Source organism: Pelobates fuscus, chromosome 13 (genome assembly GCF_036172605.1).
Source record: "Pelobates fuscus isolate aPelFus1 chromosome 13, aPelFus1.pri, whole genome shotgun sequence".
NCBI lineage: Eukaryota > Metazoa > Chordata > Amphibia > Anura > Pelobatidae > Pelobates > Pelobates fuscus.
The window spans coordinates 104,635,897-104,707,985 of NC_086329.1; the positions used below are offsets into that span (position 1 = coordinate 104,635,897).

Here is a 72,089-nt window from a genome sequence, read left to right on the forward strand (position 1 = left end):
AAGACTGTCACTGTTCTTGATGTGAATTCAGTCCATTCCCAGCTGTAATAATAGCTATTTGTTCAAAAATAAAGACTAAAAAGTCACATTAAATAATTAACAATTTGGGATCCAAGTGTTTGGAGAACATTGACATTATCAACACTTTTACCCCACTCCTACAGTACCATCTTTCTTAAAACTTATTTAGATGACTGAGTAGGATACCTCTAAAGTTGGCAAACATCAGTGATCTAAACTTATTTTCTTTTTCTTTTTTTTGTTCAGGATGGCTTTGTTGAATTTTTCCATATAGAGGACTACGAAAGTGGACTCCGAAATGTTTTAATGGCGTTTGCTGGTGTTGCAGGAATTGGGGCAAGTATTGCCTACATGATCCGGTGAACTATGGTGGTTATTGAGTCTATAAAAGCTTCCTGGAATTAAAGAAAAAAGGATAACTTTTTATGGATGTTACCATTCCAATCAATGACTCCATCAGGCGTTGAGCGCCAGGCTTGGGCAGTCACTTGGGCTGCACGATTGTATGGTATCACTGCTTATAACACCATTTAGTACTGCAGTATGGTCATCAGTTTAAAGGTAAACTGGGTCTCCCACAAGAAACTCTCGAAGTACCTCCCAGTTTTTGTTTTGTGTCAAAAACAGACTTGAGTTTAGTTTCAGAAGATCATGGCACCAAAAGAGTTGATCATTCTTATTTACAGCACTTTTGCAGGGCTGCTTTGCCAACCTTGAAAGACTAGTTTCCATGTTGTTCTGGTCAATGGGAATGTCTTATCCAACTTCAGTTACCTTTCAGTACAAAAATCAATTCTGTAAATTGTGTACATACTGTCCTGCTTTGCCAATGGAAATATAAATCGCATTCTAGATTTCAAACCTGAATTCACTGTGAAATTGTATAAAAGCTTCATTCCTTGGCCGCCTTCTGACCTTGCATGCTGACCACTTTTTATTATTTTTCTTGATATCCAGGGGACATCTAAACATTGATCAGATCCTTGCGTTTTTCATATGGTATTGGGGAAATTACAATTATTTTTTTATATATATTTTAGCCTGTCACTAAAACACTATATAATTTCTTTTTCTTTAAGAGGAATTGTTTATTTTCATTAAAAATTATTCTTAATATTTCCTCCGTAAGTACCATCGAAACCACCCTACCTTTATGTACGTGGAGTAATAGCTGCCCCTTATCAGATTACTCTGTAAATGTACGCCCTCGAATGTTTTATAAAGTTTGAGAGGTACTGAGTTTATTTCTGAATGTTCCTCTGGCACTGAAAGCTAAATCTAGGCACAAGCTCCAATGATCCAGTTAAGAGGCCCTCTCAAACAAGACGGCCTTTCTCCATAGCACTGCCATTCTATACACTTGGAATATCTGCTTCAGATGCAAACCGCACAGAATGTAGGGGTCAGAACAGGCTCACATCCAAACTATCAGATCCTCTATTGTTCAGGGTGCTAAGTTGAAAACAAATTGTACTTTTTGAATAAAACAAGAACTATTTTGTTTAAATTGTGTTCTGTCTGCGTTTTCTTCTCTTTTAATTTTTTTACAGATTAATTACTTGTGATTTAATTACTCCTGTACCTTCAGGTTAGTGGTGTGTGTGTATAGTTAGGACTGGCTCTTCTAAAACGTGTTTACTTTTCCATAAACCTGCAGGTTACATGTCATTCTGCAAATCTAATCCTTACAGTGTACACATTTAGATTAGATGATCTAACCTGAAATTGTTCCTGGGGCATTGTTGAACGGCGAACTGCCACGTTTATCAGCAATGGATGGGAACTATACCAGTGACAGAAAAGCAATTAGAAGCATAAAATTCAACTGATTTTTTTTTTTTAGTGTAATGTCTTGCCAGATCTAGTCTCTTTAGTTATTTGCTCTTCTGCTTTGAAGTGGGGAAGTTCGCACACTTGGAAACAAGTTCTATAAAGGATTACTTGCCAGCCGCAAGAAGCACTTAGAGATCATGCAGTCCATGAAGGGCGAAGATCCAAAGTGAAATTTTTAATTAAAATAAAGGCATTCAATTTAGCCTCTGGAATACACAATCCCAATAATTGCTTCAATTTCCTCAGGCATCTAAAATATTTCCGCTAACTATCTGTGTAGATAATAGGCAGTGCAGACACCCCTATGAACATAGTTCAGCATTTTCCACCTCACCATTGCAAACAGGTGCACACAATAAAGTAAGCTTGTGGAATCTCTGCCATACTAGATATGACCTAGTCCAGTGGAAGTGGAAACATTCAAAAGCAATAGCCCATCCATAAAGTGTTGGTGCATGCATACTCGGCAGAGAAGGGATGCAGAGTTTCAATACTTTGCGTCACTCATCAGTGTTCCAAATACTCTGGCAACAAGACCAGCACAAGAACGGTCAGGAGCTCTGTGAAATGGGATTCCATGGCTGATCAGGTGTAAATAAGCCTCACCTCAACCTGCACAATGCCAAACACCAGCTGCAGTGGTGTAAAATGAAAAAGAAGATATAAGCTAGATGCCCCGAAGGGAATCAGCTTAGTGTGTCTGGGGCGGCCAGATTAGGGGATAACCCTCACACAAGTGTGTAAAGTGTACCACTAATGGACTCTGGAGCATTGGAAATATCTTGTGGAGTGACAATCACGTCTGTCTGGCAGTCTGGAGAAATATCGGAGTTTGGCGGCTGTCCGGATAACGTTTCATGAATTCAAATGGTCTACAGTAAAGTTTGAAGGCACCTTTTTATTTTAAGAAAGTATAATCTTCATGCTACAGGATGGAAAAAGAAAGTGAAATGCTTTTGTGGCAACATTTCGAGGAAGGTACTTTCCTGTTCCAATATGACTGCATAAAGCAATGTCCATGAAAAACGCTTATGGAGGGGGAACACAAGTGGCCTGGATTTGGTCCCATTGAAAACCTTCAGGGTGATTGGGATCAGATATTGCATGCCAGAACATCTTGTAAGTCTTGTGGAAAGCCTTTATGGAAGAGTGGCGACTGTTATCACCACAACTGGATGGCACAACTCAATGTCAACGCATATGGGATGTACTACAACCACACCAAAATAGTGGGTGGAGCTAATCTATACTGGCCTTGATATGGACAATGTGGCAATCTGCAAGGATAAAAAGATTTAAATAGTGCAGACAATTAATAAAAATGCAGTGCTAGAATGGATTGTATGCGCTCACAAAATTAGAGCCAAAGAAGCACTTGGCTCTAGTGTATGGCACAGTTGGATTCTTTGGGAGATCCAAAACATCTATGGTGTGACTAATGTGGAATGGAAGTTGTGCTGGAAGCAAAAAGGCGATCTAGATAGTGTAACACTGTATCGGACGGTAAACGAGCAGCACAGATTGCACTCACGTGACTTCAGTGGTACTGCAGCAGTATCACCATAAATGGAGAGTAGTCTGTTCTCACTGGATATTTTTTTTTTTTTAGTTCTTTATTTTTGTAGTGCACGTATATATTACAGGCATGCCTGAGGTGCCCCGAAAGCAGTCCTCCGGCTTTTCCCACGCTTAACATGCGGGGTGAACGTTTAACTAGCGCAATTTTTATATTTTATCAAGCTTAGGCAACATAGCATGAAAGTATTTATGTTATGCAGACAGGTTTGGTTCATGCGTTTACTGTGGAGGTATCAGTATGTGTATTGCAGGTAATACAGTGCGACACTAAGGATATCCTTTAGCTTATACCCGGGTCCCTATTTAAAGTGAGGCGGTCCGCTTAAATTTTAAGACCTGCTGGACTAGGGTCGCTTATTGTATTAGTGTATGTATTTTGCGCTTAATGTGCCATATTCGCTTCTTAGGTATAGCGGTGAGATTAATCGGTTGACAGGTCAGTGTGGGTAGCTGTGTGCGATGCCTTTCAATCTAGTGTATTAGGGTACATGCCCGTCTTGCGCCTTAAATATAAATTAATGAGTGAACAAAACATAACAATGCATATGAGTGAGCAAAATAGAGAATAAAGCAAAAACAAAACAATACATAGCACCCCAAGCCTGCCCGTCTCCAGTGCCTAATTAGATAAGGGGCAGATTGGTAAATACATGGCATAGTCACTCCTACTGATGTAGTAAAGTACTTGCAGTTGATCTGAACGTAAAATGAAAGTCACAAGTAACGAAACAAGTACTCAGCAGGTGTTGGAGTCAAATATGATAGCCAGGGACAAAGTCCCGTTCTCTCTTCATCTGACGCCCTGCATGGGTAGAGCAAGGTTCCCGGGTTGATGGACTCTTCGTTAGGCTGGGAGGATACCTGGGATCCCTGGATGTTGCAGTTTAAGCCCTGCAGAATCTGCCCGGACCAGCCCTCCACACTTGTTGTAAGTCGATGTTTACATGCTTTATCCGGCAGGTCTCGCCGGACTTGCTTTGCGGTCGTTCATCGCGGTGGGTGGCGTGATTGCACATAGCTTGACGTTGCCGCCATCTTGTAGGGTAGGCCTTGGGGGGCTCGCGCTGCCTGCTCTATTTCTTCTATTCTCGGCCAGGGTGATGCGTGATGTAAGCAGATGGGCATGTAATTCTCCTGGTTCCTACCTCTCTGTAGCTGGGCAAATAGAGCGGCTCTAATTTGCAGGCAAGTTGGGTTAGGTATTATGCGCCGCCGCCGCCATCTTGAATTGAAGGCCTTTAACGTTCGGCACCACCAGTTTATTCCGCAGCCAGCTCTGGTCTGTCACAGTGGGGACCGGGATGACCCCCCCGGTCCAGAGGGGGGGGAAACGGGACTCTCACTGGATACTTGGATGTTCAAAAGGTACTCCGTAAAATGAAACCAAACCAAAAAAAATACAGGAAAGAAAAGTCCCCTATGGGTATGAATTACTCTGGTAGCAGAATCCGATGTCCAAAAAGTGTCTTCAAATGTCTTAGGTGGTGGATTGTACAGCTCCTTCTCTGTAGCATCTTGTATATGTAAATTTCTTTTGGAGTTCACCAGTCTGTGGAAAGCAGGTTGAGCTCTTCGCGTTGGGAGACAATTACTTCCTGACAGTGACATTTCCTCTTCGGCTACTCGTGGATGATCAACAAGCTAATTTAGCTGTGATGGCCTGGGTGTGATCTAAATTGTTTCATGTGTTGGCGCCACACTTAATTCCGAAGCGGTGGCTAATCGAATCCATAGTGACACACTCCAATGGACTAAGGAACTGGAAAGACTAGTTCTGCTCAAATGAACGTAAAGACAAAATGAACTGCATGATTTGGAAAATTGTACTGCAGATACCGTAGGACTTATCAGATCACTGCAGGAATGCCAGTAAAGGTGCAATGGATGGAGCAGAGTGTCCTATGGAATAGGACGTGCTGCCAGACTGCGTCGTTGATCGCAGGTGACACACTATCCAGGATCTTTGGCTGTCCCATAAATTGCGACCAGTCGGTGTACTCTATAAATTGTTGCGGAAGCTGCATAATAGAATGGAATATACTTAACCAGTATCTTGTAGGCTCAATGAAAAAGTAAAGTAGGTGGGGGAAATCTTAAATGGACACATCAAGCATTTACTGTGCAATGTAGTTATGGTTCCAGGAGCTCCCTGGTGTTCATTGTAAGAAGTTTATTCATTTTAGAGCAGTTTGTCTTCTAACCTGGGGTCCTCCCATTGCCTTTACCTACCTCCACTGCCAGACTTTCCCAGGCAAGCATCCCGTCCCCCTGTCAAATGTGTTTGACGGGTAGACAAATTACGTTTTTTTTTGTTTTGTTTTTAGTGGATATGGATATATATTGGATATTAAGCCAGCCTTCCAGTGGTTTTTTTTTTTTTTTTTTGTTCTTTTCTTTTATTGGTATCCCAAAAACGTACATCAAAGTTGACATTTCAGTTTTTGTATAAGAACTTTCTTCAGGACATGTTGAAATCATTCAAACCAATGATCTGTATAATAACATCGACTGGTCACTTACCATACACCTGAGCGCTTGCTGTCGTGGTCTGGTATCAGACACACATGCCATAAGCTGGGTCCCCACCTTTACGATACTTTTAAGAATTAAGGCTATGACCGGGTGTCAAATTCCTCCAATTGGCTATGTGCGTGTTCCCATAGATACAGGAATGTGTCCTCCAAGCTGCTGTTAAGGTTTCCCGATGTCTAATGGAGACGCTCTAGTTGTATACACGTTGTGCGTCGTGATGTAATGCGCATAATTACTATGGTAACAAGACCCTAGTGGTTATTAATTGTAGTGCAATTTATCGTAACCGCATTCTAGAATGTATGGGAACGAACGGTCACAGCCTCTGGTCTTAAAACTATTGTGAATGTGGACCCAGCTTTTGGCACATGCGTCTTTGCTACCAGAATATGCCGGCAAGCACCCAGGTGTATGTTAAGTGACCAACCTTTGATCGATTGTAACGTGTCCTCAGGAAAGTTCTTATACTGAACAAAAATGTCAACTTTTTTTTATGTAAAATGTTTTTTTTGTTTTTTTTAAGATTTTGACATAAAGAAAGCTCTGGAGTGCTGGCTTGATATGGACATTTATTCATCAGTGTGGCAGAGCACCAGTTAATATATAAAAATTTCATTGTAAAGTTGGAGTGCAGGACTCTTTAGACTTCTAAGCCACCTCTCTGTTCTCCTTACCAGCTCTTCGCCACCTGCAACGCACCCTTGCGCACTGCACCCCAAGCTTTCATTATTTTACAATCTCTCTTTAATTAAATATGAATTATCCTATGTCCGCCCATGCACCATTCGCTACCTAGAAAGTATCTCCCTAAACTCTTGCATCACTGCACCAATTAAACTTTCTAATTGATCACATCAGGTTTTACACAGGGCCCAAATCCCACACTTTGTCACTTATTCCAGATTGTATATGCATGACTTATTCTCGATTTATAGGGGGTGGTGGGGGGGGGGACAACGACAATGCTGACTACTTCTTTATCAACGGCTACACATTCACTTTCTAATACAGAAATATGCCACCCAGTCACAGTGGCGTAAAACACAGCCTCTGTGACAAGCAGGTTTGTGGGTTGATCAGATAACTTTAACATAAAAAAAAGCATTGTGATTGTATATTCTGATCATCGTACCCAGTTACTGTGTGCACACATTCTAAATGTGTGTGTGTATATATATATATATATATATGTGTGTGTGTGTGTGTGTAATATTACATTGCTAAACACTGGTTCATGTGTATGACCGAACGGTAAATCAATAATTGTAACGATTAGCACCAGAGTTTTGCCCGTACGTAGGTTGGCATTTTTATTTCTAAAATTCTTTATTTATAGCGTGCAAAAAAATAACATAGTGTTCAGTAAGCCACAACAGCCTCTGCACACAGATTGATAACAAGACATATAAAACTTATTTTTGAATTAAGGTAGTAAACACTTTGCTAGTTGACATAATACTACACTTAGTGCCTGTGTCAGGTAAGAGTGTACTGATAGAGTGGTACGGTACTCTAGCGGTATATAAATGATGTATGTCTCATAATTACATGTTATGTTACGTAATGTAGGGCGTGATAATGGTGTCGAGACCGTGGGCCTAGGAGAGTGACCCAGCCCTTTGGGTCTTATGTATGGAAGCAGTGGTCCTGTCTTATACTTAGGCGATATTGTGGTCTATCGGGTGTGTTGATTATCTATTTATTTAGTCCTGTAAGAATTGGAGTTGCATTTCCTCGAACTTAAGATGAGTTCTGGATTTTGCAGCGTCCTGCAGGGCCAGCTTGTCGCGGAGTAGCGGGAAACGTATCAGGACGTCTCGGGGAACCCCATCCGGGGCCCTGTTTGACTTTGCTAGTCTGTAGCAGCCGTCTACCTGAATGCCCTTCGTAGAGCGCTGTGGCAATAGGGTAGTCCATAGCCGGCGTAACAAATGGGGCAGTTCCTGTTCGGTAACTGATTCGGCTATGCCCCTGATTTTAAGATTATTACGCCTCCTTGCGTCGTCCTGGGTGTCCAGTCTGACCTGCATACTTTTGTGTGATGCTTGGAGCTGTAGCAAGTGCTCGGTGGTGCTTACTTGCTTTTGGGCTAGGGAGGTGATGGCATCCTCGTTGGCCTGCAGTCTTGCTGTCACTACTGTGATGGCCTCACGTATGATATTCAAGTCTGCATTGAAGAAGGCTCTTATGTTTGTTAATAGAGCTTTGATGTCCCCTTTTGTGGCTGGGGCTGTCAGGTCTTCCTCTCTTTGAGGGCTGTTCACGCTCCCTGAACAAGGTATTTGGTCAGGTGCGTCTAGGAGTTCTTCCTCAGAGGATGTATAGTATGCGTCTATTTGCGGCGCCATTTTGGGCCTAGGCCGCGGCTGTAGGAGGTCGGCGATATCGCGGGAGCCGTTCCCGGTAAGGGTTTTTAGCTTTTTCGCCTTCTTCCCCATTGTGAGCTGTATAGTTTGACCCAGTTCCGGGCTGGTTTAGGGTAGGTAGGTGCCCCAGTACTTGCTGTTAATCATGCCCGCCGCGGGAGCTTAGCCGACATGAGTCCTCTCTCCTCAGCGTTGAAGCCACGCCCCGTAGGTTGCCATTTTTGACCGTACGAAGGCCCCATGAAACGTAAGTATAGCGGGCATTTGTCAAATTTAGTTGCATGAACGCGGAAATGCACGAACTGGTAAGTATATGTGAACGGGTAATGTGAGAGAAAAAAGGGAGCCTACCCCTAATTTTAGGCCCGAACGTAGGGAAATAGCCGAACGCCATTTCCCTCACTAGCTTACGTGACCGGAAGCCAAGTACCGCGACCGGGGAGAAGACGGGTGGCAGAGCTGCAGAACGGATGGAGGATTCAGCTGGACACCTCTACTGCTGGAGACTGGAGCTGTTCGGCGGGAAGCTCGGACCGGAAGTGATGGTTGCCATGGAGATAGACAATCAACTGGATCGGCAGAGGTGAGTAGGGGACTTACTCCTCCCACAAATTCAGGCCTAATGGCCTTTCTAGATATATAAAATATATCATTGCTAAAGACGCAGACCACTCCAGCCATATGACGTGCTTTCACTACAGCAAAGGATTCTGGGTAGGCGTATGCAAATGAGCTCAACAAAGAACTACATTTTTGCCTCATAATTCCGCTTGATACATGTATGCAGCAGACACATACCCCAAGGAATCCAACAGCTTTGAAACACAACTTAGGAAGACTATCAAATCCAGTGAACCAGTCGTGGACAGCCATTTCGTTGTTAATGCAACTCATCAGCATGAGGTTGGTTACTGACCTCCTACGGAGGCTTGGCATTACTTGGGAAATACATACCAAGAGAGCCAGGTTGCAAGCCAGTAAACCACTAAGTGGAATTATGAGGCCAAAACGTGGTTCTTTGAGCTCATTTGCATACACCTACCCAGAATCCCTTGCAGTAGGGAGAGCACTGTTAAAGTGAGATTTCTGTGGGCAAAGCAAGTCTTATGGCTGGACTGGTGTATGCATTTGTGTTTAGCAATGTATTAACTATTCACTTACTTCAGGTGGAAGGGGTTTTCATCCACACTTTTTTTCCCTCCACCACAACTCTGTGGGGGGTGTTTATATATAAACATATAACCATTTTTAAAATTCCATTTCAAATTGTTCTTTGCTGTAGCTTTACCCACATGCTTCCGACGTGAACAAGTTTTGCAACATAAATGTCACTTTCTCTTAATCCATCTAAATATGACTGGCAGTAATGGGTGGTGGTAGCCGAGCGCAGAACCTGGTTATTGCCCACATCTGGATGGATTTGTATGTAGAATGGATGGGTAGAAAAATCTCCTCTATGTTGCTGCCAGCAGAGGGGCAAGGCTTTGGGTACCCCAGCTTTTTTTTTTTTGGTTGCTTTTTTTTCTCTGCATAAATTGCTTTTAGATAAATTAGTCCAGCACACAGACTCCTTGCACCATAACCACTACAGTAAGTGAATTCTAATAAACCGCTGTAATGTTAACCTCCATGACGTAAGGCTGGTACTGACATGGTTAGAGGGAGCGGGGCATAACTTTCCATTTTAATGAAAATACATTTTACGCTGCCATGCCAGGCAGTTGTTAACTAGGAAATTTCCTACCTTGGATCTAGTGCTTTGAAATCAGTTTTTTGGTTTTTTTTTTCTTATCTTGTTTCTCACTTCAAAGCTGTCTTTAAAACATTCCGTAATAATTAAACAGCTGGGTTAATCCCGCGTTACACATCAAAGGGTTTGTTCACGACGTTGGGCTTCTTAATGCGATATAAAGTTTATTTGGCGCAGGCCTGGGTGATTTCAAACCGTATAACCCCCACAGATGCTACATTTTATTGGCATAAAGTTTTGGCAGTTGTAAATGCTTGGAGAGCATTATATAGCTCCAGCGATGATTGAAAGCCCTGTATTGCATACCAGCTTTAAGTAATGTGTGCTGAAATATGCAAACCTTTAATGGGGAGCTGTCCCTGTTAAATATTGTTTAATTATGACTTGTATTTAACAAAATGTGTGAGCAGTGGTGGAACTTATACAGAGAGGGCCTGGTGCAAGAAATGATGCCGTCCGTCCCCCCCCCCCTCCTCCCCCAGCATAAGGGTGGCCAAAAGATCGATTTCCAACTGTTGTATATATCCCATGAATCACTGCCAGCTTGGGATCTACCATTTGTTCATCCTTGAAGGGTTTTACTTGTGAGCAGTTTTGTGTGTTTTAATGTAAGCATGTTTATGTATGGAGTGTGAGAACGTAGGGGTGTATTTGTATATAGTGTTGGCATTTAAATGCAGCTGTGTGTTAATTTGTACTGTTGCCACTTAAAATCAGTGGTGTACGTGTGAAGTGTTTGATTGCAAGGGTGTGTTTGTATGTAGTGTTGGCATTTGGTTGCAGGGGTGTGTTTTGTATGTAGTTTGGGGGTTTGATTGCATGTAGTGTTGGCATTAGATAGCAGAATTAGATAGCAAAATTTTAATTCGACTTCCGAATTGTTCGAGGACGGGACTGTTCGAGTTCCAAGATTCCCCTGTATATACCTAAACACACAGATACACATGCCTACACGTACACACAGTGGTACACACATAAATCCTAATTTACATACTGCTAACCACCCCCTGCTTCCATACTTTTTGGTTGTAGGGAGGTGACTTCCTGAGGCTGGCTGACACTGATAGGAGTCTGAAGTGCTGTGCGCCCTCCTTTTCTCTCTCTGCTTCCTTGTGTCCTCCCAGCTCTGCAAAGTCTGTAGGTTGGGAGGAAGTGACAGTCACTTCCTCTCAGCACTCTGTGCAAATATTGAAGAGGCCCGGTCGCTCTACCGAAGAGCCATAGCACCCGACTGGGCACGTGATAAGACCTGCCTGTTGGGGTTGCCCTAACTGTACGAGCTTGCCGCGGTCGCTCTGCCTGTGTGTGAGGTCTGGTGAAATTCAATTTAGCAATCGACACTGCTGCATTTAGCTCTATCTTGGAACTGAGTGCATCCATCGTGTCTACCTGTCAGTCAGGAACCATACAATGTGTTCTTAATTTGTGCAAAGTACTAAAGGTGGGGAAATCTCAGTGGTAACCAGTAGGCACATTCTGTTAGTGACTCCTCCCCTTTTACATATATGCGGCAATTTTCAGAACAGACACTTTGATACAAAACTCACGTTTTTGTTTTTTTGATGTGCCAGAAATAAACCAGATGTGTTGATTCTCCTTTTAGTAACTTGCTCTCTGGCATTGTACCCACTGAAAAACTGCAACAGAAAATATATCTCATCAGCACATCGGAATGACATACACCATGTGCTGCATGATTTTATCACAAATATCTGTTTCAAAGTCTTGCAGTGACAAAATAACGTTATCTGAAACTGATCATAAGATTATCCTGAAGAACATTTAGAGATGTAACATTTTGTCCAATGTTACGAAGCCTTTAAAGGGACAGTGAGGTCTGTTTGGCATGTCTCAGACTGGGAGGGCTCCAAACAAGCATATCAAGTGTTATGTAGTGCAGTCGTTTAGTTGTCTTTACCAGTAGAGCAGGCAGGCTGCCATATATTTTGTAATTTAGATCCTACAGGCTTCCTCTAATCCTCAGAAGTGGCCTCCTGAATTGGTTTTGAAGTAATCCCTCTGCCAATGTGTTGGTAGGGAGTTGAGCTATATAGAAGAAACATAGGAATTTTTACACAAAAGTGGGATTTGTGGAAAATGTTACATTTTAGGCCAGGATAACAGAATTTGAAAAATTCTGCAGATCTCCATTTCCAGCCCTATTTTCACCTAAAATTGGCAAAAACTAGGAGCTTGTCCTTCTGTTAGTCCTCTCTAAAGGTCTACAATTTTAGCTAATTTGTGACTTAACAGAGACCATCCGCTATTTGCATATTTAACTTAAACCACCCACAATGACCGGCCAGAACCGAAACTCCGGCCTATCTCCTCTACATGAGACATACAGCAACCTCACACTATTTTTTTGGCCTTCTTTGTGCCTCGTCGGTGTGTTTTAGTTGGATATAGACCCAACCTGGGACTAATGAACCGGAAACTATGGAGTTTTTGCCAGTTTTCAGATAAATTTGCTGCTCGGCAGGTAATGGCAAATGATAGCGTGTGCAGTTTAATTGCACATTGATTAACAACTGAAACCCAAGAAACGTAGCCTACAATCTATATGTGCACACCATGTTTTATTTTAAGCTGATGTATTTTCTCTTTGCAAAACAACTTAGCAGAGCCATTTAAGGTAGTTTGGGTAATATTGGGACAGCTAGCTAGCGAATTGCTTGAAGGTAATGCTGTTCCTTATCTGCATTTCCATTTAACATCTGGTTCCCCTAGGGGTAGAAGTTGACCCTCTAACATTCCTCCGTTAGAAGGTTTTTGTTTTTTTTTGCAGTGATAAGCAGTTACAAGATTGGCTGTCCTTATGCGATTTTATGTTTGTTGTCCTTATTTTAGGGTCTATTTTTGCTCTCTTGCAAAGCCTTCTTAACAGGCATTTCTTGTAAACATACAGGGCTTTCACTAAAGTGTGAGTTCTGTGGAATTAAAATGAAATTGAGAAGAAAGTCGTGACCTCTAGGATGCGCAGGAATAGTGTACATTGGAATATAATTTACTGATTAGGAATGCAGACGGGATACATTTCCTCATTCTTGTATGAGTGATTGTTTGGTTACTAGGTCTAGTTTTAGTTTCCCTAGGATTAGTTGACATAGCTCAATGTTAGTGACTGCCGTCAGATGATTTATTTCCACATGCAGGTGGCTATCTATAACAAGTGTCTAGTTCACTTTCATATTTGCAAACGGTTGTTTTAATGCGCCATTTTCTTATGAATTCAATTTTCTCCTTCCATTCTCCTGCCTTTTCTGTAATGCTCCAAAATATTGTTCTGCTAGTTTTTTGTGGAGCACCACAACTGGTCCCGCTTTCATGATCAGGTGCAGTCCAAAACATCCTGAGTGCCGAAGGTTGCCTATGCCTGCCCTAAACCATAATTTCTCCCTAAAGTCATGTCAAAGGCCAATATTAACCAGCCATTCACCCTTCCTTCAATTTGTCAGGCTCCTTCATCCCTTAATGAAGAGAAACTGCATTTTCTAGACATCAAAATAACTAGAAATTTGCATGAGCCGTCACCTACCTCAGTTCACCTGTTTGTGAATTTTCAAGGAACGTACCAAGGCAAGGAAGCCTCTAAACCAAGAACTGCCAGATGGTTGACGGATACAGTTTAGTTGGCATATAAGGTCATCTTATGTTCTCTGCCAGTGAAAGTGCACTAAACCAGAGCTATGACAACATCATGGGTGGAATAGGCTTCAGCATCTCCTGACGATATTTGCACAGCAGCAACGTAATCAACTCTGATACCTTTATCATGCATTATAGGCTAGACCAGTGTTCTCTAACCCATTCCTCATGGACCACCAACAGTTCAGGTTTTATCAGTATTTTCTTTGGAATAAAACAGGGAAATACATAAATCCTGGACTGTTGGTCCATGAGCACTGGGTTGGAGAACGCTGGGCTAGCCCGCTTTCTTCCTAAGGAGCTGCTTTTGGGTGTACGGGTTCTCCAGGCTGTCGTCTTTTGATTCACCCACTCTATACCATGGGTACAACCACTATATGTTAGGAAAGCCAGAAGTGTTACTTACCGTAATTCTTTTTTCCTCTTAATATTGTGGCAGTACAGATTCCCCTCCCTGCTTTTTGTATTGGTTATGTATTTTTGCAGCATTTGGCCTTTGTGTTTCTTGTTGTGATTGAGGTAACTCTGTGTGTATTGTTATTTTAAGGTACGAGTTGGAGTGGTTCATTTGTTTTATGTTTATTTACAGAGTTTAAAAAACTATTTAAAGGAATTAACCTTTCTGTTTTCTCAGTATGTGCGTGGAAGATAGTTTAATTTGCCCTTACTTCATTGGGAAAATCCTGAGCAGGAGTTTGCTGTGAGACGAGGCAACTCAAACCTACCCACGCAACCTCGTCATTTATCACACATTTTGAAATAATATACCCACACAGTTTGTGCAAAAACCATACCAAAGGGGTCACTGAAGGTAAACGAGGCCCCAGTTGTCATTGTAAGGCCTGTTTTAATCTCTTTTCCATGCAAAGTAGGGGGTGAGTTAAACTCTCATTCCTGAGTTAATTGATCAGGTTTCAGATGTCTAAAACTACACAGGGGAGTTGGTTGGGTCAATATAAACATTTCACTTAGTTGCTAAAAACAAAATTAAACACATTACCTAGTGTGTAAAACAGACCCACACTGTGTGATAATGACATTTATTGTAGGGCAATCTGCTATTGATACAGGATGACTCACTCTTGAGTGTCATTGAGTCTCAATCAGATCCCTGGTACCGGAATATCTGTGACTAGCTGGCATGGCATTCTGGGTACTGTTGTCCCAGGTATATGGAATGCCAAAGGTGCCAGGATTGTAGAACTCTTAAAAAAACAAACAAAAAACCCCCACTAGATTTAGGCACTGTAATGTGACCTGTAACTCCACCTAGTATCGGGTATAGAGTAGTCATCATGGCACTGTTTTCTTGGACAGCTGTCATGTAGAATTCAGAGGATGGTGGATCCTGTGGGAGATATTGGATATTAGATAATAGATATTGGAATTCTGTAAACTGTTAGTACCATTTATACATCCCCAACATCTTCTGTAGAGCTTTATAATTTGAGAGGTGACTAGTACATTGCTGAAATAAGCTAACCATATCTGAGAATTTGAGGTAGGTGGATACATATTGTTAGGTGTCTTGCCCAGGGACACATACTGGCAGGGCTGCCATCAGAAATTTTGGGGCCCCTTAAACCGCTCAAGGCCTGTTGCTCTGGGGTCTGCCCACTAGAACGCAGTGTGTGGAGTAGATGTCGTGTATATAGTGGATGCAGAGTGTGCGTGTGGAGTGGATGTAGTGTGTGTAAATATGTTGTGTAAATTTGAGGCTATATTCATTGGGAACAAAAAAGGAATTTCTATTTATTTTTTACACTTTTTTTTCAACAAATTTTGTGTCATTCCCTCCTTGCTTTTTGCATGTGGCCAGTGAAGGTGGAGATTAAATTCCCTGGTGGCACGGTGCTGGCTACCAGGCACTGTATACTGCAGAGGGAGCCCAGCCAGCACATCCCCGTATATACCCATGCAGAGGGAGCCAGCCTGGACCCTGTGCAGCTGTATATACCCCTGGCATAGTGGATGCATGGAATAGCCTTCCAGCTGAAGTGGTAGAGGTTAACACAGTAAAGGAGTTTAAGCATGCGTGGGATAGGCATAAGGCTATCCTAACTATAAGATAATGCCAGGGACTAATGAAAGTATTTAGAAAACTGGGCAGACTAGATGGGCCGAATGGTTCTTATCTGCCGTCACATTCTATGTTTCTATGGTCCAAGTCTCCCAGAGCAGTCCAGGCCCATGACAACCATCATGGTTGTCATGCCCTGATGGTAGCCTTGCTTACTGGTGAGGTGGTCTGACCAGGATTTGAACCAGTTCTATGGCAGTGGTGATACCATGATGTTCTAAGACTTCACATGCAGCTTTCATCGGGCGGTGCATGGATTAGAATCCGCAGCTAGACGTATACATCTCTTGCTTGTCTGGATCTCACCAGCCCAGCTCTGATTTTGGTTCAGTGTCATGTCTCATATTTATCAAGCCAATACGTTTTGTGTCAGTGTGAGAAATGAAAAGCAGAGGGAAAAAAAAACACCTGTCTTTGCAATAAATTACCTGTAAATGGTCTGTGATTTCAGTACTTTCCATGGAGTTTCCTCCATACCCATGCCTGCCCAAACCTCTTTGCCACGTCACCATTTTTAGCTTTGAGAGCAGGAAGTGTCATTGACACTAAATAAATTTGCGCAATGACAAAGTAGAGGTCAGGGGATGTGGCTGAACTTTGATAAACTCAACAAATTGCGCCTGCTTCCTGCAGATTTAGATAAGCTTCAAGTCAACGTCCAGTTTTATAATGTTCTCTTTTAGCTCCGTATACATTTTTATAGTATTTATTTTCAGGGTATTACAGGCTATAAAACCTGTAATAATACCCATATGGTGAATTAGCCAGTACTATAGAGTGGAAAACGATATAGGTGAATTATAACGCGTATAATTATATCGTTAGGCAATCCCAGTAGAATGGGAGCGCTGTGCACATTTTCTAAACTGATGCAATACAGGAATTTATTGAAAAACACGAACGAATGAATGAAGCTACTCGGAAAGTTTAATAGCAGCTGTCGCGAATGTTCTATTAACTTGGCACGTATCTTATTTCATATTATATTTATCCATGATATAAAGGTGTATGCGAGTTATGGAGACCAAAAACATGCGCAAATAGTTCAGCTTTTTGTTGTAGTTGGGGTGTCCCTCTACCTGTACTGACGTTACATTCGGTGCTCTGTTCTATTCCAATAGGATAATGCCAAGCGGTAGACTGAGCCTTCAACTAATGATTTGACGATTTCTGTGCAAAATGAACGGAACAGGAACCCCCCGCAGTTACATATATCGCTAGATATAGAGCTAAACGTAGGGTGGGGACCTGTCTATCTCCCCGGGTGTAATCACATCCTCTATATTTATATTCCCAGCTCCTCACATGCCAGTGGTGTTGTCACGTCGTTTGTACACCTGAAATGTGACTCGCTCCTTCCTTGTGTGCTGAAATTTTTGCAATGTTTAATGTTACACTCGGTTCATTTTCAAAGAAGTTTAAACCTAAAACCTTTGCGTGAGGCTGATCTGTCGGTCCCATGGTGTACAGTTTCATCCTCTTTAATGAAACTGCATCTCCTACAACTTAATTAACCCAGTCCAGCCTGGCTACAGGAGGTGTGTGAAAAAGTGCCTATATATTTAACTAACTTACTCCCACGCATTGTATTGTCAAGATACAGGAATTTCCTGAACTTTCGGTACAATGTAAGAGCCTGACTGTAGAAACTGGCACATTTCTGCTTTCGTTTTCCAGTACACTTTCTAGTTGGAGTCTACGTAGGATTTTATTACAGATATCCACAGAAATCCCTTCACTAAAAGTCTTATCTTCCGGATCCTTTCTAATTTTGGGGGGGATTTTTAAAAAAAATTTTTGCACAGGGTAAAAAATTGGAACTCGTCTGCTAGTATTGACGAGTAGTAAACCAGCCCTGACGACTGTGCAATGGAACCCCTGCTGTATGTGAGGTTTTTCAGTACAGTTTAAAAGTAGATTATTGTAATCGTAGTAGCCCCGTCTGTCCTGCTTGCTCTTATCTCCACCTAATAAAAGTTATTTCCATTTTATGTGTGACTCCTTTAGCCTTTGTCGTCGTCGTCGTCGTCATAGTGTCAAGGCTGGTCTAACCCTAATATGCAAACTTAGGAAGACAATGGACACAATCCTGGAAAGATCCTCATTGTGGCAGAATATCTGCAGGCAAAGTAACCATAAGACAAACTAGTCAAAAGGAGCACAGAGAGACACAAAAACGAGGGACAAATCGAGGTCAAGAATAGTCAAACATGCCGGAGTCAGAAACCAAATAAACGCACTCTCGGTTATACAGGAACCATGACAGGGCGATGCTACAAATTTAGCTTGATGCTAACCAATAGTGTTCCAGTAAGGTGTATAGAACGTTCGTGTCTGCAATGCCTGATCTTGCATGGCCGATGAAACCAGATTAATGCAGCGTCTCTTGGGGGTTGAGAAATGATGTAACCCCAGGTGTGTAAAAGAGGCGATCAGTCTGATGCATTCTGCTCCATAATTGACACACAGCCTCAATATGGGCGAAGTATTGTCGCCGTGCATCAATTTTGACGTAAACATGGTACACAATGTCAATATGGTTGCTGGAATGACGCATGGCGTCAGTATGCGTGACTGAGCGACGTCGGGATGGCCTAGGTACTGGGACACGTAGCAATAAGAACTGCTAAAGTCCACAGACTACCACTTGTCAGGAACTGTCAGACGCCAAGTGAGTCACCCAGGGGGCAGGGAGGCTGTGCGTGCTACATCCAGTCATTTTACAGCAGTTATGCTGCTCTTTATAATAAATTGGTTCCAGTATGGCAGCTATATACACAACTCTGAACATCAGTGTTTTCCAGACCCTTCTCAATGTCCTCTGCTTATCGGCCAACAGCTTTCAGATCTGGTGAGTCAGGGAAACTCTAAAAACACCTTGTTTGCCAAATCATTCGGGTGGGGCCGCTGACACCTGCAGTAAAGTTGTCCCCTGCTGTCTAGTGTTGAGGTACCAAAGGTAGACAGACAATCTTTCTGTGCCTCTGATATCGTGCATGTGATAATCTCAAGCTCCGTGAGTGAACATTAGAGAAGCAGGTCTTTCTGCTTGTGGATATTAACTGAAACAGACTATACAGTTGCTTAGCCCTGTTGTTCACTGCTCAGCTTTAATTTATACAACCTTAAAGGGACACTATAGGCAACATAATTGCTTCACTCATTGAAGTGGTTATAGTGTCTGAAATTCCCTGCCATCGACTTTCCATTTACCATTTAGCAAAGCACCATTTTAAACAGTTTTATGCTAAAACCGTTGGCAGCAGCCTTTCCCCTCTGTGCTGCCTCGACTAATGAGGAAGTATTCGCCTAAGCAATAATCTGCAGCGATGATTGGTTGATGAAATAAGCTGACCGCTTTCAGCCGATCACAGCGCCCATTGTTGGTATGCATAGGCGTGCGCAGCCTGTTGCATTAGGGTGTGCACCCTAAAGCACAAACACACACGCCGCGTGTATATGTATTTTTATATACACATACACACACATATATATATATATATATATATATATATATATATACAAATATACATAGGTGCAGTGTGTGATTGTGAGCGGTGCAGCGTGTAAGGGGTGCAGTGTGTGTGATTGCGAGGAGTACAGTGTGGTGTAATTGTGAAGGGTGCAGTGTGTGATTGTGAGGGGTACAGTGTATGTAATTGTAAGGGGTACAGTTTGTGTAATTGTGAGGGATTCAGTGTGTGTGGGGTACAGTGTGTATGATTGTGAGGGGTGCACTGTGTGGGCGACGGGTTAGGAGGGTGGAGGGGCAAAGACAGGGGTTGGGGGTAGAGGGACAGGAGGTAGGGGGGTGGAGGGGCAGTGACAGGAGGTAGCGGGAGTAGACGGTTAGTGACAGGGGGTTAGGGGGTAGAGGGGGAGTAACGGGTTAGGGGGATAGAGGAGTAGTGACAGGGGTTAGGGGGATAGAGGGGTAGTGACAGGGGTTAGGGGGATAGAGGGGTAGTGACAGGGGGTGGGGGAGTGGAAGGGCAGTAACGGGTTAAGGGGGTGGAGAGGCAGTGACATGGGTTAGGGAGGTAGAGGGGCAGTGACAGGTGTTAGGGGTAGAGGGGTAGTGACAGGGGATAGAGGGGTAGTGACAGGAGTTAGGGGGGTAGTGACAGGAGTTAGGGTGGTAGAGGGGCAGTGACAGGGGGTGGGGGGAGTGGAGAGGCAGTGACAGGGGGTGGAGGGGAGTGGAGAGGCAGTGACAGGGGTTGGGGGGTGGAGAGGCAGTGACATGGGTTAGGGGGTAAAGGGGCAGTGAGAGGGGTTAGGGGGGTTGAGGGGTAGTGACAGGGGTTAGGGGGGTAGTGACAGGGGTTAGGGGGTTAGAGGGGTAGTGACAGGGGTTAGGGGGTTAGAGGGGTAGTGACAGGGGTTAGGGGGTAGTGACAGGGGTTAGGGGGTAGTGACAGGGGTTAGAGGGGTAGTGACAGGGGTTAGAGGGGTAGTGACAGGGGTTAGGGGGGTAGTGACAGGGGTTAGGGGGGTAGTGACAGGGGTTAGGGGGGTAGTGACAGGGGTTAGGGGGGTAGTGACAGGGGTTAGGGGGGTAGTGACAGGGGTTAGGGGGTTAGAGGGGTAGTGACAGGGGTTAGGGAGGTAGTGACAGGGGTTAGGGGGGTAGTGACAGGGGTTAGGGGGTAGTGACAGGGGTTAGGGGGTAGTGACAGGGGTTAGAGGGGTAGTGACAGGGGTTAGGGGGGTAGTGACAGGGGTTAGAGGGCTAGGGACAGGGGTTAGGGGGGATATGGGGGCAGAGGCAGGGTGGGGGGGCAGTGAGTGACAGGGGACAGAGGGGGTTTAAATACCTGCCCTGGTGGTCCAGTGGGCGCCCTCTCTCTTCAGTCTGCAGCTCCGCCGGGAGTGAGCTGCAGACCACACGGTGAGTCTCACGATCTCCAGGCAGAGCGTTGCCGCGGCAACGCTCTGACAGGCTGGAGATCGCGAGACACCTCAGTCTGCAGCTCACTCCCGGCGGAGCTGCAGACTGAGGCTGAATCTCCATCAGGGCAGACGGACAGGAGGGGCCTCTCACCCGGCGGCATTGTGGGCAAGCCGCCGGGCCCCCTCCTGTGTCGGGTCCTCGGTCATAGACCGAGGACCCGACATGTCAGTCTGCCCAGAGGCAGTGCAGCACGGAGGTGTGATTAGGGTGTGCCCAGGCACACCCGGCACACCCCGTGCGCACGCCTATGTTGGTATGAATTTGTATGGCTGGAAGGAAGTGTGTAATCTCTGACTTACCCATACCTCCGGTAGGGGCCGGGCAATGGGATGCCTGGGAAACCCATTCCGTGATAAACTGCTTGCAAATAGTTTAAAAAAACGCAAAATAACCACATTTTTGCTGTAGCACAAACGGTATTTTAGGAAAGAGAAAAAATAATATAGAGATATATATTTATGTATGTATTTGTATATCTGTTTATATAAAGAGTTATCTGAAACTGTTAGGTAGCTTGGACCTATAGCACTCACTCATGTAGCACTGGAGAAATTGATGTATTTTTAACTTTTTTATTTTTATTTTTTTTATATATATATATTTTTGAATAGTTGATTTTCTGTTTTTCTTTCCGTGCATTCCGGTATGAATTATTTTGTCTTTGCAGGCTGTTTTCTTTAGGCCTCTGTAAAAATGTTCCCATAACACATGAGATAATGTACTTTTTTTTTTGTCCTGATAAATGGTAAATATTTAGGCAGACGATTTTGCAGCTGGAATATCTCCACGTACTGCAAACCAAGCGGATATATCCAGAGTCTGAAGTCTTTGATTGTAAGCCCTGAAGTTCAGCCGGCTCTCAGGTCAGAGATTACATTTGGGCTGTGGTTAAATCCTGTCTTCAGATCGCATTATGGTATTAAAACGTGAGACGTGGCTTATTTAACGATGTGTGGCCTGTGCTGGTTTTGCTTTTTCTTATACATTTTCATCCCGATATATAACCTCTTTATTGAATGGGATCTATGTACCAAAACTTGAGATACAGTGAACTTTCCTAAATGCCGTATTCTTCAGGGAGTACCCTGTGTCGGAAATGTGACCACAGGCCTGAATACAGAGGAGCCCACAATGGAGAGTAGCGGGGTGTCAACAATTTTACTAAACATACAGCCGCTTATATAAACTCAAAGCATGATTTCCCTCTCATGAATGGAAGGACACATTTCTAAAGTATTTTAGAATTTTAATATACAGTTCAAGGACTCACAGATCAGAGTCTATAACTCTGGATAGCTGTGGTTGAAGAGGACAGTTTTATTAGGGTATTTCCATTAACATTTACCTGTCACATTAAACAATTTTTTTATGTTTTTATTTAATTTGTTTTATTCTTCATAATATTACTTTCATCAAGTTTTCAAAATAAATGTTTTTGTTTTAATTTTTTTTCAGTTAAATGAAGTATATGTCAAAAACACACAAAATTAATTCCTAACTTTGACCGGATCCTTCAGCCATATATATATGCACTTTGGGTCGAACAGTGCACGCTTTGAAAACTGACGCTTCTCAAACACTTTTTGAAAGATCCTGTCATATAGTAAAGGGAGGGGAGGAGTAAATTTCTTGTGGTTTTATTTAGTAGGGTTTTTTTTTAAATTTGTTTTAAATAAATTTATATATACGGTACTTCATCTAAAAAAATCAATTTATATTGAAAAAATAGTTGACTGTTGTCAATTAAGGCTGACAAAGTAACTATTAAACCTTTCTAACAGTAAAAATAAACCGCAAGAACAAATGGGTGTTAAACCTTTCTAACGTATAGTAAAAACAAACAAGAGGAACAGTCCTTGGCCCCTCCATGATGTTGCTGGAGAAGACAACAGTATATCTCTAACTAGTTCTGGGATCAGCAGAACCGTTCTGATTTTGGACTCCTGACCTGACATCCTGGGATTGATTCCCGGTGTCACCACTTCTGGAGAAATCTAAGGATGTTTAAATAGTAGACTTTGTTTCATGAAGGTCAGATTGCATATACTCGGATATAAAAGTATCAGATGACACCGAATTCTATTTTAGCAGGTTCCTTATGACTTAGAGACCCAATGGCAGTTGAGAAGATTCTCTTTGATTTTCTAAATTTTCACACGTATACAAAGGTGAGCAAAGGTGAGGTTTCCTTTACCCCGGTGGTTCCGAAGCCAGTTCTCAAGGCACCCAGAAGAGTCCAGGATTTCGAGATTACCCAGTTGTGTCTAATTTGCTTTTACATTTATTTTTTTTCTTTCTAAAAACACCTTAGACACAACTGGGTAATCCCTTAATCCTGGACTGGAAGGGGTGCTTTGAGGATTGGTTTGGGAACTACTGCTTTACCCATTGAGAGGGTCTTAACACACGCAATGGGACTCTTATTTAATTTGTTTTTAATGTTTCAGTTGCCTTTTGCACTCACTGTAACTTCAAAATTCTAAAGAAATGTGGAAACTTTAACCAAATGATCTTGCTAAAGTATACATTTAAGATAAGCATCAGAAAACTTCTCCAAATTGTTAAGAATAAAACTTAAAGGGATACCATAGGCATTAAAACAACTTTAACTTAATGAAGCAGTTTGGGTTTACAGATCATGCCCCTGCATTCTTTTTGCTCAATTATCTGCCATTCAGGAGTTAAAAATCTTTTGTTCTTACAAAAATGGGTAAAGCAGTGGTTCCCAAACCTGTCCTCAAGGCACCCCGATGAGTCCACAATTTAGGGATTACCCAGTTCTATCTAAGGTCTTTTTTTAGAAAGAAAGAGAAAAGAGAAACAAACAAACACCTTACACACAACTGGGTAATCCCAAAATCCTGGACTCATCGGTGTACCTTGGGAACCACTGGGGTAAAGGAAATATTCCCTGCTCACATTTGTATACGTATGAAAATTTTGAAAATGAAAGAGCATCTTATGAGCTGCCATTGGGTCTCCAAGTCAGGAGGAACCTGCTAAAATAGAATTCTGTGTCATCGGACACTTTTATATCCGAGTATATACAATCTGACCTACATGACACAAAGTCTACTATTTAAACATCCTTAGATTTCTCCATAAGTGTAGTGTTGCAGCCCTAGCCACACCTCCCCTGGCTGTGACTCTCACAGAATGGTGTTTTTAATCTGATGTTAACTTACTTTAGAAGTTTTAATCTCCTCCTCTGTTTAACGTTCATTAAACACTGGGTCTAACAAGCTATTAGCAGAGCAGGAGATACAAATTCCTAAATTAAACATAATTTGCAATAGAGGAAGTTTAAACATTAGGTAACTCTTTTGTAAATATGTTAACATTAGATGACTCTTTACAGGAAGTATTTAGGAAGGCCATGTAAGTCACATGAAGGGAATGTGTGACTAGGGCTACATAAAGTGATTTAACTCCTAAATGGCAGAGAACTGAGCGGTGAGACTGCAGCTGCATGATATATACACCAAAACATTAAGCTAAAATTGTTTTGGAGTCTATAGTGTCCCTTTAATATTCGTCATGGGTTCAGTTATTTTTAAATGATGTAATTCGTTGTCTTTCTGTTTATCCTGGCAGCATAAGATAATGTATGGTCCAAATGCAAGGCTTCTAACCAAGCACAAGGATTTAGACATTTTAAGGAAATCGGTGCGTACATTGCGGACAAATCAACATAGTAAAATGCCAAGTTATGTATCTGTGGAAACGTAGCAGTGTTCTGTCTTTGTTACCAAATACATTGGAAGATTATTTTTGGGGGGGCTAATGATAGAAACCATTATGGCTCAGTTAGCAGAGCTGACCATTCCCTACTATCTTATTATGCCATTATTTTGATACCAAGAGAACTCAAATGAAACTAAATCAGTGTTTGCCAATAGGCAGAACAAAGGCAGCAGCATTTCAACACATCTCAGTTATCATAACACTGACCCAATATATTAACTATTGTGACATCCGCCTGGTTTCTAACTTACTGTAAATCATTATTAAATCGCTGGTTTACTTTGGAAAACCCCAGTGTTAGCTTAGCAATTTATTTAAGGTACATTAATGGAAGCAACATTAAGTTGCCATGAATTAAGAGGCTTGGGAACATGTTTCATTCCTGGACACATATAAATTCAGATTCTGCTTACTCAGACCACATCGATTCTGTGAACCAACAAGCCACCGGAGCAAATTCTCGCTAGTGTACATGTATTGTAAGCAAGTGAAAGTACTCTGCAAACTGTATAAGCACAAATTAAAGTTATGTTTTGATTCTTGCAGTTTCTGGGAAATAGATCATGTTTCATGTAAAAGGGGGTATTTCCAGATATATATTTACTGGAAGGTAAGGAAAGCCTTGCCTTCCATGAAGTGCATTCACGTGGATGTTTCTTTGACACGCAGGGCCGTCTTTAACAAGGGGCAAACGGGGCAGCTGGGCCGGGCCCAATTACTCCTGGGGGGCCCAAAGCAGCTGCCCCATAGGCACCCTGCCTGCAACCAGGACCTGACAGCCTACTGGGATCCTGAGAAATTTCCCGGTGGGCTGCAGCAGGTAAAGTAATCAGGGGCCCCTGGTCCTTTACGTGTGCTCCACACCGGGCCCTGTCTTTGTGCCTGCTGGGAGGAAGTGATGTCAGATCACTTCCTCAAAAGTAACAGAGTTCCGCTGGGGCGGAGGAGGAAGAAGAGGAGGAGGCACACACCAAGGGGGAGGAGAGACTGACTGAGCTAGCAGGTTCCTCAGACTACCATCAACCTCAGCCATCCAGCTCCAACTGAACCCCAGGGAAGCCACCCTTCTGAAAAGGTAAGGAGACAGGAGGGTGGCTAAACGATGTAAATTGATAGTTATATATTGTGTACCTGGGTCTAAGTCAGTGTGTATCTGGCTGTGTGTACCTGGGTCTGAGTCAGTGTGTGTATCTGGCTGTGTGTGTGTGAATGATTGTATGCCGGGGGAAGGCAGGATCCAGGGGGCCCAAGCAAATGCTTGCCCAGGGTCCATTTAATGTTAGACGGCCCTGTTGACACGTACCACCTACCTAGAGATTGTTGCAGATCACGTACACACCTTCATGGCAATGGTGTTCCCTGATGGCAGTGACCTCTTTCAGCAGGATAATGCACCCTGCCACACTGCAAAAATGGTTCAAGAATGGTTTGAGGAAGATGACAGAGTCCAAGGTGTTGACTTGGCCTCCAAATTCCACAGATCTCAATCCAATTGAGCATGTGTGGCAGTAGTGTACACACCATCCATGGGGTCCCGGTGCGAAATTGATCCGTGCCCCCCTCACCCCCCCACATACATACATACATACATACATACAGACACACACACAGACATACATACGGACACATACACACACACACATACAGACACATACACACACACACACATACAGGTACCCGGTCGCAGGGGGCCACTGATCTGTGGGATGTGTTGGAACAACAAATCCAATCTATGGAGATACCACCTCACAACTTGCAGGACTTAAAGGATCTGATGCTAATGTCTTGGTGCCAGGTAATACAGGACAGGTGCAGAGGTCTTGTGGAGACCATGCCTCAACACATCCAAGCCATTTGGCAGCACTAGGGGGACCTACACAATGTTAGGCAGGTGGTTTAATGTGGTGGCCAATCAGTGTATAAGTAATATTTCTAGAGGTTTGATTTTGAGGGGAATTCCAGACTCGCTTTTGGGTAATTTTTTTGAATACCATGGCAAACATATGGAAACCTGTGCAATTCCCTGGGGATTATTTTTTTATTTATTTTGCAATGTGAGACATCTAATACTATCTTTGCTTTTAAAAATAAATATATATATATATATATTTCCTACTTAAGCTATTTTTTATTTATATCTCATCGGTATGTGAATATGATCCTGGAAGTAACCTTTGATATGGAATAAAAGATGCATTTATCAGAAGCTGGATCGTGGTGGCAGGAATGGGCTTTGGACTTGCTATATGCATGATGTATATTAGATGGACTGATAGAGGGTTTCTATCTCTGGGGTATCAGGCACATGGCCAGGCAATTAATCAGTTTATTAGATTTAACTAAAATTGTCACAATTTCATATTGCATAAATCAAATCCATAATTTTAATTTACCGGTATACCCAAAATTTCTAGCGTTCCATATGGTATCAGGAATATATGCTCACTAACTCAGCCGTTTTCATCAATATGGAACCTTATCTTGTGTCATGGCACTGCTGTGTACTTACCTGCCCCTGGGCGCCCGCAACGCCCTCGTGGCAGAGTCGCGGTACCCGCCGCTTCTGGAGACCCTTCTCCCAGGTCTGCGACAGGTTTTTCTGTCCCTCTCACCACCGAGGTCAGCGGAGAGAACGCCATCACAACAAGATGGCGGCCGTCATGTGGACCCGGCGTTCTGCACAGGGAGGAGGGGGAGAGCTGCAGATCCATGAGGTCAGGGACTATGGTGTAAAGCAAGATGGCACCAAGTCCCTGACCTCTTTATATAGCTCCTGTGTGTTTCACCTACTGGTGGGAGGTGGCCGGTCATGTGATCCTAGCCACCTTTGTAAACCAAGCACACCTTCCAATCAGTGCTTGGTTATTTTGCTTGTCTCTATATACCTGCCTTTTGCCCTGATTTTCAGCTCTGATCCTTGATTCTCCGGTTGATTATTCCTGCCTGCTTCTTGACCTGACTCCAGATTGATCGGCTACTTCTGTCTGCTGCCTGACTGCGGGTTTTCTCTCTTCGTCCACTGCTCCTGTTTTCTTGTATTCTTCATTTGCCGTCTTCCCATTAAAGGCCTCCACGCCACCACAGACCCTTTGGGACCCTGTCTCCACTTCCAGGTGCTCCTAAGGGTTGTGATTGTAAGGGAGTGCTGTTCCGCTGCAACTGGGTTCCATCATCTCTGCAAAATCCCCAGGTGGGTGTGACATCTTGTATAACAGCATTTATTCCATATGGCTTGGGAGAATTCATGCATGATCAGTGCTTCCTCCACATGCCATTTACTTGCTCACAATGTACACGTGTGCACTAGTGAGAATGTCCACCAGTTCCTGGTTTGTTCAATGAAGCCATGACGTCTAGAAAAAGTGTGGGAATTTTTTTTTGGCAACCTTCCCACTAAACATAGGCGATCCCAAACAAGCAGTCACAAGAATGCATTGTAGATGTGATTTGTATTTTGTATGATTGATACAGGGTGGTCGTTGGCTCTTCCCTGTCTCCGATGTGATGCATTACGTAGGGCACTGCCATCCAAGGGTACCTAGACTTTGGGACAAACCCTACTGATTCTGCTGTTTGTAAAATATTGCAAAAAGAGGCGACGGATAATAATTTTACCCCCACACTTTTTACACCAGGGTGTCCATCCCCTCCATCCAGCTGTTTTTGGATAACTATACCCCAAGTTCCTACATACCATCCCACCATTTGTTTTATCGTCACACTAACTATTCTAGTACAGATCAACAGATTCACATGTAATTGGCGGAACAAATGGAAAATAACAGAGATTCTTTCAACTAAGCCGGTTATGTAATTTTTCCCTTATATTAGAAACTACAATGATCTTAGATTGCCAATTGCATTGTTGGTTTCAAGATGATGTTTTCTATTGAGGTATGTTGAAATTCTGCCCTGTTTAATTGCTATGCCAGGCGAACGTTTGTTTAGCCTTTTCAAAAATACGCTGACCTAGTTTCATTTCCAACTCACGTTTACCAAATTAGTGACAAAACAAGGTAGTGGGCGGCTTACCCTAAGCCCTATCTCACTCCAGCTATTAGGACATCAGGTTCCTTGGTAATCTATGTGGTTGTCATACAGCAGTGCCGGAGGTATATTTATCCCCTGCTCTCTCTCTCCACTCACTGTTCTTTATTGAACTGGGCACAGACAACTTACTTTCATGGCATCGCATTCTAAATGCATAGACATTAATTAGTTGGTCCCTGCTTTGCATCTAGAACAGCTTCCATTCTTCTGGGAAGGCTTTCCACAAGATTTTGCAGTGTTTCTGTGGGCGTGCTTGCCCATTCATCCAGATGAGAATTTGTGAGGTCAGGAACTGATGATGTTGGACGAGAAGGCCTGGCTCGAAATCTCCATTCCAGTTCATCCCAAAGGTGTTCTATGGAACTTATCACGGTTCCATCCTATCACAATACCACGCTTGAATTGACTGCCCTCTTCAGAAAGACATGCCATCTACTTGCTCACGATGTACCCCTGTGCACTAGTGAGAATGTCACCCAGTTCTTGGTTTGTTCAATAGTTTGTTCAATGAAGCCCTGACGTCTGGAAATAGTGTGGGAAATACAAATTTCGCAATCTTCCCACTAAACATAGGCAATCCCAAGCAAGCAGTCCCACAAATGCATTGTAGATGTGATTTGTAGTTTGTATGATTGATGCAGGGTGGTCGTTGGCTCTGCTCTGCCTCCGATATTTTGCATTACGTAGGGCACTGCCATCCAAGGGTACCTAGACTTTGGGACAAACCCTACTGATTCTGCTGTTTGTAGAATATTGCAAAAAGAGGCAACGGATAATCATTTTACCCCCACACTTTTTACACCAGTGTGTCCATCCCCTCCATCCAGCTGTTTTTGGATAACAATACCCCTAGTTCCTACATACCATCCCACCATTTGTTTTATGGTGATTTCCCCTCGGTTCCATTGCCATAACTCACACTAACTATTATAGTACAGATCAACACATTCACAAGTAATTGACGGAACAAATGAAAAATAAAAGAGATTTTTCAAACTAAGCCGGTTATGTAATTTTTCCCTTATATTAGAAACTACAATGATCTTAGATTGCCAAATGCATTGTCGGTTTCAAGATGATGTTTTCTATTGAGATATGTTGAAATTCTGCCCTGTGAGATATGTTGAAATTTAATTGCTATGCCAGACGAACATTTGTTTTGCCTTTTAAAAATATGCTGACCTAGTTTCATTTCCAACTCACGTTTACCAAAATAGTGACAAAACAAAGTAGTTGGGCGGCTTACCCTAAGCTCTATCTCACTCCAGCTATTAGGACATCAGGTTCGCTGGTAATCCATGTGGTTGTCCTACAGCAGTGCCGGGGGTAAATTTAATATGTAGTTGGTCCCTGCTTTGCATCTAGAACAGTTTCCATTCTTCTGGGAAGGCTTTCCACAAGATTTTGCAGCATTTCTTCTCCAGTAGAGAATTTGTGAGGTCAGGAACTGATGATGTTGGACGAGAAGGCCTGGCTCAAAATCTCCATTCCAGTTCATCCCAAAGGTGTTCTATGGAACTTATCACGGTTCCATCCTGTCACAATACCACGCTTGAATTCACTGCCCTCTTCAGAAAGACCCATTTGTGCACAGATGTTTAGGTGCTTGATTTTATGCACCTGTGGCAATGGGTCTGATTGAAACACCTGAATTCAATCATTAAGAGCTGTGTCCCGATGCTTTTGTCCATATAGCGTATGTCACTATCACTCCCAGTGTCAAATTCCAGAGTTCAAAGGCCTCGCTCCTCTTACATTTAGGGATAAAATGTCACATTGATGTTCTATGTTACCTGTTAATACAGTTTCCCTAATTTACATGTACATTATCTTTTTACTTTGCGAAATACAGGTTTGTAGTTGCAGTACAGAATGTGGTTTCCTTTTTGCCTGTCCCCTTTTTTTTCATCATAAAGAAACTAAAACCAGACTCCTGCTAGGATTTAATGTTTTGCTTTTCCTTTGGGGCCCAAACAGGGATAGCGAACCTCTGGATAAAGCTGGAATTTCGGAGTCTGCCAACGGCCCAGGAATGTGGGAGGCCCTGCATTGAAAGACTGGCATGTGACCTTCAAACCTACGCTGTCTCTGTGACTACACAAGTTAGAAAAATATCCAATATATATTTCATGACCTGCGTATAAGTGCCAGGGCCAACGTTGACCTAAATGTAAGAATCTGTGCACAGAGACGAAGGGCCATAATGTAGTAATATGTGTATATTTATTTTTTGTTTCAATACCAAAAATTTTCTCCATTAACCCCTGGCGCTGCGTGCTGCTACCTTTAGGAAAACCCCTGAATATTTAGAAGAGTATTCATTGTGCTGATCTATGCCGGAAGGGCTTGTATTTAAATCAATTCTATTTACAACCTCCTTGGCGACATCGATAGTGTGCTAGATCTGCTTTAAAGAGTTACTACAACCAATCCAAACGTGTTTTTTTTTTACCGTTTAGCGTGATTACATAGTTACATAGTTACATAGCTGAAAAGAGACTTGCGTCCATCAAGTTCAGCCTTCCTCACATATGTTTTTTGCTGTTGATCCAAAAGAAGGCAAAAAAAAACAGTTTGAAGCACTTCCAATTTTGCAACAAGCTAGGAAATTCCTTCTTGACCCCAGAATGGCAGTCAGATTTATCCTTGGATCAAGCAGTTATTACCCTACATTGAAAGATTATATCCTTGAATATTCTGTTTTTGCAGTATGCATCTAGTAGCTGTTTGAACATCTGTATGGACTCTGATAAAACCACTTCTTCAGGCAGAGAATTCCACATCCTGATTGTTCTTACAGTAAAAAAACATTTCCTTTGCCTTAGACGAAATCTTCTTTCTTCTAGTCTAAACGCATGACCTCGTGTCCTATGTAAAGTCCGGTTTGTGAATAGATTTCCACACAATGGTTTGTAGTGGCCTCGAATATATTTGTATAATGTTATCATATCCCCTCTCAGGCGACGTTTTTCTAAACTAAATAGGTTTAAATTTGTTAACCGTTCTTCATAGCTGATATGTTCCATTCCTTTTATTAATTTTGTAGCCCGCCTCTGCACTTTTTCTAGTGCCATAATATCCTTCTTTAGAACAGGTGCCCAAAATTGCACAGCATATTCAATGTGTGGTCTTACCAGTGATTTATAAAGAGGCAAAATTATATTCTTGTCCCGAGAATGAATGCCCTTTTTCATGCATGACAATACCCTACTGGCCTTGGCCACTGCTGATTGACATTGCACATTGTTGCATAGTTTGTTGTCTATAACAATTCCCAAGTCTTTTTCGTGTGTTGTTACACCTAATTCGCTTCCATTAAGGGTATACGTTGCTTGTGTATTCTTTACGCCGAAGTGCATAACTTTGCATTTTTCAACATTAAATTTCATCTGCCATTTGAGTGCCCAGTCCTCCAGTCTATTTAAATCCCTCTGCAGCAAAGTAATATCTTGCTCACATTGTATTATTTTACAAAGTTTTGTGTCATCTGCAAACACTGAAACATGACTTTCAATGCTGTCTTCAAGATCATTTATAAACATGCTAAATAGAAGGGGTCCCAGAACAGACCCATGAGGGACACCACTTGCCACCTCTGTCCAGCTTGAAAATTTACCATTAACGACAACTCTTTGTACTCTGTTTTTAAGCCAATGTTCTACCCAAGAACAAGCATTTTCATCTAGACCGATTTCCTTGAGTATGAACACTAATCTTCTGTGTGGAACTGTATCAAATGCCTTGGCAAAGTCCAAATAGATCACATCCACTGCAACACCCTGATCTATACTTCTACTTACTTCTTCGTAGAATGCAATCAAGTTAGTTTGACACGACCTGTGCTTCATAAAACCGTGCTGCTCTTGATCCTTTCTTAAAATAAATAAAAATGAAGAAATAAAGGAGAACTTACCTTCAATCCAATGCTGAGTTCTCTCTGTATTACAGTGATATAACGGGGAAAAACTGCGGGGTGGGGGGGCACTGCAATTATGCACAGAATTAACATTAGCCAGCCTGGAAATCTCGTGACACTGCTCGAGGTAAAGTTAAACCCGCAGCAGCTATATGCTATAACTCTGTATGTGCAACATTTCACCCTGACACACTGCATATTCAGACTCCAAGCAACATGAACACTTCAAATCACTAAGCAATCATGCAACATGGAGCACCGTATTTAAAGGACCACTATAATGCCAGTAAAACAAACTAGTTTTCCTGGCACTATATAGTCCTTAGTTCCCCCCACCCCTGGATTGACGGGCCCGGTCGCAGCTGCAACTCCTGCGACCGCAGGGGTATGTATGCCACTGATTATAGTTGCTAATAACATAACATTTTTTTTTATGCATTACGTAAACTCTAATCCTGCTCCCTGTCCTCCTGAAATTTGTTAATGCATTAAATAGATAAAATGCACTAACATACAATAAACTGATGGGTAATAGACCCTCCTCTTCAGTTTAAGATCAGTAGCATGTTCGCCAACAGTTTTCAAGAATAACAATGTCTCCCAACAAAAACAGGAACGGTCAATTATGCGACTAATATTGAATTTAAACTACTTTGAAAAGACGGTAACCCCTTTTAACGCGGTGAAAGACGGTAACCCTTTAAAGCTGGGAACCGCGCAGAGAACACGTCGTACTGTGATATTGTCAGTCTGTAGCGGAGCGATCTACATGGACAGCGGATGCTGGGCTGCATTTCACTTACACCAAAATAAATGACCAATTACCATGGTTGTCAGGACGGCTGCTAGATTAGTAGGACATTTCTCACAAACATGCATCATTCAGTTTCATTTTAAATGTTTATACGGCTTGCAACGAGTATTCAAGGTGGCTACACTGTATCCAGTTCTAAGTCAAAGCTGTTTACTATATATGGGTATTAGAAAGTGATCGCTTTGATGTTCCTTCTCCGTCTCCACAGCAAGAATTCGACTTCCATTAACTGAGCCCACTTGAAAGTCCTTATAATTAGAACGGCAGTCTTTTCAGATGACCTCATTGTTCTCAGCCGCTGGAATGGTCATGGTGGGAGGGAGAGACGGGACTGTGCGTTGTGATTTCAGACGCTAATGCCAATCAGCACATGGTAACATAGCACTGACACACGTGTTTAGTCTGTGGGAAAACTAATCCTATGCAATGAAATACATTCACACATCCCCCTCCCCCCCCGCCCTATCGTCCGTAAAGATTAGACAAAAGTCCTAATGTATAAACAGCAATTCTGGGTCACATTTCTAAAACTGGAGCAATCGCCATGGAAACCAGAGGAATATTACGGCAGTTTGCTCTACTTTTAGAATGCTGCAGAACTGCTGTTTATACATTCTCCCCAAATTATTACATTTAGATATTGGATAAGAATAACCCTTTAATTTCTGTTTTTAAAACCTGCTTGCAAATATGCAAAAAAAAAATGTACCGGTATATACTAAAAAAAAAAATTAACTATTGTATTTCACACCTTTAGGAAAGACTTGAAAAAACATGCTGCTGATTTTATCTGGAATGTTTCTAAAGAAAAAGCATGTTTCTGGTCTATAATTAGTCGAGTGTACACAGCAGCCCCTGGTCATTTTATCCCATGCATTTCTTTTTTTAATTTAAGATTCCTGATACTGTTTTTATACAATGATGGCCATTCTTACCTCCAAGACCATAAGCCCTCCTGCCAATTATCCATAGCAGTCTCTATAGTCTACTGCCAATTCTCCATCCCAGACCCTGTATCTCCCTTCTAATTATCCATCCCAGACCCTGTATCTCCCTTCTAATTATCCATCCCAGACCCTGTATCTCCCTTCCAATTCTCCATCCCAGATCCTTTACTCTCCTTCCAATTCTCCATCCCAGATCCTTTACTCTCCTTCCAATTTTCCATCTCAGATCCTGTACCGGACTTCCAATTCTTCATCCCAGACCCTGTACCACCCTTTCAATTCTCCATCCCAGACCCTCTACCCTCTTCCAATTCTCCATCCCAGACCCTCTACCCTCTTCCAATTCTCCATCCCAGATCCTTTACTCTCCTTCCAATTCTCCATCTCAGATCCTGTACCTGACTTCCAATTCTTCATCCCAGACCCTCTACCCCTCTCCAATTATCCATCCCAGACCCTGTATCTCCCTTCCAATTCTCCATCCCAGACCCTCTACCCCCTTCCAATTCTCCATCCTAGACCCTGTACCCCTTCCAATTATCCATCCCAGACGCTGTACACCCTTCCAATTCTCCATCCCAGACCCTGTACATTCCTTCCAATTATCCATCCCAGACCCTGTACATCCCTTCCAATTATCCATCCCAGACCCTGTACATCCCTTCCAATTATCCATCCCAGACCCTGTACCCCCTTCCAATTCTGAATCCCAGACCCTTTACCCCCTTCCAATTCTCCATCCCATACCCTGTACCCCCTTCCAATTCTCCATCCCAAACCCTGTACCTCCTTCCAATTCTCCATCCCAGATCCTTTACTCTCTTTCCAATTCTCCATCTCAAATCCTGTACCCGCTTTTCAATTCTTCATCCCAGACCCTGTATCCACCTTCAAATTTCCATCCCAGACCCTGTTTCCCCCTTCCAATTCTCCATCTCAGATTCTGTACCCACTTCCAATTCTCCATGCCAGATTCTGTACCCTGCCTTTCAATTCTCCCTCCCAGACCCTGTACCACTCTTCCAGTTCTTTATCCCAGACCCTGTACCCTCCTGCCAATTCTTCAGATGCAGTTACTGTTACACCTGGCAATCCTCCATCCCAGCTCCTATGCCTCTATGCCCTCTTCTACGTAGCTCATCTCCACCCCTGCGTGGAATGTAGCCATGGTTTACCAGGTACAGTAGAAGGGGGACTAGTGTGCGCATAGCTTGGTTATGTCAACTGAATCAAAAGTGGTTTCTGATGCCTCCTAGAAGTACTATCGACAATGAGTCTGGAAAAATGGATAAATGCAATGATAAAGATCACGACTTTCATCAATGCAGGCAGATAAAGAGTATGGCAAACAATACAAAGAACCCCAGAGTAATGTCGAAGTATTGACAGATGTCTCTGGAAAAGTCAAAGATCCCACCAAAAGGAGAACAATGCACAAATGTGGTGGAAGATGGGGGGGCGTGGCCGACAACAGAGCTGAATGGTCGCACATCTGTGGAGCTCCGTCTTGGCCCCACAGATAAAGAGTCTTAACACAGAGAAATCAGCTACAGATTCTCTCAAATTACCCGCCACCCGACAGCCGACAATATGGGGCGCAAACACAAAAAACAACTCCACGTGGAGCGACCCGCGGCACCCGACATTCGGATCGCCTTCCAGAGACCTACTCAAACGCGGCCTGCTAAGGTGGCGCCGGAACCGCACATGGCGCTGGAGACCTCTGAGGAGTCCCAAGAAGAGAGAGACTCTCAGACCTCACTACAACCCGAGGACACCCCTCATATGTCTGACTCAGATGATGATGATTCCCCATCCACAAAGGGGGACATCAAGAGGCTGTTAACAGATCTCAGACAGGTCTGGAAGGCCGACTTAAAGGAGACCCAGGCTGAAATTGGGATCCTACAACAGAGGGTACAAGAGGTGGAGACCAGAGAGAAACGCAGGGACAACCAACTCCAAGATACCAGTCAACGACTGGACAAACTCACCGAACAGGTCCAACGCCTACACAACACGGTGGTCTCTCTTGAGTCCAGACACCGCCACCGCAACATACGAATGAGAGGCATCCCTGAAACGGTGGGCGGAGAAGACCTACTACCCTTCACCCGGAAGCTTATCTCTTCAATGGGCCTCAGGTGCAACCCAGACACCCCAATAATCTTAACCGCCTTCCGGGTGCGCAAATCGCCAGCGGCACCTGCAGGTGCCCCCAGAGACACCATAGCCACAACCAGAGACATTGCAGCGAGAGCCGCCATCATGGCCAGCTCTAGAACCCTGGGGTCAGTGAAATTCGAGGGATGCGAGGTGGCCTTGTACAGTGACCTTCCCTTCTCTGTCCTTGCCGCAAGGAGACGACTAGCACCGGTCGCCAAGAAACTGAGAGAGCACTCTGTCCGCTACAGGTGGGACACAGCGGGCTCACTGGTGGTACATCAGGGCACCGAGGCACTCACTCTGACCCCTAACGATGATCCAGAGACTCTCCTCAAAAGCCTGGGCACGACAGTCTCTAAGCACGGCAAGAGCACTGAGAAACGCAATACTTAAACGGACTCATTGACCGTGACCCCCAGAGGCTGGATGTCGCCTAATCTTTCGACCTTTCGAGCCACCACCGCTAGCCTGCATTCACCCACTGTTGTTTTAATTGTTTTAACTGTTTTAACTGTCTAAGAGTTTATACTGATGTCAGGAGTTCCCAAAAACCTGTCCCACTACACTACATCACGCGCCCTAAAAACGTAACTGCCCTTACAAACATAGAGCAGGGCAGCGAGAACACCAAAGCTAAGCAGCCTCACTAAGCAGTAATCTCCACACAAAAATAGCATTATACAGCCTGCTGCCACCCAATGCATGCGTACATTTGTCACTGACACTATAACTGAGGATGTGTAAGGCTTATGACTGTGTTATTGAATATGACTGTGCTTGTAAACACAAAGCATTGATACTTGTTCTTGCTATAACCCATATAATGAGAAATGTATACCGTGTGTACAAAACCAATAAAATACAAATTTAAAAAAAAAAAAAAAAAAAGTGGTGGAAGATCCCAAGGAGGAAGCTGCCACTTTGTGTCCATTCCCCATCTGTATTTCATAAAGCAATGGACAAGTAGAAATGGTGTTATTTCTTTAGTACATGGTCTGTACCTATTACTAGGCCTTGCATGAAGACGATATCACACCTAAAAATAACTGCGGGATTAGAGATAATTCTGGAGAGTTTCCTAATGGCCTCTCACCACAGCATTGCCTCATTGCCTTGTTCTATTCCTATTGATAAACCATAGCCCCCTCTCGTGTTTTGGCAGGGGGGGGGGGGCGCAGCGTGTGCTGTTACATGCTGACACATCATTGTAGATCTCTTCACCACGCACACGCAACTATAAATACAGCCAGGGTTCGTGTAGCAGTTGTTTGTGCTCTGCTGATCGTCTCTGGGAACTATTCATAGTGCAGTTCATGTTACCTCGGGCGCCAAAGCTTCCCCAGTGTTTGTCTTCATAAGGTTTCCAGTTAGCTCATAGGATTGTGTTACTGTAGATTGAGATTGGTGGCAGCAAATCCCTTATCCATCTCACCCGCGTCATTGCAATTAAAATAGACGTTCCTCTGGTACCTGCGGTTAACTCTCTGGCTGGTGCAATGGATGCTCACAGAAGCACCAAATGCCTTTAGATCTCTTCAAATTTCCATTCCCTAAAGTGTTTGACAGGCATGTGCTTTTTTATAGGGCTGGGGCCTGGCGATAGTGCAAATCCTTTGTCTCAATGTTTTATCCCTGATATAGCATTATTGCATCATCAGCTGCTAATGTGCTATTTCCACAGTTTGAAGTGGTTATGGTCCCTGAAATCACTGCTAAGCAGGCTACGTAGTCTGTAGCCCAGCCTCCATTTACGATATTGCAGGGATGGAGCCGTGCATGCGCCTCACGCCATACCAATCCATATCAGGGATTGGCTGATGCCCTCGGCCTGTCACTGCCCACTAGGCCTGGTATAGTGTGAAGCAGAGCATTGCACCGCCATGTTGTTCTTGGAGGCCGGCTGCAGACTGCCAGGGACCATTCAGGGTGAGTACCGTTAAGCAGTAATAATGGACACGGCGCTCACTAACAATCAGTTGAAGTGGTTATGGTGTCTCTGTAGGTGTGTAAAGAGTAGGCATATGGCTTTGTGTAGGGATAGTAAAAATTAAGAATATTATTATTAATATAAGTGAATTTTTCTTTTGCGCTCAGGGAAGATGAACTTGTAGTTCATTGCAATGGGCAAAAACATGAACTTTATCCCTGACAGGATTTCTAAGTAATCCAATAACATTCCTATAATTCAGACAGTGCCATGGCACATGGGGTAATACAGTGATGATGGTGTTTGGGAACATTGCCTACAGTGTGACAGGCTGGGACTACACTCATATTCACATTGACACGTATTGCTCTAACTCATTGGTTCCTTGGTGTAGTTACATGGTTCTAGTTTTTATTGATTATTAATTTTATAGAGTGCTATAAACCTGGCAGTGTCCCCTCAGGGCACAGACTGACAGACTGGGCCCAGCCACGGCTCCTTTTATAGTGAGGGCGGGACAGGCGAAGCACGCGCCCTGGAGAGCTGTTATTGACGCTCTATCTCGCGCTGTGCAATGTGGTTCCGACCAATCACAGCAAAGCGCGGTACATGACGTCAGCACTTCAAACTAACGGATGTCCTGTCCAACGTGCGCGGAGCCAGAGCGTCACCATGGCAGCGGACCCAGCACCCCCTGCGGCACCAGGGTGACCCACAGGATGATTCCCGCTACGGTAAGCTGAGGGGAGGAGCTTACTGTAACAGAGCTCCACACTGAGCCCATCACAGAGCTCCACACTGAGCCCATCACAGAGCTCCACACTGAGCCCATCACAGAGCTCCACACTGAGCCCATCACAGACCTCCACACCGAGCCCATCACAGAGCTCCACACTGAGCCCATAATACACAGAGCTCCACACTGAGCCCATCACAGAGCTCCACGCTGAGCCCATAATACACAGAGCTCCACACTGAGCCCATCACAGAGCTCCACACTGAGCCCATAATACACAGAGCTCCACACTGAGCCCATCACAGAGCTCCACGCTGAGCCCATAATACACAGAGCTCCACACTGAGCCCATCACAGAGCTCCACACTGAGCCCATCACAGAGCTCCACACCGAGCCCATAATACACAGAGCTCCACACTGAGCCCATCACAGAGCTCCACGCTGAGCCCATAATACACAGAGCTCCACACTGAGCCCATCACAGAGCTCCACACTGAGCCCATCACAGAGCTCCACACCGAGCCCATAATACACAGAGCTCCACACTGAGCCCATCACAGAGCTCCACGCTGAGCCCATAATACACAGAGCTCCACACTGAGCCCATCACAGAGCTCCACACTGAGCCCATAATACACAGAGCTCCACACTGAGCCCATCACAGAGCTCCACACTGAGCCCATCACAGAGCTCCACACCGAGCCCATAATACACAGAGCTCCACACTGAGCCCATCACAGAGCTCCACGCTGAGCCCATAATACACAGAGCTCCACACTGAGCCCATCACAGAGCTCCACACTGAGCCCATCACAGAGCTCCACACCGAGCCCATAATACACAGAGCTCCACACTGAGCCATCACAGAGCTCCACGCTGAGCCCATAATACACAGAGCTCCACACTGAGCCCATAATACACAGAGCTCCACACTGAGCCCATCACAGAGCTCCACACTGATCCCATCACAGAGCTCCACACTGATCCCATCACAGAGCTCCACACTGAGCCCATCACAGACCTCCACACCGAGCCCATCACAGAGCTCCACACCGAGCCCATAATACACAGAGCTCCACACTGAGCCCATCACAGAGCTCCACACTGATCCCATCACAGAGCTCCACACTGATCCCATCACAGAGCTCCACACTGAGCCCATCACAGACCTCCACACCGAGCCCATCACAGACCTCCACACCGAGCCCATCACAGAGCTCCACACCGAGCCCATAATACACAGAGCTCCACACTGAGCCCATCACAGAGCTCCACGCTGAACCCATAATACACAGAGCTCCACACTGAGCCCATAATACACAGAGCTCCACACTGAGCCCATCACAGAGCTCCACACTGAGCCCATAATACACAGAGCTCCACACTGAGCCCATCACAGCGCTCCACACTGAGCCCATCACAGAGCTCCACACTGAGCCCATCACAGAGCTCCACACTGAGCCCATAATACACAGAGCTCCACGCTGAGCCCATAATACACAGAGCTCCACGCTGAGCCCATAATACACAGAGCTCCACACTGAGCCCATAATACACAGAGCTCCACACTGAGCCCATAATACACAGAGCTCCACACTGAGCCCATAATACACAGAGCTCCACACTGAGCCCATAATACACAGAGCTCCACACTGAGCCCATAATACACAGAGCTCCACACTGAGTCCATCATACACAGAGCTCCATAGTGAGCCTATCACAGAAATCCACACTGAGCCAATCATACAGGAGAGGGGATTGTTTGCAGTAACAGCTTATTCACAGACAAAGGTAAGGAGCGGGGATGCTTGCTATAACCTTACAGTAACAGAGCTCCATATTAAGCACACAAGATTAAAAAAAAAAAAAGAAGTAAAATCACACCAATGTACAGTGTATGAATATCAGAGCTCCACAGCATCTGAACTCACTATATGTACAGCGTGTATGAGTTAGCATATCACAGAGCTCCACAGCTACAAAACTCACTATATGTACAGCGTGTATGAGTTAGCGTATCACAGAGCTCCACAGCATCAGAACTCACTATATGTACAGCGTGTATGAGTTAGCGTATCACAGAGCTCCACAGCTACAAAACTCACTATATGTACAGTGTGTATGAGTTAGCGTATCACAGAGCTCCACAGCATCAGAACTCACTATATGTACATCGTGTATGAGTTAGCGTATCACAGAGCTCCACAGCTACAAAATTTACTATATGTACAGTGTGTATGAGTTAGCGTATCACAGAGCTCCACGGCAACAAAACTCACTATATGTACAGCGTCTATGAGTTAGTGTATCGCAGAGCTCCACAGCGACAAAACTCACAGTATGTACAGCGTGTAGGAGTTAGTGTTTTACAGAGCTCCACGGCAACAAAACTTACAGTATGTACAGCGTGTATGAGTTAGCGTTTTACAGAGCTCCACGGCAACAAAACTCACTATATGTACAGTATGTATGTGTTATATCACAGAGCTCCACGGCAACAATACTCACAGTAGGTACAGTGTGGATAAGTGTATTACAGAGCTATGTATTTTGTATCCACTGGAACAATGAATCCAACAACTGGGGTTCCAGAAAATCACTGGAATGCTGTAAGAGAATTTCCCTTTCTAATGTAAAATAAAATGAGCCAACACTGTCTTCACTGTCCTGGTTACATGTGTATTTCCCCTTAGCAGTAAATGGTATAAATTGAAATATTAACAAGACTCTACAGGATGTATCTTTTTATGACAAGTTCAAAAGTGTCAGTGCTGCTTTAACTAAAGACATTCTTTACATTCACTTCTAAAAGTATGGGGGCTTCAAGGAAATACAAGCAAAGAGCATGTTGCAACATTTATAACTATATGTATAAATGTTCCCATACCTTGAAAGATGTCAAGATATATTGTGCTATTTACAGCTTGCCGTGAGAATAAATCATTTTCTGCAGTTTGCTTCCTACAGAGTTCTAGAAACACGATATTCTGCAAGATGTTCAGGCAATGTGTAGTCTAGAGGATGGCCAGTGGCCTCACCAAATCCATATATGTTCTCCTATGTTGAAACTGGCCTCACGGTGGTGCATACTCTTAGTGATAACCCTACGTGGGTGTATTACAATACAACTGTTCTAAAACTTTCCAAACAGACTCACGAGTCCTAAAACCTCAAAATTCTGAAGGTGAAAATCCCAGGGTCGGTCGTTCTGTCATGATTTTACAATGTATAATATAATTTTTTATTTAATTTTATTTTGTAGGTTTGTCTTTCTTAGATTATGTCTCTTAGGCATGGTGTTGGTGGTCCCAGCACTGGTTATCTGTTGGCTGTCACTCATTCATACTGTTTCACTAAAGACCACAAGATTTGCAGTGAGCAATCACGCGATCTCACCTGATGATCATTTCTGCCATGTGGCTTTAGCCAAACCCTTTTTACCACCTAGATCAGGGGTTCCCATCCCAGTCCTCAAGTACCCCCTAACAGTCCAGGATTTAGGGATTACCATGTTGTGTCTAAATGTGATATTTTTTTTCTTTCTTTCTAAAAACACCTTAGACACAACTGGGTAATCCCTAAATCCTGGAGTCTTAGGGGGTACTTGAGGACTGGGTTGGGAACCACTGGCCTAGAAGGAAGTTCCCCACCCACAATCACCTTAGGTCATGCATTGGAGCGGCTGCTCTATTATCAACGCTCCCTGACAATGACTGTCTGAATGTAATAGAAATTGGGATAGCCATAAGTATTGATTTATAACATATACACACAGACCAAAATAGTTTAAGATTTGGAGGAAAATAAGTACACTAACCCTTTAAAACCGTTACAGATTCACTGCTATTTTTTTTTTTTACCATTAAGTGCTGCTTTTAGGGGAGCAAGGTCTGATGTATAAAGGAGAGAACCTGGTTATTGGTTTCTGGGTTCTAATAGTAGTAGATTATGCAATTTGTTATTTGCAGGTTTAGAGGTAACTGAGGAAATGTTTTCTCGTGTGTTTAAATCTAGATTAGGACTTGTCAAAGTAGTCGTTGGCTTTGCCTGACACGGCATGATGTACGTTTGGTACCATTGAAGGTTGTCATATTATGCGTGTGATCTTTTCTTGTGTCTTTGTATTTTCTTCAGCATCACAATTAAGCAGTGCATATTCTGGGTGGTGGACATGACACTACCCTGTAACACTTCGCACATTCACACTGAAAGATAACCGTGTCCAACCGAGGCACTCTCCTGTGGAACACCAGTTATATGAGATTTATCAGAAATCTTGGAACATACTAGCTGTGCCTGCTTAGAGAGCCGCAATGGACGTTTATTGGGACTCTGCTTGGTGGACCAGCCCCTGGCCTTTGGGTGCGCTGACTTACGGTGGCTCTAGCCCGCTTTATTTACAATATTATAAATATGCAGCTGTCACCATGGAAACCAGTGGAATGTTCCTGTTAATCGCTTCACCTTAAGAAATAGCCCTAGAATTGCTCTTTATACAGAACTCCCGAGGGTCATGCCGTTACTACTTTACCTATTGGTAGAAGATTCTCGCAGACCTGCTGTAAAGTAATATAACTTGCTAGCAACTGTAAATAGCATGTTTCAAATAGCACAACTGTGTCAGCAGACATTATAGAATCTAGATGTGTGTTTTTCGATCATGGACACGTTTTGGGTTTTTGTTCTGCTTTACGAGTAGACCACCTTTTGCAACGCTTTCACAATGAAACTGCACGTAGTAAGGACAGGAATCTTCAATCAACCCAGCTACTAAATACAAGTCCCATAATGCTATATTAGGGGAACTCTGTAGGAGCTGAGTACATGGTGTCTGGAATGGAGTTTATATAACCCTTCGTGGTTAGTGGTAAAACGCTTCACCCCAGTTTTATCCATTCAGTCGGTATGAAGAAATAGAAGTAAATCTGTGTCTCCAGAGACCTAGACCGCTCTCACAGACAGCTCTGCACTAGTAGACAGCCAGAATGGGATTTAATCTACTCGTACATTCTATAGCTAATACATTTTACTGTGGAAGAAGCTTTGGAGAGAGATCTGTGCCAGAGAGACACGCATTGTCTGCTCGTTCACCCTAGCCCACTAGAAGATGGCAACCTGCACTGAGGATGCAGTAGCCCAGAGTTCTCAGCCTTAAAATGAATCTGTCATCAGTTTTTATACTTGTCTTAAATTGACTCCAGCTACGTTGAATACAGCATGTGTCGCAGAGACATATGGTTTGCCTCTAGTCTTCCGCAATTAGCCCTGCTTGGGGACGCTAGCAGCGTCGGAATAGGGAGCTATCAGAGCACATGCGCTGTGGTCACTGTGTGACGACTAGAAGGCACCACCTGGGGGGTATCTTATTCTCTCCATTGTCAGTCAATTCTTTGGCATAGTGTTTTTACTGAAGAATTTGACAGGTGGGAGAAAAAATCATTTTAAAAGTTTCTTTTCCCCCAGTCTATACATTTGCTAACAGATCTGCCAGCACAATGTATAGATTGAATTGTATGTTGCAAGTTGTTATGGGTACGGCACGCAATACAACAATGTCCTCGAGTCCCTGCCATGGACTGTTCCATCCGGAACAATCGAGTTATACATGAAAGCTATTGCTGGATCTTGAAGCTATATTTCGCCTCCACCCCCCTATTATCTCAGTGTTTACAGCAATAACACTGGCACAGAGGCAGATCCTTCTTGCCAACTGTGCTGTTCTAGTAGCTTATGAACGATAGAGGTGTAGGAACCCTGGGCCTGTCCAGTCACACCCGCAGTGTGCTCGTATTTTTATTTTATAATATTATGTATTTGTCACGATTGCACTAAAACTAGCACATTTTATCCTTGTGGTTGGGTTGGGGTTATGCAATTTCACTCACCTGCTACGGCTCCTTTATCTACTTGGATGAAATCCTTTTTGTGTTCACCTTTTTCATTTTTTTTGTCCGTTTATATTTAGAAAATATCTGATTGCACATAATCTAGAGATTGTATATTTACTGACAACACAATGCTCCATGTATAAAGAATGTCCATATGAGTACAGGTTCAAGGAGAGGGTGCAGGACCGGAACAAGACCCGGATTTATATTTGAGATAGTAATAGTCATGAGGTGTAAACATGGTGATAGAAAAAAGCCACTTTGAATGATACGTGAAAATCACGCGAATCATTGCCCTGACATATTGAGAAATCTACAGTATAGCTGGATAATAGGCCTTAGAATGTTAATCGATGTATCTGTGAAAAATTTTTTTTTTACATTTAACATTTTTTTACATTTATTTTGGTTAAGCAAGGAAATAATATTGTGCTTGCAATGCCTCATCAGCATAAGCAAGTATACCAAAGAACACAGCATAACAGCAGTAAGGCATTCGAGAGGGTTGCACATTTTTGGAATTAAAGAGATAGGATTAAGTCTGTTTCATGCTATGTCTAGACAATATAAATATATACATATGCATCCAGCTGATTTGTTCCTTCTCCTATATGTATCAGCTGGATGCACGTATAAACATGAGAATGTTAACTAAGAATGATTTAATATGAAATGTTTGGGGAAACAAGAATATTGTGAGGCCACCGGTACCAACAATTCCACCCCAATGCCCCTACATAGGAACTGAAATAAAATGCAGAGTTAGGAATGAAAGCTTTGCAAACTGGCATTGGCCACCTAAAGTAAAGTTTGTCTCTAAAGTAAAGCGGAGCATGCATGAATGGCAGTGTGTCCCTGATTAGCCGATGCCAGATATCGGGATACATGTAGGACCTGCTAAATGGTCATCACAGGAGGCAGTATAGTGTTGGTTTTGATAGAGGTTCTCCCAGTCCCAGATCTGTATGCAGGCTATTCGCGGGATCGGGTTCTTTCTGTGAGTGGCATAGCGGTAAGTGCAGCGCTTCAGATACCGCCGATGACAGACTATCTCCCTCCTTCGTGCGCGATGCTTTGGGGTTATACCCCTCATGTTCCGCTGCCTATTGGTCTCCCTCTCCAGGACTTGGCAGATCAGGCTGTGCTGCACGTGTAGCAGGTGAATGTTCAGTGTGACAGTTTCCTGCAAAAAAAATAAATCTGCGGCAGGATGGAATTCCATAGGCCCTTGAGCCCAGATGTGGACTGGCTGCACCAGTTGAAGGGCGAGATCAGGGTCTCCCTCTGCTCCACAGGCGTTCCGCAAGATCTAGCTGGTAGCCACGGCTGGTGTGTCAAAGACGTTCTGGGAGTCCCGATGCTGGTCCGTAGTGGTTCCCTCATTCATGCATCTTTGCGTTGAGGTGAAGGGTGCTTGCCACCATTTTGGGGACCTGGGCTGTGCCGGAGCCGCAGTCTTGTGTGGCGGGTTTAGAGTCGGCGGTCAGGTGAGTATCCTCTCAAGGCCCTCAGTCTGAGAGAGCGGAGTTGAGTGCTGGACACTCCGGGATCCAGGTAAGCGACAGGCGATCGCGACTTTGGTAACTTGCATGGAGGAGCCGAAGTGTACTGCCGGGTCAAACAAGGAGCGGGGTGGTGAGACTCAGGAGGTGAGTTGCGTACTGTGGTGATGTTCAGAGGATTCTCTGCAGCTTTGCTCAGCCTACACTTCAGTTTCTCCCAAAATTCAGCAAAGATTGCATCCAATCTCCATTAGGCCATGTGTCGTGGGACTATGCATGGTGGCAGCCATTTTGACTGAGGCCGTAGAATAGGCCTCGCAGTATCAGAGTGTCTGCCGGGTCTCTTCTCCATCGTACCTCATTGACTCAGGCCACTGGGCATGTGCAGGGATAACCCTCACCGGCAAGGGGGGGGGAGGGGACAGGAACCCCAACCGTCAGGAATAACAGCGGGAAGAGCGTCCGCCTCTCCCCAACTGCATCCACCTGCTGTAGGCCACCAAGGAGTTTCAGAGTTAGACCACCGATCTGCCCGCAAGACATTGCAATATGTAGCTGAGGGACAGGCAGGGTGTTTCCAGCACCAGTATCCTTGGGTTCTCTGAGTGAAAGTTCAATTCATTTGTCAGCTTGGAGTTTTTGTACGGCGCTCACTCCATATGCTACTGTTTACTATGGTGGTCAGGCCCTGCCCCTAATCAATGCATCTTAAATACATGTTAAGAAGGTTAGATAGGTTGAGATCGGTCAGCAAACTCTCTTAGCTAATTACTGGCATCCATTACTGCTTAGCCTGACAGAAAATATAAGCTGAGCTACAGAAGACTGAGGACCCCTATTCCGTTTTTAACTCTTTGGAAATGGAATCAAAATTACCCCCCCCCAAAAGCATTTTTCAGAATGCATTGATATGCGTGTTATCGCCGGTGCACATTCATATCTTGCTAATGCACAGACACACCTCCCAGGAGAAGCCCCGCCCCTGAGCATCACTTGATAATGTCAGTGGAGTTGAGCAATTCTTGTTATTTGATAGCTTCATGTTTTTGAATGCTAGAGTTCAACAGATCTGCTGTAAACTAAGTTTGTGCATGATAACAGTATGATTAATATACAGGTTTGGAGTTTTCTAATATAAAACTGTGTTTATGAAGCTGTTAAAATGTTTTATAGTGCATTACAACAGTAAAGTAATGCTGTATATTGTAAATATTTTCCATGTTATTCAGCTTGTTGAGGAAGTATCGTGCATTGCTTTTGTTTGTATAACTTTGTAAACTGACTGTAATGGTGAATTTACTGGTCTATATAAAGTGACATGATAGGCTCTATAACCATTTCATCTCATTGAATTGGTTAGTGTCCGGAGTCTCCTAGCACAGTCCCTCCAATTAGTGTTAAACCATTTTTGAATGTGGGTCCCTTTCTTCCCATAGCTCCACCCCCACTAGAGGTGTGACTAAGGCAGAGATTACACACTTCCTTCTAGTCATGCAGAACATGAGGGATTGGCTGCTTTGGACTCTTGTTTTACAGTAAAAATGGTTAATGCTGAATGGAAAGCACCAGGAGACTCTAGACACTATAACCAGTTCAATGAGATGAAGCCTGTAGAGTGTACATTGTCCCTTCAGCATGAGATATCTATAATAGATTCTCTGTGTGGGAAACACAAGCATTCAGGATTCCATGTGGAATCTGGACAGTTTACCCTGTAGTAGTGGTGATTATTTTATTTTCTAACACCGAGTGAATAAGCTTTTTTGGATTGTATACTTTGTTTTAAAAGGTTTTAACCCCTTAATGAGACAACTTCAGGAAAAAAAGGGAATCATGACGGAATATTTCCATTATCTGTCCTTAAGGGGTTAAAACAAGTCGTCCAATGTGCTCAATAAAGCTGACAAGTCTTATATTTATTTTATAGCCCTTTGAAAACGAGATTGGCGTGGTTGAAGTTGAGGCCTAAGTGGATGCCTTAGAAATAGACATTCACGGCTCTTGCGCAAAAATGAGAACTCCTACTGTATATTGTCAGAAATGCAAAAAAAATCCACTAAAAAGGACTCTGATGTAAAGCAGAGCGGTTTTGTCCTTGTTTGCGCAGCACTGGAAGGCATGTGCTGGTGGTATTATTCCGTAATCATACAACAGGCATCAGCTATTCTTACCGGTACGTTAATGTGTGAGGTCTCTCCTTAACCAGGAGTGATAAGTGTATCGCTTTTACCCTTACTTCATGGTAGATCTACGTTCTCCTGTGCAGGGAGTCTGACTCTTCAAACACCTTTATGCTCATCATTGTCCGAGCTTGTTGGACCATCCTGAGCTTGCTCACCCTCCTTCCCTGGCAGGGACCTACATCCTTAAGTGTGTCTGGTATTCAGGGTTTTTCTGTGACCCTATGTAGCACTACTTAGATATGCTTCACCTACTGTTCCAGTATGTCAATCATGCTTGGTTAGAGTTCAGTGTACCAGTATGCCAATCATGCTTGGTTAGAGTTTAGTCTTTGTTTCGTTTACCTATTGTACAGCTCTGTAGACTATGTTGGCGCTATATAAATAATTGTAATTGTACATCTGAGTTGTGGTACCTGGAACCTATATCTAGAAACAAGTCACATTCTATTATTTGTAACAATTTTTAGTGTCTAAATTTTAAGTGTCTTCTAGGGGTTCTTTTTGTCAGCCCAGTTACTTGGACTAATAACTTCCTGTAAAGTTATACTCGTTACCAATGTTCTCTATAAGCACTATACTCCCTGCAGTTACCATAGGAACACAAGGAATAAAGCAGAACACGGATATATTTATCATTTTAGTGCCTCATCAGTTCAGTAATGTACCTGTCGGTGCCATATGGGGGGCCTGCCAGCTGCCACACATCCTCCATAACAGACAGCACTTAAAGGAAACTTAAAACTGCACAATCTGCGTTTCTTTACGATGAGAGCGGTCACGTCACCGTGATTTCTCTGAACATTAAAGGCTGCAATGTGGGTGTCTCATTGCTTAATATGCACATTGCTCTGCTTACATTAATGTGCTGTGATACATGAGAAGTTAAGGATGATTTAGAACGCTGTCTAATGACTTTGATATAGGAGCATCTGCTGTAGGTTATGGTGCTTTATGGCTGTAATGTATACTGGAGGTTCATTGTACTGGGAGGGCTGCAGGTCAGAGCAAGAGTTAGGGACTCTACAGGCACCCCGACAAATCCATCATGTCCCCCTATGTTTAACCCTGCAGCTAAAAACATTGGTTTCTGCAGGAATGTTTACATTGCAGACATTGAATGTTTCTAGTCACTCAGACAGCCACTAGAGTAAAACATGGATATTTCCATCAAATGGTGTCATAGAAACCATCTGACACAGCCTTTTGCCGCGCATGTGCACCAGTCTCCTGGATCAGTGGAGATCATTGATCTTGATGGTCTCACCAAGGAGGCGCGCCAGCAGGACCTCGACCAGCGCGGTGAGGACTGAAAGGTAAGTACATTAGTACAGTTAGGTAAAACCTATGGTGTTAAGAGTACATGTTTGTATTCCTAACACTATATTATTCCTTTAATAGAACAGTCTGTTTGTGTCTAGGTAGTTTTGAGGCTGGACATCTCCTAGAATCCCTTGCTTCTGACATTATCATTCTGGTTACCGTGTGCAGCCGCCTGCTGTTAAATCATTGTGTGCTAGTGGGGAGGGATTATAACCGCAGGGGTTTTAAAACAATTGTTCCAGCTATAATGAGTAGAATGTGAGGAGGCAGGGGCAAGGTGTTTCTGAACCTATTATTGGAGCATCATTGGTCCCTGTCTTCAGATAATGATAACAGGAGAATGATGCAGTGTGAACAAACATCCTTCTTACGCGCAAGGCTTGCGTTCTGCTTAGCATGTTTTTTTGGGTTTGTGGATGGTGAAATATTGTAAAGGATGTAGAGAACTGATAAGATTGTTTTTCAGAGCTGTGTTGCTGTTTAGCACTTTCATGTGTTTTTAGTTTCCTCTTACTTAAGGTAACTGCAAAGCCATGACCGGTGTATAGTCGCCATATGGGCTGGCGGAACCTTGGACAAAAAACCCCCCACATACCTAACCCAATAACACACTGACACCTGGTATATGGGAAAATTTGTCCACAGCTTTATTAAATAATTTAAATAATATATAACGATAATATTGCTTTAAATAAATTAACATATAAACATGGGTCATTGCCCCCACCTTCCGCCCCTCTCATCCGTATCCTTCTTTTTAATAGAGGGCAATGACCCCCAACATAACAAATACAAATATGTAACGACATTTTCCAACCTCGCCAACTTGAACCGAACAAGTGCCAACCATAAGTAACCATGGCAGGGGTATACCCGGATACCCCTGCCCCACCAGGTTCTGAGCCACCTCCAGGACTCGAAACCACCATTGACCATAATTCCACTTTTTTCCATGTTCCTCACGTTCCTCATAGGGAGCCTATGTCCTCTCTCTCAGCTCCCTATCCCGCCGCTGTGAAAAAACGGGAAACCCCTATCTAAACATAAAATATAGGGAGGGTGGGCGGGACAAACTGAACCGGGTAGGAAATTAGAAGTGAACCTTACAAAATGGCTCCTCCCTTAAATAGCCAATCCCACATATCCCATAACCCACCTGTCCTGTCTGTTCCTCCTGGGCCCGCCTCCTAACCCCTGTCAAGGCCCTGTTCCGCTTAAGCTGCGCTTTGGCTACATGGGGCTACATGACCGGTGTATAGTCGCCATATGGGCTGGCGGAACCTTGGACAAAAAACCCCCCACATACCTAACCCAATAACACACTGACACCTGGTATATGGGAAAATTTGTCCACAGCTTTATTAAATAATTTAAATAATATATAACGATAATATTGCTTTAAATAAATTAACATATAAACATGGGTCATTGCCCCCACCTTCCGCCCCTCTCATCCGTATCCTTCTTTTTAATAGAGGGCAATGACCCCCAACATAACAAATACAAATATGTAACGACATTTTCCAACCTCGCCAACTTGAACCGAACAAGTGCCAACCATAAGTAACCATGGCAGGGGTATACCCGGATACCCCTGCCCCACCAGGTTCTGAGCCACCTCCAGGACTCGAAACCACCATTGACCATAATTCCACTTTTTTCCATGTTCCTCACGTTCCTCATAGGGAGCCTATGTCCTCTCTCTCAGCTCCCTATCCCGCCACAAGCTCAGACCTTGACCCCTTAAGCTGTCTGAGCTCCGCCACCCCGAAGAAGGAACGCCCTCCGCATCCCTTCCTGCAGACCCAAGTTCAGCAGGTCGTAACCCACTGCCGAAAGGTGTACACCGTCCGAGCGGTAATACCCATCCAACCCCTCCTCCAGTTCCTGGTGCCTTACCACCACTCCCCCCAGTTTCCTGACAAAACTTGCCATCAGGCTGTTCACCTTACCCCTGCATCTATCAATGGCTACCGGGTCCCGGGCGTAACGCCACCGCTGCCTCGGAACAATCTCCGACCATACCAGCATCACCCCGGGAAGCAGATCAACCAACCGGTTAAGATCCTGCTTCATCCATTTTACCAGCCTCCGCTGCGGGGTGAGGCCCAGGTCATTACCGCCTGCATGTAAAACTAGCATATCTGGCCGCGCCCCGCCTGCGACCATACCAAATATTGCCCTGCAGACGTCCCCCCAGCAGAAGCCCCGATACCCCCACCAGCGCACTACGAGCTGGTCCTCCGGAAAGCCCAGCTGCTGGCCTTGAGCTCGAGCTGCAGCCCTCCGTCCGGCCCAGAAAATGAAGGAATGACCCACGATCCAAGCGACCCGGCCTGGGGAAGAAAGAAAAAACACAGGATAAAACCACCCGTACCCCCCAGGCCGCCCCAATGTCCCTTAGTGTTCCAACATACCCAAGCGTACATATGAGCGGAACCTAACAGATTCCCATCTCCCAATCCGCTTGACTACCTCATCCCCCAAACCTAGACGTGTGGCCTCCGTGGCCGCCCCAATACGAAAGGAGTGGGTGCCGTATGTGCCGGCATCCAGTCCCATCCGACCCAGACCCAGACTGAAAACTTTCTGAAATTGGAAGCGAGAGAGCGACGAGCCATCCGCATGGACCAACAGGGACCCGCCAACCGCGGGCCTCTGACCCAAATACTCCGACACCGCAGCTACTGGGCACAATGCCGAGCCCGGCAGGGCCCCCAGCGTAACGTCCCGGCCCTTACCTTCCACATCCGTCTTGGACCTAGCCAAGTGTACCACCAGCTTCCCATCCAGTATACGTACCCCAGACACCTGTAAGCCCCCCGTGGCCGCCCGGGTGTTGCTCACCAACTCCCCGACGCGGAACGCCCCAAAGAAAGCCAAAAGAAATGCCACACGGAATAGCGACACCTCAAATGCATTGAAACAAATGGAGGGCAGCGCCTGAACAAGCCCTTCCAGCACATGCACCGACACCGGGCGCCTAGCGTCGGGGGCCCTCCGAGCCCTCCGATACCCTTTGAGTGCTTGCCGGACAATAAACGCCTTGGTAAGATCCGCTCCACCATGGAGCTTGAACCAGAACGCCATTGCAGCCATGTTCCGGTCAATCACCGCCGGGGAGGCGCCCCCCGCCAGTAATTGAAAGGTAAACCACAAGAAGGCATCCAGAGGCGGCTCCCCTCGTACCCCTCGGCCCAGCCCGCCCCAGGAACGTTCCCATGAACTCCAGACCTTACTGTATGCGGCCCATGTGGCCGGTGCCAGCGAAGCCTTCACGAGTCCGCCAAGCAGGACGCTCCTAGCTGCCACATCTCGATCGGGCACGGCTGACCCCTGTCCTGGGCCTCCGGGGCCATCGTTCGAAACCGGGACCACTGAAAACGAGACAGAGCGTCAGCCACCTCGTTCAAGTACCCAGGCACATGGCGCGCGCGAAAAACCACATTCAGGGACATGCACAACAAAACAAAGCGCCGCAGCAGAGTTACCACCGGCCTCGATGCTGCAGACTGATTATTAACCGCGTGCACCACGGACATGTTGTCCGAGAAGAAAACCACTTTCCTGTCCCTCAACCGGTCCCCCCACAGCGCCAGTGCCACCACCAGTGGGAACAGCTCCAGAAACGCCAGGTTACGCATGAGGGGGCTCTGCCCCCATGCCTCCGGCCATTTTTCTGCACACCAGCTCCCACCGAAGTAGGCCCCAAAACCCACGCTACCCGACGCGTCGGTGTACAGCTCCAGCTCAGCTGTCGACACGCCCCCTTGCCGAAAGAACACCGTCCCGTTAAAGTCCCTGAGGAAGGTATCCCACACCCCCAAGTCCGCCCGCATGGACGAAGATACCCGGATGAAATGGTGAGGGGACCTAATCCCCGCGGTAGCCGCCGATAAGCTGCGGCTAAACACCCTACCCATGGGTATCACCCTACAGGCGAAATTGAGCATTCCGACCAATGACTGCAGTCGGCGCAGGGTCACTTTCCGTGCCCGACGCACCTCTGCCACCACGCCGCGCAAACCTTCCAGCTTTGCCAGCGGCAGCCGACATTCCCCCCGCACTGAATCTATCTCCAGACCCAGGAAACTAAGGCACTCAGTCGGGCCCTCAGTTTTATCTGCCGCCAGCGGCACCCCAAAGCAGCCCGCCACCCATTGAATGGTACCTAACAAGTGCTGGCACGCGGGAGATCCGGCCGGCCCCACACACAGGAAATCATCCAGATAGTGCACCACCGCTTTATCTCCCGCTTCCGTCCGCACCACCCACTCGAGAAATGAACTAAACTTCTCAAAGTAAGAGCACGAAATGGAGCACCCCATGGGAAGGCACAAATCCACAAAGTAGCCCCCTTCAAAGAAGCACCCTAACAGGTGGTGACACGCCGGGTGCACCGGAAGCAACCTAAAAGCAGCCTCGATGTCCACCTTGGCCATCAACGCACCACGCCCGGCCCTCTTCACCAGCTCGACCGCCTGGTCAAATGATGCGTAAGAGACCGAGCATAGGTCCCTGTCAATGTCGTCGTTCACCGACTCCCCTTTAGGATAGGAAAGATGGTGAATGAGCCGAAACTTCCCTGTTTCTTTCTTGGGGACCACCCCGAGGGGAGAGACCCGAAGGCCCGCCAGTGGCGGGGCCACAAAAGGCCCCGCCATCCTACCCAACCGCACTTCCTTGTCCAACTTCTCCCGAACCACCTCTGGGAACTCCACCACGGACTTGAGATTATGAGGGCAAGCAGTGCCACCCCTCTCCCGAAACGGAATGACAAACCCTTGCCCAAACCCCGCTCTAAGCAGCTCCGCGTCTGCCCTGTTACCGTAGCGGTTTAGCCAGGGCTCCATCGCGTCTAATTTCACTGGGGTTAGCCCCCGAGGTAGTGGGAGACCCTCCGCCGCCAGCCGCGGCAGAGGCTCCTGTCCCCCCGGACTTCCCTTTCTTGAAACAACGTTGGAGCCCATGAGCCCCACCGCAGCCCGAGCACTCGTGCTTGAAGCGGCAGGCTGCGCCCCACTTGCACTGGCCCTCATTAAAGAGCCAGCATAAGCCCTTCTGCGAGGCGGCCGACGAGGAGGACTGACCCTTAGCGCCAGCCGCGTGCTGAAAGGGCTGTGCCTTCTGTGCCATCATGAGCTTCATCCAGAGAGGCAGGTCCATCTGGTCCCACCGCATGCCCGGATTCGCCGCCAGCCGCTGCCGGAACTGCTCATCATACCGCCACCATGCCAATCCGCCATAGGTGCGGTATGCCTCCCATATGCCGTCCAAGTAGCAAAACAGGGACGAGCAGGAGCCCGGAGATTTTTCCCCGATCACGCTGGCTAGGATACAGAATGCCCTTAGCCAGTTACCAAAAGACTTCGGTATCTTGCGATACCTCCGCCGTTTCTCCTCCTCCTCTTTCTTTTCGTCCTTTTTGTCCTCCTCCTTGAGGTCAAGAAAGTCCTCTAAGGGAAGAAGCGAGAAAATCTCGCAAAATTCCCCCTTCCAGATTTTATCTTTCACCTCCTGCTTGAGGTGCACCCCCAGCGGGCCCGCGAAGGACACATACGCATGCTGCCTCGCTGCTTCCGTCACCCCCCCCGTCAACTCCGCCCGTTCGCTTCCCGCCTCACCCACGCTGGAAGCCGACACAGCTTCCCCGCCCGTAACTACCGCCGGGGTCCCTAGACCGGGCCCCACCTCCCCTTCCCCTTGCGTCCACACCTGCCCTACGCTACCTTGTGTGCCACCCCCCGCCCCCAGTGAGTGGAGTAGTGACTGCAGTGTTTGTACTAGTGCACTGGACTGTAGCGATTCAATAGACTCACCGGCCAAGCCCCTGGGGCCGATGACACCCGGGGCTGCGCAGTCCGTCACTGCTCGTCCAGGATGAACGCCATCCGCCGATGTCCCGCCAACCAGGGATCCCACCCGGTGCCTGGAAAAATCAGATGAGGAGCGACTCCGGGACCTGGAAAGAGGAGAAGAAGTCCTGGGCAAGGCGTACTGTTCCCCCACCACCTTCCCGTCCCGAACCGGGGAGCGCCTGCTAACCGCCAAAGCCTCCCGCCGGGTATCCTCCCGCCGTCGCGCCCCAAAGGCCCTGAGAGCCCTGCCACGTGGACTACGACTCCTACCATCGCCTTTGGATGCCAACCCCCGTTGAGACAACCTGGGGGACCCGGACCCTGCCGAACTCCCTGACATTGCGCGCCTGCGCCGGGGCCTCCGTCTGCGTGTCCTGGGGGCCCTCACCGGCGAGGGGCTAGCACTACCCGACTCCGAACTAGGCCCACCCTCCCCGCTTCCCGCCCCGCGCCCCAACCCCGCCGCAGCCCGACCTACCACTACACCTACGGAACCCGGACCAGGGGCACCTCCCCCGGGGCCCTCAACGGACGCGGATGGTGACACCCCGCTCCCCGAGACAGTTATCCCCGACCGACCGGACCTCGGGGCCTTACCTTTCCCCTTACCCTCTACCACCCTCCTAACATCCATCGAACCCGCAGGCAATACCTTCCGCCCCGCAAGAGAACTACCGAGGGACCCCCCATCCCCTCCCACGGAAGCCCGCCCAGTCTGCACTCCGCGGGACCCCTTCGCAGCATCCCGCACCCCCCCCAGGGGCCTTCCGCCCGACCCCTGCTCCCCTTGGGCCGCTCGCCTACCCGCCTCCCCGTCCGCCCGCTCCCTGGAATCGGGCCTCACTCCCCGCCTGCCCACCACGCCAAGGGGACCCCCGGAAGGAGCCCCTGCACTTGCCTGCTGTACGTTGGGCCCGTCGTGGACCGTCCCCGTCCGCGTGCTGCAGTCCACCGCCAAGACCGATGGGGGTGCCCTCCTGGGCCGAGACCCCGCCCCGCCAGGCCCCGCACTAGGCCGTCCGGCCGCCATCTTGGATCCTGCTCCGCGCACGGCCCCCTCCGTGTTAGGGGTTGGTGCATCGATGTCCAGGGCAGCCGCCCGTCTCGACTCACCACGCCGAAGCCCCGGCCGCACACTGGGAGGCAGAGCCTCAACCAGGCAGCTCCTGGGCCTGCTACGACTTCCACTGGCTGTCTCCTGCACTCCCGTGCCACCGACCTCCGGTTCTCCTCCCGGGCTCAAACGCCTCGGGGGCCTCCTGGCCCTCGCCGGGCGTGAGTCTCCGGCCTCCTGTCCTGCTGCCGCAGCAAGGACCGGGCCCAGCTGGGCCTGCACCCAATCCGCTCCTTGTTGCCGCGCCGCTGTCCTGATTCCTTCCAAAAGCTTCTCCACGATATCCATGGCCCTGCAGAGGAGACAAAAGAGAAACCCTACCCAGAAAGTCTAGAGAGCACCGGGATGCACACAAACTGAACCGGGTAGGAAATTAGAAGTGAACCTTACAAAATGGCTCCTCCCTTAAATAGCCAATCCCACATATCCCATAACCCACCTGTCCTGTCTGTTCCTCCTGGGCCCGCCTCCTAACCCCTGTCAAGGCCCTGTTCCGCTTAAGCTGCGCTTTGGCTACATGGGGCTACATGATGATATGTACATTCTCTATAAACACTACCAAAGTCATATCCAGTTCTTTAAATTAGGGCAATTCATCAAAGTAAGCAGTCGTCAAAACATCAACGTGAATTTCAAATATTAGGCTGTAATAGCTGAAAAAGGAGGTAAAACAATCCCAATTCTATTATTTAAGTAACACTGTTTTGGTTTTAAATTTGGAATTCACTCTGCCTTCCCAACAATTCACACTTTAAAGGGACACTCCAAGCACCATAATCACTGCAGCGCGTTGTAGTGGTTATGATGTCGGGTAGTGCCCCTACACTCCCCATTGTAAGTGCAAGCTGTAGTGGTTATGGTGCTTGTAATATTCCTTTAATAAATAGTTTTGTCTTATTTTATTTTTTCACACAGAGATTATTTGTTAAACAATCTCACACAAGAACTTTCACTAGTGTTTTTTGTGTTGACCTTTACAATTCACCTCACAGCAACTCCATGTTTACTAAATAAACCCTATATCTTATCAAGGGAAATTCACAAATATTTCTTCTAAAACATAAACATATTAAAATAACTTTTTTTAAAAATCCAAAGAATGCCCCAGTATGGCTGTTCTATATGTGCTCGTATAGTCATTTATTGACAGACGTACATGTGTGGGTGTGCAGTGAATAGACTGTCACATGTATGACCTTTGCAGTATGGGCTGGCCACAAAGACAAGTGAGTCCGCCATAAGAATTTCAGCAATAGGAAAGCGGAGAATCATTAAATGTAAAAGATTACAGGTATGCTTTAAGTGATTGAAAGCTGCTCCACTCCCTGGCTAGCTCTGCCTGTGGGTAACGAGTCTCCTAAATGTAAACTAGCAGAGGTTTAGCAGACTGTCCCCATTTATTGATCGCAGGCATAGCTTAAATAAACTTCGGTTTATTAGATCCTTTCTAGAGTGACAGTCACAATTCCATTGGGATAAAAGGGAAGTTATGGAGACATGCGCTAGCGCTCTTCATACCAAATAAGTAACATTGTTGATAGATTTATCTATGACAGCCTGCTGTCCGGCCTGTGTAATGAGCTGGAAGGAGAAATGGATAAAAAGAGAGAATCCTTTATTTATGCATTTAATTGAATTTTATTTTTGTGATACAATTCATGATGGGAAGTTGGTTAATTTTTTTCCAACACAAAAGCACATTGCAAAAAGGATCACCGTAAATATGTATTTTATTATTTTATTTCTGGAAAACAAAAATAGCATAATACCCTTAATTAGGGTAGAAGAGGAAACCTATTTGTTGGAAAGTGTCAAAGACTCTTGGAATAATAATAAAGCACGTGGCATCAGTAACGACTTATAATTTATTTTAACAGTGAAATAACACCGTAAATGCAAAACATGCAAATTAGTGTTTATTGTTCTTCCATTAATCAATAGGAAAAAAAAATGAAAGTGAAAATCTACTATTAATACTATCTACTATTAAAAATGAAAATGAAAATCTACTATTAATGTTTGCTAATTTTGAAACCATGTGGGCAGAGGGGATTTTTAGATATGTATTACTATGTACCATCATTTCTGGGAATTAACTTTGAATCTCTGTAAGTTTGGTTTTATTTTACAGACGCCTCTGTAGATCAGTGTAGGTGTGGATATTCCCCGTTCTGAAGTACAGCTTTGGGCCTCTTCATATTTTCTCTAATACTTCCCCCTTTATGATTATTTCTAGAATAATCTGTCTCGTGCCTTCTTTAATACACATCTTCAACTGCTCCCTCTCTTCTGGCATCGTCCCTGCTGACCTTAAACATGCCACTGTAGTACCTCTACTAAAAAAAACATCCCTCGACCCGTCCAATCCCTGCTCCCTTTTTCCTCAAAGCTTCTTGTCTTTACCCGTGTGTCTCAGTTCCTCAATTCCAACTCTCTCCTTGACCCCCTTCAATCTGGCTTCGCCCTCTCCACTCTACAGAGACTGCGCTTATCAAAGTTACTAACGACCTAATCGCAGCTAAATCCAAAGGCCACTACTCCATACTAATTCTTCTTGACCTCTCAGCGGCCTTTGACACCGTTGATCATTCTCTCCTTCTTCAAACTCTTCAATCGCTTGGTCTCTGTGACTCTGTCCTCTCATAGTTTTCCTCTTATCTCTCCCAACGCTCATTTGTGTCTCTTTTTCTAATGATACCTCCTCCCCTCGTCCTGTCTCGGTTGGAGTCCCCCAAGGCTCTGTCCTTGGTCCCCTTCTATTTTCTCTTTATACTGCCTCTCTTGGCAATCTTATTACTTCTTTTGGATTCCACTACCACCTGTACGCTGATGACACCCAGTTATATCTCTCCTCCCCGGACCTCTCCCCTGTCGTCGTGCAACGTGTCACTGCCTGCCTTTCTTCCATCTCTGACTGGATGTCCTCCCGCTTTCTGAAACTCAATCTCTCTAAAACTGAGCTCCTTGTCTTTCCTCCTCCTAATACTGATCCTCGTCTTTCGCTCTCCCTTCAAGTTTGTGCTACCCACATCAGTCCATTCTTGCAAGCGCGCTGTCTTGACGTCATACTTGACTCTGGTCTCACCTTTGAGCCTCACATCCAGCATGTTGCCAAATCCTGTAGACTCCATCTGAAAAACATAGCCCGCATCCGCCCCTTTCTTGCACCAGATACTACCAAGGAGCTTGTCCATGCTCTAGTAATTTCCCGCATGGATTATTGTAACCCTCTCCTGATTGGTCTTCCCAAAAGCCGTACTGCACCCCTACAGTCCGTAATGAACGCTGCTGCTAGACTGATTTTCCTCTCTAGTCGTTTCTCTCACACCTCACCCCTCTGCCAGTCCTTACATTGGCTTTCTGTATGCTATAGGAATCAATTCAAGGTACTAACTCACACCTATAAAGCACTGAACAACTCTAGCCCCTCTTATATCTCCTCACAGATCCATAGGTATGTCCCTTCTCGGTCTCTCCGCTCTGCCCGTGACCACCTCCTGTCCGTTGTCCGCACCCTTACGGCCAACTCACGCTTGCAGGACTTCTCGCGGGCGGCTCCCTTCCTATGGAATAGCCTGCCTACCGCCATCAGACTCTCCCCTAGTCTTGCATCTTTTAAGAAGTGCCTTAAAACCCATCTCTTTAGGAAAGCTTATGGCCTCCAAGACTAACCCCTACCTCACATACCTGTCTCTTACCCTCTCCTAAAGGGCAGCCACCTTATTTGACTGCAAATTCCTGTCCTAATGTGTTTTACACCCCACCTCCTATAGAATGTAAGCTCGATCGAGCAGGGTCCTCTTCAACCTATTGTTCCTGTAAGTTTATTTGTAATTGTCCTATTTATAGTTAAATCCCCTCTCATAATATTGTAAAGCGCTACGTAATCTGTTGGCGCTATATAAATGGCAATAATAATAATAATAGAAGTGAAACATGGTGGGATGTTCACGTACATCTTTGAACATAAAGGCTCACAACACGTAATATAAAGTAGGAGAGACGGTCAAGTAAGGGCATGAACTAAAGGTAGCGCGATCGCCGCAAAGACCAGTCGAATCACCCCAAATATTCCACTGATAGAACCATGCCACATTATTCTGTGACACTTCTAGAAATCTTTCGGCTGCTGGTGTGGGTTTGCAGTATGTTGGTGTCCACATAGTGGTGACTGAAATACGTGCATGCAGAGCGTTCCACAACATCAAAGTAGTTTAAACTGAAAAGATATTTCATTTTTACCATATCTGTTGTCATTTATCAAGTTAAAGCTCTGAAGAAATTCCCAATTTTCCATTGTCTGTTACATCAGTTGGCTTACGTTTGGTATATACAGATTGCATACATTGAGCAAGCGAAATAGCCAGCACATGTATAACGTTATACTGTACTTGCTGATCCCAAATGCCAAGCAGAGGTTGGCGCTGCTCTTGGCGCACATTGGGGTGCATATCATTACTGGTAGTTTATCATGCTATCCCAGGAGCCCAGGATACCTTGCACCAGAAGTGCACACGCTAAGTTATAATTTCATCTATTCATTAGCCGTCGGGCTAGTACAATATAGAGCAGTTTATTATTGATAAGGAATGTAAAATACGTGTCAGGTCACTGAACTAGCTGGTAAGTTTTAGAGAATAAATGTTGAGAATGAGGTATTTTTTGTTTCTTGCTTTCTCCTTGTTCTAAATATATTTCCGAGTACTGCATTCCTAGTCGCCTCATGCCTTTCATTCCATTGTGGTTTGGCCTTTTACCATTTCTAAGCATATAATCCAAACCATTTAGGCATTCTGAATAAAAAGAAGCGTTTTCTGATTTAGCGTGGGATTGCTTTTATTCAGTAACAGCTGGGGGTGATAGAACGTTTGGCAGAGATGATATCTAGTTCTCAGTCATGTGCTCTATGCTGCGCTCCTGCCACTGTGGCAGACATCCATTGTTCTGGCCTGTTTATCGTCATCACAGCTCTTTTCTTGCCACACACTTTATTTATCTGTTCAGTGTAGATTTCCAGTTTGGATGATGCAGAATAATTAGAGCCTTGTGAGGACTCTGTGTGCCAGCTCAGTGTTTGTAGTAAATAGAAGACTGGGTGATTTTCCTATAATAGCTGTTTGTGTCTTGTAGCAGATGTTATTTAGGGGACCGCAAGGTTTGTATCAGTAAATTCTGTCTGGCGATGCTCTAAACGGCCAAACAATGTCTGAATCTAAAATCTGTTCCCTTTGTGTGATGCGGTCATATCTGCATTCTGGTATTGGTATAAACGCAAGATGAATGTCTACGAAGGAAGGGTTTGCTTCTATTAAGCATCGGGTTAATATCCGATACCAACCTTCTTACATTACTTTAGAAACGGTTATCCTTTTCCATAGAATAATGTGCAAATCCTTGACCTCTCCCTCTGTTTTCTTCCCACCCCAGGTTAGTAGCAGAATATCTAAACCAGGAATGTCCAAAAGGTAGATCCCCACATGTTGCAGAACTACAACTCCCATGATGCTCTGTATGCCTTTGCATGTCTTTAGAATGACAAAGCATCATAGAAGCTGTAGTTTTAAAACATCTGGGGATCTACCTTTTGGGCACCGCTGATCTAACCTGTCAATGTGACTTTTTTAGTAAGTACTCTGTGTGACTGTGCTCCAGGTATTTCTCATGTGACTATTGCGCTGTTTTGTCCCTGATCTTCCTCCTGTTTGTAGCGCTGATTCCAGACATAGTATGTTTTCCTGAGTGTACCCCATTTCTTCATGCTCATGCACAGTACATTGAATGGTCACTATATCGAATTCAAATACTAAAGGTAGAAATGCATTAATCAGACACAGATTGCAGACCAACAGCTTTGATTAAATTCCTTCTCTTCGGAGGCTTATTACCGTATATACTCGAGTATAAGCCGACCCGAATATAAGCCGAGGCCCCTAATTTTACCCCAAAAAACTGGGAAAACTTATTGACTCGACTAGGGTGGGAAATGCAGCAGCTACTGGTAAATTTCTAAATAAAATTAGATCCTAAAAAAATTATATTAATTGAATATTTATTTACAGTGTGTGTATATAATGAATGCAGTGTGTGTGTGTATGAGTGCAGTGTGTGTATATATGAGTGCAGTGTGTGTATGAATGCAGTGTGAGTGTGTGTGATGCAGTGTGTGTTTGTATATTTGTTGCAGAGCCTTGGTGGGGGGTGGGCATTTTTATTATTATTATTTTTTTTAATTATTTTTTGTTATATTATTATTTTTTATTTTATTATTATTATTTTTAAAATATTATTTTATTATTATTTATATTTTTTTCGTCCCCCCTCCCTGCTTGATACATGGCAGGGAGGGGGGCTTTCACTCCCTGGTGGTCCAGGGGCATTGGCAGTTCAGTGGAGAGGGGCTGGCAGAGAGCGTTTACTTACCTCTCCTGCAGCTCCTGTCAGCTCCCTTCCTTCTCCTCCGCACCGGTCCGGTCAGCTCCCAGTGTAAGTCTTGCGGCCACGCTATGATCCCGCGGCTCTCGCGAGACTTAGACTGGGAGCTGACAGGGGAGCTGACCGGACCGGCACGGAGGAGAAGGGAGCTGACAGGAGAGGTAAGTAAACGCTCTCTGCCAGCCCCCCTCCTACACAGCCCCTTGTCTGTATTATGGCAATGTAAGTTGCCATAATACAGACATTGACTCGAGTATAAGTCGAGTTGGGGTTTTTCAGCACAAAAAATGTGCCGAGAAACTAGACTTAAACTCGAGTATATACGATACTTCAACGTACAACAGGTCAACCTTTTTCATGTACTGTCTAGCTTGATGAGGCTTTAGGTGTCCGTGAAGACCTGGTGGATCGATGAGTCCGCATCTGCTGGCAATTTCTTGGTTGTGCGATTTAATGGGAGATCAGTCTTGTTAAACCTATGAAAACAGGTCGCAGGAATTGTAAGGATTCAGAATATTCTGCGTTCTGCTGACATTGAGCTGCACCTGCCCAGGTGGGCACAGAACGTCCTATTACATATCCTGTGTATTTATTCTCATGCGTTCTGGTTATAAATGATTGAAGTGGAAGCAAAATAAAGCATACTAAAGTACAAGTAAGAATTGTTGCTTACCCTTGTCCAATGGAAGACACCCGGCACCCGGCAAGGAAGCTCCATTACAAGATTTCATCAATAGAAACAGTCTGCTACAAAAAGGCATAAGTCAAAGGAAAACTTTAATAGACACTTAAACGGACACTACCCAAATACAAAAAAACGCTAAACATAATAAAATCACTTTTTAATAGAAATGAAAGCATGCATACATTTAATTATAAATTTTCTCATTATGGTTATATCTACAAACAGCTTGCAATAGCTGTAGAGCTCTGGCAAATCCTCCCCTTCTAACCCCGCCCAGACTTTCTGTGTCTGTCCAAACACAGGCTTCCCAATGCAGCTCAATAAAAAGTCTTTGCAAGGCAGGTGTTCTGGGTAGTTGCTGCCTCTATGTCACGGCTCCCAGTCCGCATACCAAGCGACCGCACCAGATCGGTGTAGTCACTTAAAAAAATAAACAATACTTACCTAAGTTGCGGCGGATCACAACCAGATTCGCCGGTGCATCCATCCCCAGCGAGCGTGGCGTTCCTATGGCCACTGTAAAAGCAGCACAAGATATAGCTCTGCCTCCAGCAGGGTTAGAGGTCACACAGACGTGTGTGTGCGGCCACACAAAGAACGCACACGCACGTTCTGGAGTCAGGTGACCCCTGTCCACCAATGAATGAATGGGAAGGGCTATATAAGCCCATTTCTTTATTTGTTCCTTGCCCTGTCGTGGTTTCCACTTCTTTGGTTATTTGGTATTACTTCTTTGGTATTATTATTCCTGGTTTTTGATCTTGGCTTATTCTGATTATCCGTATTTCTGGTATCCCTGACCCTTTGGCGTTGTCTTCTTGTTTTTGCTCCTGTCTGTGCCCCTGACTTCGACTTGTATCTGACTATTCTTTATACGTTAAGGTCGACCATTCTAAAGACCGGTAATACATTTTTCTAGTTGACTTGATTCTGCGTGTTGGGCTACAGCCCCCTCTTGACATTACGACAGGGCCATGAACCCTGCAGAATTAAGTCAACACATGTTGGCATGCTAAAGAAGGCTGGAAGATATAAGACCGTATGGATCAATTTGCCAGGCCTTTCAAACTTTGTTGGCTCGTACCACTCACCTCCAACCTGAGGATCAACAACCTCCTCCAGCCCCTCCTGTCACTGTTGTACGCATAGTATACAAGGCTCCATCTACCTCTCTCTCACCACCCCCTCATTTTGATGGTAATGCTCGAATACCACGTTGAGGCTTCTCCTGGATCCTTTCTTTCCGATAGATTCAAGATTGGCTATCTGATGAATCCGTTAACTGGGAAAGGCATTAATATTGGCAAATCCTTTATGGGAGAGTAACAAATCTATCGCATATGATTATGCAGAATTCCTAGCTGAATTCAAGTTAACATTTGAGCCATTAGGTAAGGAGAAGGATGCGGAAAAAGCCCTCATGCGCATGAGACAAGGCAATCGCTCTGTTGCTGATTATGCAATTTAATTTCGTACCCTTGCCTCAGAGGTGGGTTGGACAAACAGTGGCCTAGTCACCGCTTTCGCTGAAGGACTGTCCGATACCATTCTTGATTAGGTTGCTGCCAGGGACTTACCAGTAAAACTTTACGAGTATATTGTTTATATGATACACATAGATAACAGGCTAAGAGAGAGGGAAAGGATCAGAAACAGACCTAGAAAAAAATTGCACTTTCCTCGCTCCCCGTTTCTCCAACCCTGTTGTTAACAAAGCCCCTATTGTAGTTGCCATAACCTCAAAACCTGTTGGGGGTTATCTGAAGCAGAGAGACAATTCAGGAGGAGTGAGGGTCTGTGTATGTATTGTGGCAAGAAAGGACAGAGTAAATTGCCCAATTCTTCCAGAAAACTCTCACACCTAAGTTCCATAAGGGGACCAGCCTTAGGTGTTTTGTATATCTCCCCCACTACGCCTCTTTCTAGACTTCTCCTTTCTGTCACCATTCAGTTACACGACCTTGAGGTCAACTGCGAAGCTCTATTAGATCCCGGGGCAGCAGAAAGCTTTATTAATGCTCACTTTGTGTCTACACACGAATTGCCTCTAAGGGAGAGGTCAACACCTTTGGTCGTTGAGGCCATAGATGGTAGACCTCCTAGGAAACCGCTCATTACCCAGGAGAGCTTACTTGTTTCATTACAAGTAGGGGCCTTGCATAAGGAACAGATCACTCTTCAGGTTATCTACTCACCTTCCTGTTCCATTGTGCTTGGTTTTCCATGGCTAATGAAACAAAATCCATGTATAGATTGGAGGAGAGGGGGGATACTAAAGTGGGATGAGGAGTGTAGTAACAAATGTTTAACGCCTGTAACCAAACAATTGGGTATAATCAATGTTCCTACTGCCCCTCCAGTTTCTACTACAGTTCCTGCTCAATATAAGGAGGTAAAGGAAAATAACCATCAGAAATGCTTACCCTTTACCACTTATATCTGAACTGTTTGACAGATTAAAAGGTGCTACATTGTTTACTAAGCTAGATTTAATGAGTGCATATAATCTTGTTAGGATTAAAGAAGGTCACTAATGGAAAACAGCATTTAATATGAGAAATGGGCATTACGAATTCCTGGTTATGCCTTTTGGGTTATGTAATGCCCCTGCTGTTTTCGAAGATCTCATCAATGATGTCCTGAGGGACTTTATTTATTCATTTGTATTGGTATATCTGGATGATATACTAGTGTACTCACCTGATGAAAATACTCATCATGCTCAGGTTAAACTAGTCTTACAAACCTTTCTAGAGATCGTCTTTACTGCAAACGTGAAAAGTGTCTTTTTTACCAAAAGGAAGTGCAGTTTCTTGGTTATACTATATGCGCTTCTGGTTCCGAGATGGATCCTAAGAAACTAGAGGCAGTTTTACCTCACGATTTAAAGGCTATCCAAAGGTTTATCGGTTTTGCCAATTATTACCGGCGATTTATTAAGGGATTTTCCATGGTAATAGCCCTGATAACTTTTAGTGACACGTAAAAATGTTAAGATTCAGTCATGGCCCGAAGGAGGTTGTTGATACCATCGAGCATCTTAAAGCCTTGTTCGCATCAGCTCCTATCCTTTCTCATCCTGATCCTAGCAAACCGTTTCTGCTAGAAGTTGATGCCTCTGAAACGGGGGTTGGTGCCATCCTTTCACAGAGAGAAAGTCATGATAAACCACTACAACCCTGCGGCTTCTTTTCTAAGAAGTTATTGCCGGCAGAGAGAAACTATGGCACAGGGAATAGAGAATTTTATTAAAGACACGGAGGCTCATATTATGCATAACTCTTTCTTTATTTCCTCAGCAGCAAAGATAGAGGAATATAAATATTGTCAAAATGAAAGAAAAAACTAAACAGGCATAACAGTCAGCCAATCACATAACAGAGGAAGTAGCTATATAAGTCCTGTGTCTCCCACAATCCTCCTCTTTCTTTGCTGCTTCCTCAGACAGCTAAGTATCCATGTTTAGCTCTCTTACTTGTTATACTTTGATTGTGGTATTTCTTGTTATTATTGCCATTTACTGATTTTACTTTGGTATTGTGTTTATGGATGCATCCCTTGTTTAAATGTATATGCATCGTTTTTATTTGTTGTGCTCTTAGTGTGCCTTGGGGATCCCTGGGGGTTTTTCCCCTTTACCGGGAGATTTTTTCTCTCCCTGCCTTTCCCTTGCTCCCTCGCGGGTGCAAACAGTGATTTTTGCCGCGGCCGGTCCTTGCTTCACGACCGCGGCTACGTGCACTTTTTCCCTGCCCGCTCACGGTCTTACCGCGCGGGCAGAGTGCACGCGCCCCTTCCCCCGACGGGTGCACGGCCGCGAGCACTCCCTCGCGTGCGGCGGCCATTTTGGACGGACCTCCATGCGGTCTGCCTCCTAGTTGCCGTGCAGTCGGTCGCCTCGATCCCTCCCGGGCACACTAACGGTCTGACTATTTTCTTGTTGCCTTTCTCTGTGGGTTACTCAACCCTTTTTAGTTCTCTCTGCCCCATTTTCGTTAGTCTACAGTTGGCTCTTGCAAACTATAGCCAGCATGCAGGATAGGGATGATGGGCCTGCAGATCCCTCAGGGGACTTTACCATGGAGACTACTGAGAGTGCTATGGCCTCTCAGGAATTTCAAGCATTGCTTGAAGCCACTATGGCTTCCTCCCTGCAGAAGGCTATTGCCTCAGCCATGGGGGCTGTCTCCTCCTCATTTACCCACTCCCTGCACTCGATGGTTTTACCTACCGTTACCGCCCCAGCTTCCCAGGGTGGGGGGTCCCCTTCCCCTGCCCAGACAGTGCCTGGGGCACGTAAGGCTAAGGCCAAATCCAAAAATGTCGGCTCCCACTCCTCGATGCAGGTGCTACCTGCCTTGAATGACTCGCTGGAAGCGGTCACTGATAGCGCGCACCCCACGCGCAAAAGAGCCCCTGGCCGGGCTAAAAAGGCTAGACTATGGAAAAGGGCTAGAGCCCTGGATGATGGGTCGGATACCGACCGGAGTGTGGAGGATGAGTCCGACCATATGGGATATGACTCCTTCGATGAAGGTGAATCTGGCGAGGATTTGCCCCTTACGGGCGTGACCCCCTCGGGCTCCTCCGCCATGGCCAGTGGCCACTTGTTAGACGCCTCTGGGGACACCAAGGCGATTCTTGACCCGCAGGGTAACCCCCTGTTCGACCCTGATGACCTGCGACACCCCAGGTCCGCTGAATGGGTTCCCCCAGACCATATTGCCCAGTACGTGGCTAAGCGTATTCGCACCCCGCTCTCTAAAGAAGGCCGCAATAAACTGCGCGCCGAATGCCCGAGGCCTTCCCTCCCCGGCGCCGCCGGCAAAACCCCGGATATTGATCCCCAAATTGCCCAATTTCTCAATAAGTCGGGCTGGAAGCCCAAGAAGGGCCTTGACCACTCCCTGAAAGGGTGCCAGGACAAGATCCTGGATACTCTGGGGCCCCTATCTAAATTATACGAGCTTCTCGAAGCTGCCAAATCTGGAGACTCAGTTTTGGATATGGATGTGGCCATTGGATGGGTCCAGCGGGCTATATGCCTGCTGGGCAATGCTAATACAGCTATGTCCTCCGAGAGGCGTAAGGCGATCCTCCTAAAGATCGACCCTAAACTGGCCGCTATGACGGTGACAGAACCTGACCCGACTGAGGAGGGCTTACTGTTCGGCTCCTCCTTTGTCAAAGACATGGGCTCCTATGTGAAGACCTTTACCGCAATTGATAAGGCGCAAGCGAACATGAAGCGCATGTTCGCGCCCAAGGTTTTTGGAGGGGCCGGGCGTAGCAGGAACCGTCCGCCTGGCCGCGGTTACAGAGGCTCATTCCGAGCACCCAGAGGTTCCTTTTTTCCGTCACGAGGCTTCCAAGACCCGAGAGCACCCACCTTCTTCCCAGCCAGAGGCAGGGCTTGGGGCTCCAGATACCCCCGCAGTGGCGCTCCAACCAGACGTCCTTACGGTGAGTACCCCTTCTTCCCCTCCCGCTCAGGTTCAGGTAGCGGGGAGGTTAGCCTTGTTTTACCACAGGTGGGTGGCACTGACATCAGATGCTTGGGTACTACAGTGTGTAAGGGGATATCGCCTAGAGTTCGTTTCTATGCCTGTCCAGTTTTGTCCCCCCAGAGAATTGTCTCTTCCACCAGATCAGGACGAGATGATTTCCGCGGAGGTCGTGGAAATGTTGTCCAAGGGCGCAATAGAGGAACTGCCGTTCGCCGCAAGAGGCTTTACGAGCAACTTGTTCCTAGTACCAAAGAAAGGGGGCGGAGTTCGCCCCGTGATAAATCTTCGCCCTCTCAATGCTTTCCTGCGTTACCAACATTTCCAGATGGAAGGCATACACTGCCTCAGAGATCTTCTACGCCAGTCGGACTGGCTGGCCAAACTGGACCTGAAGGACGCTTACTTCACGGTTCCCATTGCTGCGGACTGCAGGGACTACCTGCATTTCACTTGGCATGGCCGACGATGGCGCTTCACCTGCCTGCCTTTTGGTCTCTCTTCGGCTCCTTGGTGCTTCACCAAGCTCTTGAAGCCGGTAGTGGCATTCCTCCGAACCCGAGGGGTCCGTCTCATTATTTACCTGGACGACATTCTGATCTTGTCCCAGTCAAGGGCGGACCTCCTACTACACTTAGAATGGACGACCGACCTTTTACAAGGTTTGGGATTCCTGATCAATTGGGACAAATCGGTCCTGACCCCCGCCCAGTCGATAGAATTCCTGGGCTTCAAAGTGGACTCCGTCCAACAGTTTTTATTTCTACCGGATTCCAAGATGAAGGCCATTCGGAAGGAAATCCGGAGGGCTCTTCGTGTCTCGGACTTGTCAGTAAGACAATTGGCGAGAATTCTTGGCCTCCTCGCAGCCTCTATTCAGGCGATCTTCCCGGGCCCACTACATTACAGAGCCCTCCAACGGCTCAAAGGTTCACACCTTCGGCTGGGTCACTCCTACGAATCCCGGATACGCTTGGACGCGGAATCCAGAGACGAGTTGGAATGGTGGTTGGCACACATGGAGGCGTGGAACGGGAGAGCCATTTTCGGCTCCGTCCCGGACGTAGTGATAGAGTCCGATGCCAGCTTGCACGGCTGGGGCGCTCGTTGTGGAGACGTTTCCACAGGAGGCAGATGGTCCGACGTGGAGAAGTCGTTACACATCAACTGCTTGGAACTCCTGGCAGGGGCATTCGCGATCCGCAGCCTTACCCCAGGGCGGGCGAATTGCTGTGTTCTGCTCAAGATGGACAACGTGTCGGCAGTCCGTTACATAAATCACCTGGGCGGCACGAAGTCCAAAATGTTAGCGATTCTAGCGAAAGATTTCTGGCAGTTCTGCCTCTACAACAACGTCTCAGTGACGGCGGAACACATTCCGGGTCTGGACAATTCGGGAGCGGATTGGAATTCCAGACACTTAAGAGACTCTGGCGACTGGCATTTACACGCTTCAGTGTTCCAGGGCCTGGACATGTTGTGGGGAAAATTCCAGATGGATCTGTTCGCATCTCGGCTGAACACTCCACTGCCGAAGTTCTACAGTTGGAGGCCGGACCCGGCGGCGGTGGCGACAGATGCCTTTCTCCAAGACTGGCCGCAGGGTCACCTGTATGCCTTTCCCCCATTCAACATGATCGCACGCACGATCTCGAAACTGGTTCGCCACGATTGTCGTGTGGCGTTGGTCACCCCTCTCTGGAGATCTCGACCATGGTTCCCTCGCTTGATGGAGTTGTCAATAGATTTCCCTCGGCTGATACCAGTCTTCCAGGACCTCCTTCTGGATCCGGATGGGAACTCACACGACCTGGTGTTGCAACACCAGTTGCCCCTGATAGCATGGTTCCTTTCAGGGGACCTTGGGTTGTCTCAGACGTTCCGCAGACAACTCTCCTGCTCCTCGATAACGCCTGGGCCCCAGGCACACGAACAGCTTATCGAACTTCATGGAGATCGTGGTCTGGTTGGTGCATGGAACGGGCAGTGGATCCCGTATCTGCCCCTCTACATTTGATACTGGAGTTCCTCACGTTCCTGTTTGACTCGGGCAAGGCGTACCGCACGATTAACCTATCCCGCTCGGCTATTTCAGCAGGACACAGGGGTTTGGATGGTTCCCCTGTCGGCAGACATCCTTTTGTATGTCGCCTTCTCAAGGGTATTCGCCTTGCCCGTCCTCCTCGGCCTCGTTTCTCTGCATTTTGGGATGTCAACGTGATGTTGCAGTTCCTCTCATCATGGTACCCTAACCAAGAATTGTCTTTAAAACGTTTGTCATCCAAGCTGGTGATGTTACTCTGTTTGATCTCTTGCAAGAGGATCTCTGACGTCAGGGCCCTGGATTGGGACGCCGTTGCATTCACCCCAGAAGGCGTTACTTTTGACATATCCAGGAGGACGAAATCCGCATCCAAGTCGTTTACTTACCCGAGGTTTTCTGGTTGTCCGGCACTCTGCCCAGTGGATTGCGTCAAAGTTTATCTAGATGCTACACGCTCCCTTCGCTCCGCTGATCTGCATGATTTGTTCTTATCTTT

The 72,089-nt window shown here is 45.5% G+C and overlaps 1 protein-coding gene and 1 long non-coding RNA gene across 2 annotated transcripts in view; one reads left to right on the plus strand and one right to left on the minus strand.

Annotated features, from left to right (window-relative positions):
- The window catches only part of MCL1 (MCL1 apoptosis regulator, BCL2 family member), a 5,362-nt gene extending 3,834 nt beyond the window's left edge, over positions 1 to 1,528 (plus strand). The window contains exon 3 of the mRNA XM_063439417.1: positions 268 to 1,528. Coding sequence (XP_063295487.1) covers positions 268 to 384 — 117 coding nt within the window. The 3' untranslated portion in view covers positions 385 to 1,528. The remainder of the gene's footprint in view (positions 1 to 267) is intronic.
- A 13,224-nt stretch (positions 1,529 to 14,752) lies between these two features.
- Positions 14,753 to 42,096, minus strand: LOC134582983 (uncharacterized). The gene is made up of 2 exons (XR_010086295.1): positions 41,951 to 42,096; positions 14,753 to 15,076 (listed from the first exon to the last, which is right to left on the minus strand). It is a non-coding gene; the product is annotated as an uncharacterized LOC134582983 (long non-coding RNA).
- Positions 42,097 to 72,089: the final 29,993 nt, after the last annotated feature.